The 72,089-nt window shown below is 35.2% G+C and overlaps 1 protein-coding gene across 1 annotated transcript; it reads left to right on the top strand.

Annotated features, from left to right (window-relative positions):
• The first annotated feature begins 13,078 nt into the window (after positions 1–13,078).
• LOC142239702 (uncharacterized) lies at positions 13,079–13,709 on the top strand. The gene is made up of 2 exons (XM_075311484.1): positions 13,079–13,144; positions 13,236–13,709. Exons 1-2 carry the CDS (start codon positions 13,079–13,081, stop codon positions 13,707–13,709), a joined length of 540 nt encoding a protein of 179 aa, XP_075167599.1.
• The last annotated feature ends 58,380 nt before the right edge of the window (positions 13,710–72,089 follow it).

The raw sequence follows: 72,089 nt of genomic DNA on the forward strand, positions 1-72,089 counted from the left end.
ATATTTCTACAAAATCAATAGAATTAAAATTTCGTATAAGTGCAAATCGGACGAAAGATATATAAATATGAACCGATTTCAATCAAATTTACCAAGCATTGGTAGAATGTCAACTCGGCTCTCTGTGCAAATTTTCACGGAATCGGTAGTTAACTTTGGCCTCTGTTGCCGTATGAGTCAAAATCGGACGAAAGATATATATGGGAGCTATATCTAAATCTGAACCGATCTGATATTTTTGAGACTCATAAAATATTCTGATGTACAGAATTTGAAGAACATCGGTTGATAAACACGCCAATTATGACCAGATCGGGGATAAATATATATGACAGCTATATCCAAATCTGAACCGATTTTTTCCAAAATCAATAGCGATTGTCTTTGTTCCAAAAAACGAACTTATGGCAAATTTGAGGACGAGCGTACTTAATCTGCGATCTGTACTTTGCGCACAAAAATACATGAACAGACACACAGACGGAAGGACAGACACAGACAGACGGACATCGCTAAATCAACTCAGAATTTAATTCTAACACGATCGGTATACTAAACGATGGCTCTCAGACTTTTCCTTCTTGGCGTTACATACAAATGCACAAACTTATTATACCCTGTACCACAGTAGTGGTGAACGGTATAAATAGGAAAAGTTTCCATTGAAGTGGCACAATGTGTCACATCCTTGTTATAGGGCATATAATTTTACTATTTTACTCGTATTCTACCGTAACTTTCAATTTAAATGTTCTTAAATTGCTATTAACGAGTTAATCAAATAAACTTATACAAATTGTCATGTTTTTCATTTGCTAAAATTTAACTACATTATTCCATCTTAAATATAATTGAATGCAATTGAATTAAACACAATTGGATGAATTTTGTTCCCCCATGAAATCCAAATTTGCATGGTTAATAAAGGCCATATATTAACATCCCATACCATATTTCAACCGTATTGGATAGAATTTACTCTTCCAAGAGGCTCTGGAGATCAAATCTGGGATCGTTTTATAAAATTTCAGGCGGATCGAATGAAATATTCTACCTTATAAAGAAGATATGTTTAAATAATCGGAATCTGTACTTCGATGTGTTGCACATGGAATAGTAATTTTATTATACCCCCATCACCCTTCTAAAGGCCACATAAATTCATCCCATAGGTTCAAAGAAATTATTCATGTAACCTTACTTTTTGCTAAAGTCAAGAGAAGTTCTCCTTCTTGTACAACCATGATTACTATGTCAATATGTATAAACTTATTGTGAACTTTTCAAAATGATAATTTCCAATTGCCGACATTTCCCTGGAAGCATAGAGATATTCAGTTTTCCCCCATGAAGCCCCAAGGCAAGAACTATCCATATTTTTCCGCGAGTACTCTAAATGTCAAGGAAATGTCTTCATACGAACAGCATGACTATATGATGGAAATGGCAATTGACATTTCTCAGTGAAAACAGAACTTCACATTGGAGACAGTTTTAGATAGTTCATGCAAGTGGAGAGAACTCTTCTTGTTATAGAGTTTTGCATATGAAATTTTAATATATCCCCCCACCATCACTTTTTTCGACAAGTTTTAGAGGGTCTTTGTTTTTGTTCGTAACATTTGCCATCAGCTCAATTGAATGGGTCGCTTGGTCGATACCAATACTCAAGCGTATAACTGCTAGAGTTTGATAAAGTCAACACTTTAGACAAATGGTTAGGGGATGGCAGGAGGAGGAAATTGTTGTAAAAAAGCAAGAAGATGCTTGAAAATAAAACAAAAAACATCTAAAAGTGAATCAATTTTTATTGCAGTCCCTGACATTTTATTCACTCTCATCGAATGGCATACATGCCTGCAACAGCTATGGGTGGAAGTGTAGGAGTTGCAACACTAGAATCAACAGCCAACGCATATATCATGTGGTTTAGCAGTTTTGTCTTCTTCAACTGTTTCCACGACGACACTTTTCGCTCCCGCAAACAAATTGAGCAGTTTAGTCATGGGAAAAGCCAAAGAACTGGCATGCACAAAGAGGAGGCTGCTAGAAAAATGGAACAGAATTGTTGAAAGTCCAATAAGAGTTTATACAAATTTATGACTAACCATACTATTTATTATCAGTGATGGTCCATTTTTGTTTTTCAATATTTTACTTAGAGCTTTTGCAACATCCTCTACCAAAGTTCGGAGTAAGTACATTGTGCTTGGAGTACTATTGGACAAGCACAGTGTTGAGAAGCGTATTTTTCCTCGCCTTCACATTACTGTTTAGTTTCAGCTTACAACCATGTTTCCAAAAGAAGGAAAAAAGATTTGATTACAGATACTCTCCCAAGCAGATCGGTTGAAATGGTATGCTTCCTGAAGTTAAATTCATTTGATATCTGGTCCCGTCCAGAGACCTCCTTTTGTCCGACATTTTAAAACGTGAAGAAAAGTTCACAATTTTTTTTTTTGAAATTTCAGGTTCACTGTTGTCTCTGGATAAAAAACCTCTAATTTGTTTTTCGATATTTGATCCCTTTTTGAACACTATAGAGCAAAATCAAAACTTCTCCGACTTACTTGATGTTCACAGGGAACAGAAATGAATATATGAATATGTTGCTTCGTATTTCCATATTCACATTTACAATAGCAGCATACAGGGTGATTTTTTAAGAACTAGATGACAAGACAAGGTGGAAAATTGTATGGGAAACCGGCATCGTGAAATGACATATCATGCCCGCCTTGCATACGAAAGGTCACGGTTTCAATCCCAGTTTTTACCAAACACCAAAAAGTCCCTCAGCGGTGGATTACCCCCTCTCAGTAATGCTAATGAAATTTCAAAGTGTTTCAAAGCTTCTCCAAGGGGTTTCAGCGCAAATGTGAAACGTCGTTCGATATCGGCTATAACAAGCAGGATCTTGTTAACATGAGCTTAACATAGAATCGGGCAGCTCTCGGCCACCATTGTCTTGGGCTTAGTTTTGGGGAGATTTTTTGTAACTTATGAAATGAAATTTTCTTTTATTGGTAGAGGTAAAACAATCTTTAGAGGTAAAACAATCTTTGTTTATTGCTTTATACATTACCAACTTTGTATCCAACTTCGAAAACCACAAAAATTTCTGGTAGAGTATATTCTCAAGCCTCTGGAAGGGTCTATTTTTGATCGACATCCTGCTTTTCGTTCTAGCTTTTTGTTTGCCTCGTAGGCGGCCCTCTTTGATCTTTTGTCCCAATTGCCTACCCTCCAACTTACTTGGTATATCCTCTTCGTCGGTTTCCTCACAAGTTTCCGCCTGAATCAATTGCTTCGATCGCACCCAAGATTTGGTGTAGAGGGAAGGCGGCATTGAATTAGAAATTCCTCCTCGTGGTGGTTTCTCTTAGCTTTGTCAGAGGAAAATCGATTTTTTACATCCTACTTCAGGTTCTGTGAAGATGATTTGGCCATAATGGTCCATCCCCCATCCTTCATGGATGAATTTGAGGATGCGCCCATTTTCTTCTTAACTCCAGCTCAGCTCTGTCAGATTCAACTTAGTTAGAACTCTCTTTCCAGAGTGCGATCATTTCGTTTCTTCCCAAACATCTTAAATGGGTCATATATCGTTTAGGTATAGCCCCCATATAAGCAGTTGACTTCCGGAGTCTCTTTGAAGACCAATCCGATCGGTTTTAAATTTGGCACATAATGTTAGTATCTGCCCTCTAATATAACCATACCAAACTTGTTCCATATCGATCCATAATTAGATAGAGACCCCATGTAGACCGATCAACAGATTTGACTTCCGAAGACTGTGGGAAAAGCAAATTTCATGTCATCCGGTGGAACTTTGATGTGTGATGTTAGTACATGCCCTTTACTAACCATGTCGAACATACTCCATATCGATCCATAATTTTATATAGACCCCATATAAACCGATCACCAGATTTGACATCTGGTGATCAAAGTTAGAAATTTCCAATATTAGTTACCACAACGCACTGTGCTATCGACCATCGATGAGAATGTTCGGGCGTGGTTTTGTTACAACAAGCCTCCGACCAAAGTCAATTTGTTCAGCGCTTTGACCATCCTAATTTATGGCAAACAAAATGGGGTTTATTGCTGCATAGTACTTGAAAGCAAAGGAATTGTTTCACACCATTACGAGTCCATGGCACGGTAATCAACAAGTGGCCTTGGTAGGCTTATGTAAGGCAAAAAGGGTGTTATAGTTGACACTTCACCACTCACATGCTCCAGCGGAAGGATTGGCATTAGGGAAAAAGGAAACAAAAAAGAAGCACTAGGAATAACTGCATACTTTGTTTGTGAGTTTGAAGCAATTTGTAGCCATAAGTTTTATTTTATTAAAAAACTTATACACGTTGCCATTGTACAATAAAAACTTATTTAACTTTTCCTATGATGTATCACGGAAGCCGTAATCTGCATGGGCAATTTGAAGTATACAGTTTTAATGGGCCTGCATAAAAAGAGAATGGGATTCGTTCTAATGATGATAACTAATTAACAAGTAAATACGACCGAAAGTTCGGCCAGGCCGAATCTTATTACCCTCCCCCATGCAAAAATAATTTTTGAATTCAATCACGAAATTTATTGGTCCATTTAAGTTAGATTGAATTGATCCAATTAAAAAAATAATTGATATTAATAATTCTAGTTATTGACTTTTGTTTTAATTAAAAATAATTTGTTGAATCATTTTAATTATACCCTTCACCACTACTGTGGTACAGGGTATAATAAGTTTGTGCATTTGTATGTATCGCCAAGAAATAATTGTCATAGACCCATCTTTTAGTATACCGATCGGCTTAGAATTAAATTCTGAGTCGATTTAGCGATGTCCGTCTGTCTGTCTGTCTGTCCGTCCGTCTGTCTGTATATGTAATTTTGTGCACAAAGTACAGGTCGCAGTTTAAGTCCGATCGTCCTCAAATTTGACATAACGTCTTTCTTCGGGTAGAAGACAATCGCTATTGATTTTGGAAAAAATCGGTTCAGATTTAGATTTAGCTGCCATATATAGTTATCACCGATTTGATCATAATTCACGTATTTATGAACCGACGTTCTTCAAATTTTGTACATCTGAATGTTTTGTCAGTCCCGTCAAAACTGCCAAATATCAGCTAAATCGGTTCAGATTTATATATAGCTCCCATATATATCTTTCGTCCGATTTGGACTTATATGGCTCCAAAAGCAAGAGTTTTGCCCTGATTTGCTTCAAATTTTGCACAACGAGTACGTTTAATAGTATCGTTAATTGTGCCAAATTTAGTTGAAATCGGTTCAGATTTAGATATAGCTCCCATATATATCTTTCCACCGATTTGGACTTATATGGCCCCAAAAGCCAGAGTTTTGCCCTGATTTACTTCAAATTTTGCACAACAAGTACGTTTAATAGTATCGTTAAGTGTGCTTAATTTGGTTAAAATCGGTTCCGATTTAAATATGGCTCCCATATATATCTTTCGTCCGATTTGGATTTATATGGCCTCAAAATCCAGAGTTTTGCCCTGAGTTGCTTGAAATTATGCATTAGTTGAAGTCGGTTCAGATTTAGATATAGCTCCCATATATATCATTCGCCCGATTTGGACTAATATGCCCACAGAGGCAAAAGTGCTGCTCTGATTTACGTGAAATTTTGCAGAGGAAGTAGAATTGAACTTGAAACTTTGCACAGGCAGTAGAATTAAGGTTCTGCATATTCGTGTTTATTTTGGTTGAAATCGGTTCAGATTTTGATATAGCTCCCATATGTATCTTTCGCCCGTTTTTCCGTCATATGACCACAGAGGTCAAAGTTGTTATCCGATTTACGTGAAATTTTGCACAGGGAGTAGATTCAACATAGTAACTATGCAATTTGATTGCAATCGGTTCAGATTTCGATATAGATTCCATATATATGTTTTTCCTATTTAGGCAAAACTGGCCGAAATACCTACATTTTCCTTATCAAATCGCCACTGCTAAGTCGAAAACTTATCAAAATGACTCAAATTTTCCTACTACTCTATTACACATCTATCGACCGATAAATCATAAATACACTTTTGCGAAGTTGCCTCAAAATTGGTTCGTATTTAAATGTTTCCTATATTTTTTACTAACATTGTGTTCCACCTCAGCGCATTAGCCGACTTAAATGTAAAATCTATAAGTCTTGCAGAACTCTGTACAGATCTGCTCAGATATAAAGAATATATGTGTATGGATTTATATAGCATCCAACACATTGGACGGATTTGATATGGTATCGAAAATGTGGACTTACAAAGTGGTGAAGGGTATAAAATAGTCGGCCCCGCCCGACTTTAGACTTTCCATACTTGTTTTTATTGAAAATTTTTGAAAATGCAATTAAAATTTTAATTGGAAATATTTGGTGAAAAAAGACTGTCATCCACAATCGAATTACTTGGTTTGTTGGAACTGTCACCGATGTCAAGGTCTAATAAACCTTCTTAGCATTGACTTCTCCCTCGACCAAATATCGAAAACTAAAGAAGGTGCTCTTTGTTTAGATGCCATCCCTAACTTTCCCCGAAAATTTCAAGCAATGCGAAGAATTTTGTTCCAATTTTTAAAACGAGGCTGTGCTGAATTTCAGAACCATGCTTTTATCATTGAAGGCTGTACACTGAAAAAAATATTGTCCTTAAACTACGAATGCGAATTTTGATTAGCATAGAAGACGCATTCCTCTAATATAAAGTTTTTTCCTTGTCCAAAAGTCGATAAACATGTCAATGAAGTCGTATTGTCCTTATAAGTGATTTCACTTAAAAAATTGGTTTCATAACGTGAAAGAAAAAATGTTTGGGCTAAGGTCAATTCATAAAAATTCTTTAAAATTAATGAAATTGTCTTTAAATTTGTTGTCTTTTTGCGTCTTGACTATAAAGCAAAAAATCGTTCAGAAATAGGGCACGTTTTTCAACACTTTATTTTAAAGACGTTTTTTACTTGAAACGTAGCATAATTTCTACTGGAAGTCGAATCTTAATTTGGAAATTAAAATTGTCGTTAACTCGTTTTTTAAGGACTTTGATAGCAAATGAAGAAAAAAGCCGAAAAAGCGAAAAATGGAAATTTGCTTCCTAGAAGCAAGTACACAAAATCCAAATTTAAAAGAGAATTGTGTCTTAATAGTAACCTTACTTGTACTCTTCGCTTCTTTGGCTCGGAATCAATACCAATATTTTTAAAGTAAAGGCAATATCGTGTAGCGTGACAGCGGATATTGTTAGATTAAGGACTTATATGATCTGTAATAGTCAAAATTAAAAAGTAGTTAAAAATTTACAATAGATTTTGCGATTATTATTAGGCTAAGAATCGATTTCGACTTTTTTAGATTTTCGTGCCAAAATTCGAATAATCGATTCATCGATTTTCGATGTTCACTCAAAACAAAGTTTTCTTGGATCCAAAGATTTTGACCTTCCATTAAGGATTTTGGTATTGATTCCGAGCCAAATATGCGGCTTCTTTAAAATAACGACCTATCTGGCTTTAAATCTAGGACCAATAAAATTAAAATTTGCGACCTATCTGGCTTTAAATCTAGGACCAATAAAATTAAAATTAAAATATAGATCTCATTTATCACATGTTCATTCTCTTTTCACGGGTTAGTAATAAAGGTACTCACGTACAAACAAATGCCAGTTTAAAAATCCAAATTAAAACGGATACTTCAAAGTAAAAAATGTTTTCTTAATTCAAAAAAAAAAAACTTTAAACCAAAGACGCTAAATCCTCAAAATAAGTCTTAGCCTATATTTTAAGCGTTTTTATCTTAAATCAAAGTTTCATTATTTCAGTTAATTTAAGGACATTTCTTTAAATCAAAAATGTGTTTCTTTACTTTAAGGAAAATTAGCCTTAGTTCAAAGACATGCGACTTTAACGGAGGGACGCAAATTTACAAAATTTGTATCCTAAATTTAATGAAAACAAGTATATACGGCCGCAAGTTCGGCTAGGCCGAATCTTATGTACCCACCACCATGGATTGCGTAGAAACTTCTACGAAAGACTGTCATCCACAATCGAATTACTTGGGTTGTGGTATCTTAAAACTTCTTATTCCTGCATGGTTGTTGGATACCATATACTAACATCACGTACCAAATTTCAACCGAATGGGAAGTATTTTGCTCTTCCAAGGGGGTCTGGAGGTCAAATCTGGTGATCGGTTTATATGGGGGCTATATATAATTATGAGCCGATGTGGACCAATTTTTGCATGGTTGTTAGAGACCATATACTAACATCACGTACCAAATTTCAGCGATATCGGATGAAATTTGCTTCTCTTACAGGCCTCGCAAGCCAAATCGGGGGATCGGTTTATATGGGGGCTATATATAATTATGAACCGATGTGGACCAATTTTTGCATGGTTGTTAGAGACCATATACTGACACCATGTACCAAATTTCAGCCGGATCGGATGAAATTTGCTTCTCTTAGGGGCCTCGCAAGCCAAATCGGGGGATCGGTTTATATGGGGGCTATATATAATTATGGACCGATGTGGACCAATTTTTGCATGGTTGTTAGAGACCATATACTAACACCATGTACCAAATTTCAGCCGGATCGGATGAAATTTGCTTCTCTTAGGGGCCTCGCAAGCCAAATCGGGTGATCGGTTTATATGGGGGCTATATATAATTATGGACCGATGTGGACCAATTTTTGCATGGTTGTTAGAGACCATATGCTAACACCATGTACCAAATTTCAGCCGGATCGGATGAAATTTGCTTCTCTTAGAGGCCTCGCAAGCCAAATTTTGGGGTCCGTTTATATGGGGGCTATACGTAAAAGTGGACCGATATGGCCCATTTGCAATACCATCCGACCTACATCAATAACAACTACTTGTGCCAAGTTTCAAGTCGATAGCTTGTTTCGTTCGGAAGTTAGCGTGATTTCAACAGACGGACGGACGGACGGACGGACGGACATGCTCAGATCGACTCAGAATTTCACCACGACCCAGAATATATATATTTTATGGGGTCTTAGAGCAATATTTCGATGTGTTACAAACGGAATGACAAAGTTAATATACCCCCCATCCTATGGTGGTGGGTATAAAAATTTGAAGCAAAGATTATAAACTTTATTTTAATTAAAATTTCATTATTTTAAAGAAATTTGTCCTTAATATTTTCGAAATTTTGCATCCTAAAATTTAGGTTGTGTAATCTTTAATATCACGTAAATATTTTTTTCCGTGTTAGATCATCTCAGAATTTTACCCTAAACAAGAATACATGCAAATCCGGTAACCACTTTCATGCAAACGAAACAACTCCTTGGCTCCTTTTAGTCTTACACTTTTTGGAACTTCAATGGTTTTAGTACAAGCTCAGATTTCAATATGTGCTGTACCCACACAGTGGTCGAAAATATGTTCTCACGATATCTCACGAGCAAGTTTTCCACCACTTTGGCGTGGCATTCTCTTTTCAGATCATTTCTGGTGTTCTTACCGTTTTTCTGTCCTTTCTGGGTGCGACTGCCAACACTGCGAGTTTCACGGTATCGAGTGATGGTTCGAGAAACAAAAGCTATATTCACATATAAATGTTTGAGGGCGCTAACGCGCTTTATCTGGACTGGTTTTTACACTTTTTAGGAGAAAAGCTCAATTAGCCGAAAAGTCAATTTCAAAATGTGTATCCCTAGTCGTGACCCTCATCCTACTCTCTTTCAAAGGTTCTACGCTGCGTTAAGTTTAGTCTATTTTTTCCTCATTACAATATGGTTGCCTGATTACTGTTGGGGCCCTGTCAGATTTGCCCCTGATCGCTGTTGCATAATCCTCTCAACTGAGTTATTTCGTGTTGCGTGACCGCTGCATCAATGCGGCTTCTTTGCCATAAGCTTTAAAGTGAGGCTTCCGAGAAGAAAAGTTTCGTTTCAAAAGCTCTGTCAACATGCGTCAAACGTGTCACTAGCAACGTGAGTTGTCCTATGCTGCTGATGATACATGCAAACATTGAACTTTTCAAAACTTCTTGTTGACCAAACAATATAGCACGGCATCATCAGTCATTGGCTCTCAAAGCCATACAATGTCGCTACGGTAACAAATTGTTCAACAAAATCTTGGTGATGGAATTTTTTCAGCCCATCAACATCCATACAGCGTCAAATGAAACAATACAGTCGCTGATGTATTGTAATTATAATAAGTAAATACGATCGAAAGTTTGTCCAGGTCGGAGGTTGGACTTACGGAATACGCAGTTAGGGGAAAATTCCCATCCATAATTAGAGATATTATACAGAGAACCCTCCGGATGACCGAGAAATGGTCGAAGGAGAATGGTCTAGGGGTTAGTCCTGTAAAAACGGAACTAGCCAGATAATGCAAAGAACGCAAAATTCCCACTGTTAAGCCCATCTTCTTTGGTGATATGTATTAAAGTTCCCTTTGGTGGGATAGACAGGAGGTTGGAATTTAAGCATTGTGTCCGACCAATTAAAAAACGATAGAAACCATTCGAATAAAGAATTGCTAAAACCAATCATATCCACCTTATATAAAAGGAAAACATGATTAACTTTGTCGAATGCCTTTTTGAAATCAGTGTACTATATTCAAATCGATGATTTGAGTTTGACAAAGGAAAAGAGATATGCTTGCAAAATTTGTTTAGGTAGTAGCCGACTTTTTCTGAAGGTTCAAGTGTAATTCACTTTGGGTTGAGTGAATTACCCGAATTTATTCTGATAATTGGTTGATAATTTTGCTGCAAGTAGAGGATGCTGATGAGGAATGTGGTAATTCCGAAACAGCTGTACATCCAACCATCTTGCAGTCTATAGGGCTTTGCCCTAATAAATTTGACAAGCATACTTTTCCTCTTTTGGTTAAGCTGTAGTTTAGTCAATGCATGGCTTTAAGCTGAGATCAAAAACAACAATAACGTTTGTTACCTTTGCTGATTTCCGTTTGGAAAATGTCGTGAGGCTCGTGAATTTGTCGTGAATCACGAGAATTGTCGTGAATCGTGCGTGAACGTGAGTCCTTAAAAGTAGTTCGTGCGTGAGCGTGCGTGAGTACTGGTTTTCATTTCGTGAATGTGCGTGAGTGGGATTGGCTACAACATGTATCGTGCGTAAGCGTGCGTGAATAAACATTTTGCTTCGTGAATGTGCGTGAGTGTGAGTGAAATTTCAGTCCCGCGCACACCTCTAGCGGTAACGTTTGCCGATGGCAAGGTATCTTAAAACCTCCTAACACCGTCTTATAAATTGTAAGTAAGTCCATACGAGGTATATATTAAATTAAACAAGTATATACGACCGTAAGTTCGGCTAGGCCGAATCTTATGTACCCTCCTCCACGGATTGCGTAGAAATTTCTACGAAAGACTGTCATCCACAATCGAATTACTTGGGTTGTGGTATCTTAAAACTTCTTAACATCGTTTTCTAAATTGTGAGTTAGTCCATACGTGGTATATATTAGACAAAAAAGTTATGTATAGGTAAGCCTACAAATAATTACGAATTGGTATGGACTTTTTGCACGATGCGTAGAGAGCCAGAATTGAAATATGGTGGTCGCTTATATGGGGGCTAATACAATTATGAACTTGATACTGACCAATTTTGGTGTGATTGGGGATCGATTTATCTGAGGGCTATATATAACTATAGACCGATATGGACCTAGTTAGGCATGGTTGTTAACGGCCATATGCTAGCACAATGTACCAAATTTCAACTGACTCGGATGAAATTTGTTCCTCCAAGAGGCTCCAAAACCAAATCTCGGGATCGGTTTATATGGGGGCTATATATGATTATGGACTAATATGGACCAATTTTGGCATAGTTGTTAAATATAATATATGTTAGAAATAACATTTTGACAAAATTTTCTATAGAAATAAAGTTTTGACAAAATTTTCTATAGAAATTACATTTTAACAAAATTTTCTATAGAAAAAAAATTTGATAAAATTTTCTATAGAAATAAAATTTTGACAAAATTTTCTATAGAAATAAACTTTTGACAAAATTTTCTATAGAAATGAAATTTTAACAAAATTTTCTATAGAAATAAAATTTTGGTAGATTATTTTTGGCTCGAGTGGCAACCATGATTATGAACCGATATGGACCAATTTTTGTGTGATGTCGATCCCCGACTATATATAACTATTGACCGATATGGACCAATTTTGACATGGTTGTTAGCGGCCATATACTAACACCACGTTCCAAATTTGAACCAGATCGGATGAATTTTGCTCCTCCAAGAGGCTGCGGAGGTCAAATCTGGGGAGCTATATATAATTATGAACCGATGTGGACTCGCAAGCCAAATCTGAGGGTCCGTTTATATGGGGCTATACGTAAAAGTGGACCGATATGGCTCATTTGCAATACCATCCGACCTACATCAATAACAACTATTTGTGCCAAGTTTCAAGTCGATAGCTTGTTTCGTTCGGAAGTTTGCGTGATTTCAACAGACGGACGGACGGACATGCTTAGATCGACCCAGAATTTCACCACGACCCAAAATACATATACTTTATGGGGTCTTAGAGCAATATTTCGATGTGTTACAAACGGAATGACAAAGTTAATTAGGGGGTATATTCTATGTTGGAGGGTATAAAGAACTTATGTGTACGGTCATTGAACTTTGTACTCGCGTTTAGTACATAAAATGTTTGAGACATACTTTAAAAAACAAAAATTTCATTGGACTGTGGAAAGTTTCGCAAAAAATAATAAAATTGAACTACAAACAAATAATTTTTCACAATAAAAATAAGTTAAATTTGGCGTTAGTTTAACTACGGGAATTTTTTTCTGTATAGCTTTGGCGTTAGCATCATCTGGAATTGCGGCGACTCTTGTAGATTGCGATTGTACTGCACATTCTGCGCTTAGGTTGCCATTCAATTTAAACACAACTGATACTCCAACATGCAATATTTCCCGATCCAGTGCAATGCGAAAATTCTTGATGCAATGCAAGCTCATTGTTTGAAATGAGTGCACAATGGCACATAAGAAATCACTTGAAGCACTTAACTTCACACTGAAGGATCTTCGGCGAAGTAACAACGTGGAACGTCTGCAGACGAATTGAATGTTTGCCTGAAGGCATCACCTTTATGGAATAACGTAAAACATATAAAATGAGAGTTCAACATTAGAATGATCAAAAAGCTGTACAATTTTCCACACAATTGTTAGCTGGTGGAAATGGAAAAGTCCCTGTTGATACGACATCTGGATTAATTATTGTTACCAACGACTTTTGCCGATTTGTAGACTATCAATTAGCTCTTATTGAAAATGTTTTCCCAAACATTGGTGAGAATTATCAGAATTATGCTTGGTTAAGTCAACAAGCAATTCTTGCCGCAGAGAATAATGATGTACACGTACTGAATTTCACCATTCAATCAAAAATTGCTACATACAATTCTGTTGATTCCGTAACAAAACCCGATGATGTAGTAAATTATCCAACGGAGTTTTTGAATCCTCTGGAGTTACCAGAATTTACACCACATAGCTTGCAACTCAAATTTGGTACAGTTATTGTGATATTGCGTAATTTGAATCCACCGCGACTTTGCAACGGTACTCGACTTTCGGTAAAATTACATGGCGAATTTGATTGAGGCAACCATTATTACCGGAAAGTACGCAGATGAAAATGTATGTATTCCTCGAATACCAATGATTCCGACTGATCTTCCGTTTGACTTCAAACGACTGCAATTTCCAGTTCGCCTTGCGATCGCAATGACAATTAACAAGTCACACGGCCAATCGCTTTTCACATGGGCAGTAATACGTTGCGTGTTCACGAGTTGGGAAACCATCCGCTTTGTTTGTGTTAACGCCATACAAAAAAAAAAAAAAAAAAAAAAGTGGTTTAGCAATTGAAATTAATTCATTACTGATGAATTGAAATGAGTTCATTACTGATGTGAAATGAAATAATATGTTTCCTTTTCAAATATAAAACAAAATAAAAAATGTTCTTCATCTTTTAATCACCAAACGAAATGTTACGTAAAACGGGGCCATCTGGTGGCGAAACGGAGTTCGCCGTTGGTTATATAAAGCATCAAATAATAGATGTAGCTAACAATTATTCCACACAATTAGTACTATAAATTTGTTGTCGTACTCGAAATCCAACCAATAATTTCTGTGTGAAAAATGAATTCACTTGATGCACATCTTTTATTTCGAATGACAAATGTACTCCACATTATCCTCCGAAAAGTCAAAACATTCAGTGTCATTAGTTACGGCAGATGAACTGTTTTTTTTTCTATGCCAGAAGCAATTGATTGTTCTGCCTCCACTTAGTTTGGGTGCAAAAAAAAATTAACAAGAGTTACTGATCACTATACGACTTTGGAAAGAACTAGAAAATAAAATCATACGATCGCAAAGATCGCTATACATTTTATCAAAGAAATACAAATATTTACCTATAAATCACCTTGTTCTTCCAGGTTTGGTTTGGTGCAATGTAAAACATGAAAAAGATGTAAGGGAAATAAAAAAAAACATACAATGTAGGCATATATTATATATGAGGTTATAAAATAACCTCAAACTGTTATGTGTAGACACCTACAATAAAAAGTAGTACACACATAATATTTTAACAAATCTAATTGAATTCACTATTTGTTTTAAAAATTCATGCACTGAGTAGTAAGAACTTTTAATAATAAAAATAATTCGGTTATGATAAATAATCAAATGACCCCAACATAATAGCAGGGTTAGGTTAGGTAAGGTGGCAGCCCGATATATCAGGCTCACTTAGACTATTCAGTCCATTGTGATACCACAGTGGTGAACTTCTCTCTTATCACTGAGTGCTGCCCGATTCCATGTTAAGTTTTATGACAAGGGACGTCTTTTTTGTAGCCGAGTCCGAACGGAGTTCCACATTACAGTGAAACCACTTAGAGAAGTTCTGAAACACTCAGCACTACTGAGGTGGCATAATCCACCGATGAAAAACTTTTTGGTGTTCGGTCGAAGCAGGAGTCGAACCCACGATCTTGTGTATGCAAGGCAGGCATGCTAACCATTGCACCACAGTGGCTCCCTAATAGCAGGGTTAAAGAGAACTACATCCAAAAAAATAATAGAGAAAAGTTTACTTGATTCAAGCCCTAGCGGTGTCAAAAGTACGGTAAGTACGGATTTTCGAAATCCAAGAAGAAAATTCTTAATTTAATCCCGAAAATATTAAGGGCAGGTTTCTTAATTTTAGAATTTTTCAATCGTGTTTGTGCTTCCTTTGAGTACGGGAAGTGCTTGATTCAAGCCTACTGAAGCTCTATTTAATCCTAATCTGTACTTGATTCAATCCGCATTTAAACTTAACTTGAGCCGTTTTTTAATATTATTTTATATGCGCTTGATTTTAGTGTAATTTGTACTTGTTGTAATCTCAATGTGCGCTTAATTACCATAAAATAAAAATAGGTTCATATATTTTTAAAATATTTTTTTATTATTCTTTTTTATATCAATATATTCATTTGTAATGAAAAGAAAAATACATAAAATTCAACTATGGCGGCCAAATCCAATGACGCTCAATTCAATCACTCCTGAGGGAACGGATTTGAAATGAAATATATATTTATTTAATTATTTTAAAATAATAAACTTTATTTTTACGTACCTTTTAAATAATTGTATAATGCATTCACTTCTTTATATTCATAATTTTTCGTTCTCCTCACTTTCATGTGAGGAGACAAAAATACTGCACTATCACTTAGGTTCTAAGTTCACAATAATACTAAAAGAATTTGACAAACAAAATGCAATCGAACCCCAGTTTTTGGAGGTTAAACATCTGTGAGAGTAACAATGAGAGCAACACTTTATTTTGCATTCCAATTGGCTCATAAATGAATATCAAGTAAAAGTTTTCTTATTTTAAGCCAAAGTCGGCTTAAGATAGCAAATCAAATGCAAGCCAAACAGTAAGCACACACACACGATGCTCAGGGGTTCGATGAGAGCATCGACGAGAAAAAACTCTATTTTGTGCTCTCAGCACCTAACTCTCACAGACGAATTAAGTAACAATTTTCTTTTTTTTAACTCAAAACAAGATTAAATCAAACTTTAGTTACTTGAATTACACAAATATGCATATTCTGTACTTAACAAGAGTATAACTTAGTATTTGCGTACTTAAAATTTTTAGTATGAATTCAGGCTAAAAATAAGAATTTGAAACTTGATTTTAGAAATCTACTTTTCTTTGGGTGTATATTGCCAAATTTTAAGTTTATATATTTTAAGATTAAGCAAATATCACCTAACGAAAATTTTATGATATGCGGTTCCGAGTATTGGAACATGGGGGAATGTCTTTTCCATCAACTTGGAAATAGCGTTAAGATTTGAGATACCTAGATTATTGCATGCATCGTTTCGGTTGCCGGATTGGAACAAAGGCATAATAGAGGGTATGAAAGTTTATCAGCACATTGTTTCAAAATACAAGACGAAATCCTTCTATTATTTTTTTAACTTTATTCCCGTAGGTAAAAACTAAAATGAGAGGTCAACGTTTTTCGACACCTGAGGAAGCGTTTGCCACTCAATCAGAGTGGCAAAAGTGATTCACCACTTGGTTCCAACGCTCGCTAAAGTGTATAGATCTTAATAGGGAATATTTTGAAAAACAATACGGCTATTTTCAATAATTAATATTTATTTTTGTTCTCTAATCCAGAAATATTAAAGGCAAACCTCATATTGGTTCGAAAATTTTAAAGATTTTCAAACTATGAGAGATTGCTTGTCAACTTTTGTACTCGTTCCACAACACATAGCTGTGCACTGGTAGAAAAACTTCCTTATATTAACGAAATGTGTCATTAAAATTGAGCCAATGAAAAAATTCGTTGATATAACGAATTTTTTCGTTATTATAACGTATTTTCGTATTATTAACGAATATTTTCATTTTCTTAATGAAAATGTTTCGTCATAGCAATGAACAATTTTCGTTGACTCAATTTTAATGAAATTTTCATTGTGTGTTTGGTACATGGTGTTGGTATATGGTCTCTAACAACCATGCATAAATTGGTACACATTGGTTCATAATTGTATATAGCCCCCATATAAACCGATCTCCAGATTTGGCTTGCGGAGGCTCTAAGAGAAGCAAATTTTATCCGATCCGGTTGAAATTTGGAACATGGTGTTAGTATATGGTCTCGAACAACCGTGCCAGAATTGGTCCATATCGGTCCATAATTATATATAGCACCCATATAAACCGTTCTCCAGATTTGACCTCCGGAGCCTCTTGGAGGAGCAAAATTCATCCGGTCCGCTTCAAATTTGGAACATGGTGTTAGTATGTGGCCGCTAACAACCATACCAAAATTATTCCATATCGGTCTATAGTTATATATAGCCGATCCTCAATCACACAAAAATTGGTCCATATCGGTTTATAATCATGGTTGCCACTCAAGCCAAAATTTTATTTCTATAGAAAATTTTGTCAAAATTTTATTTCTATAGAAAATTTTGTTAAAATTTTATTTCTATAGACAATTTTGTTAAAATTTCACTTCTACACTGAAAAAAATATTGTCGTGAGGTCAAAGATTTCATGTCTTTAAAATACGAATACAAATTTTGCTTAGCATAGAAGACGCATTTCTCTAAAATAAGGTTATTTTCCTTGTCCAAAAGTCGATAAACTTTTCAATGAAGTCATATTGTCCTTATAATTAAGTGATTTGACTTAAAAATGGGTATCTTAACATAAAAGAAAAAATTTATAGGCTAAGGTCAACTTGACTTTAATAATTCAGAAAAATTCTTGAAATTAATGAAATTGTCTTTAAATTTGTTGTCTTTTTGCATCTTGTCTACAAAGCAAAAAATCGTTCAAATATAAGACATGTTTTTCAAAACTTTATTTTAAAGAAGTTTTTTACTTCAAACATAGCATAATTTCTACTGGAAGTCGAGTCCTAATTTGGAAAATAAAGTTGCCGTTTACTCGTTTTTAAAGGACTTTGATAGCATACGAAGGAAAAAAGCTGAGAAAGCGAAAAATTAAAATTTGCTTCCTAGAAGCAAGCACACAAAACCTAAATTTAAAAGAGAATTGTGTCTTAAAAGTATCCTTACTTGTATTCTCCGCTTCTTTGGCTCGGAATCAATACCAATTTTTTTAAAGTAAAGACAAAATCTTTGGAACCGAGTATGTTTTTTTTCAGTGTATAGAAAATTTGGCAAAACTATATTTCTATAGAAAATTTTGTCAACATTTTATTTCTATACAAAATTTAGTGAAAATTTTGTTTCTATAGAAAATTTTTTTAAAATTTTATTTCTATAGAAAATTTTGTCAAGCTGAATTATATACGCACTGAAAAAAAAGCATGCTCGGTTCCAAAGATTTTGTCTTTACTTTAACAATTTTGGTATTGATTCCGAGCCAAAGAAGCGGAGAATACAAATAAGGATACTTTTAAGACACAATTCTCTTTTAAATTTAGGTTTTATGTATTTGCTTCTAGGAAGCAAATTTTAATTTTTCGTTTTTTCAGCTTGTTTTCTTCATATGCCATCAAAGTCCTTTAAAAACGGGTTAACGACGACTTTATTTTTCAAATTCAGATGCGACTTCCAGTAGAAATTATGATATGTTTCAAGTGAAAAACGTCTTTAAAATACAGTGTGAAAAAACGTGTCCTATATTTGAACGAGTTTTTGCTTTGTAGTCAAGATGCAAAAAGACAACAAATTTAAAGACAATTTCATTAATTTTAAAGAATTTTTCTGAATTATTAAAGTCAAGTTGACCTTAGCTCAAAAACGTTTTCTTTCGTATTATGATACCCATTTTTAAGTCAAATCACTTAATTATAAGGACAATACGACTTCATTCAAAAGTTTATCGACTTTTGGACAAGGAAAAAACTTTATATTAGAGAAATGCGTCTTCTATGCTAAGCAAAATTTGCATTCGTATTTTAAAGACATGAAATGTTTGACCTCACGACAATATTTTTTTCAGTGCGTATTTAATCGGTCTTTTTTGATTTAATATATACCACGTATGGACTTACTTACAATTTAGAAGACGGTGTTAGGAGGTTTTAAGGTACATTGTCATCGGTAAGCATTACCGCAACTCAAGTAATTCGATTGTGGATGGCCTGGCTGAACTTACGGCCGTATATACTTGTTTTATTTTTTTTTTTTTTTTTTTTGTTATAATACCATTACCTTCTTTTCAATTTCCTATTTGAACATCTCGTGATTGAATTATGTCTAGTTATACCTGTAACCTAACTACGTTGCCAAGTCAGTGATATTTAAACGAAGTCTCCTATCAGAAAACTCACCAGGTATCCCCAATATCTAAAGCAAATCATGAGACAGCACTGGGTAAGTAAGAAACAATTGCATTGGCAAGTATGGCGACCCAATTACTATTCCAGATTTGCTATCATCATAAAATAAAACTAATGAATATATGCATTAGACGCGGAGACGCCATTCATCCAGCAAGCCAGCCAGCCAACCGGCCATATTGTCATACTCGCTCATATATCCAAAGATACTTTCCATACTCCATGGTTAGCCTTTGCGTAATATAATTTGTTACTGTAAACAGGCGTCATCATTAGATGGTGGGGGCTATCCAATAATAAAAGAAATAAAGCCAGGATATTCATTCAAAAGGGGACAATGAAACGCATAGATAAAATGACGTCAACGCATCTCTGAAGGAAATATGGATTTCTTGTTCACAAATATATGCCATCATTTCATTCAGTTTAAGGCAAGTGATTCCAATACTACGTGAATCTCGGAATTAGAGTGAGACTTAGTGAAATGTTAATTTGAGAAGAAACCTAGATCGTCGACGTACTAGAAAATCTTAAGGCTTCTCAGAAAAGTTATATTGTTATATTTTCTATAAAGTGTTATATAAAAAGTTCCTCTGTTGAAATCTTGAAAATGTGGAAATGAGTGTGGCATCATTTTGATATGTTTATTTGAACAGATTTCTTTTATAAATATCCCTACTGCCCCAAATTATAACATTTCAAATGTTCAAATCAAAGATCACTACGCTCAAGAGTGTTATACTTTACACGGAAACTCAAAACAAAATTGTTCTGGGTCAATTTATATACGGAGGTAGGTAAATTTAAATACTTTTAATCTTTCTTGACTCACAATAATCTAGTGTGATTGAAATTGATATTTTGAAGGACAGGAAAATGCATTTGTACTCTATATTTGCCAAATTAATGCCTCATAAATGGAGAGCAATTCGTAAAATAAAACTTTTGTAGGCGAATATAATTAGTTGTAAATAATTAGGACGGCACGAAGTTTTATTAAGTTCACAATGGTATTTGTTTAATTTACAGCTTATTTGAGTAACAATATTTACAACAAAAGCATTTTTATTTCGCGACGGAATGTGCGACTTTAGTCACACGTATGCGACATTTTTTACCAATGGGAATACACAGTGCGACTTACGTGGGAGCCACCAGGGTGCAATCGTTAGCATAACCACCTTACATCAGGGATGGAAAATACAATTTTTAAGAAATTACAAAAAAGGTATTTTTTGAGCGAAAAAGTACTTATCACGAAATTTCAACAAAAATTCCATTGGAAAATTATTGCCAAGAGCTCCTTTAGACTGAATTTTAAAGAAAATAGAATTTTGTTTGTCGACTCCTCAATTTATTTTTTTTTTTACAAAATTTTCTATACAAATAAAATTTTGACAAAATTTTGTATAAAAATTAAAGTTTGACAAAATTTTCTATAGAAATAAAATTTTAACAAAACTTTCTATAAAAATAAAATTTAAAAAAAATTTCTATAGGAATAAAAATTTGACAAAATTTTCTATAAAAATAACATTTTGACAAAATTGTCTATAAAAATAAAATTTTGACAAAATTTCTCTAGAAATAAAATTTTGGAAAAAATTTTTTATGGAAATAAAATTTGGCAAAATTTTCTACAGAAGTAAAATGATCACAAAAAATAAAATAAAATTTTCCAAAAGAAAAACTTCTGAAGAAATAAATTTTCCAAAATAATATTTTTTTTATACCCTCCACCATAGGATGGGGTTATATTAACTTTGTCATTCCGTTTGTAACACATCGAAATATTGCTCTAAGACCCCATAAAGTATATATATTCTGGGTCGTGGTGAAATTCTGAGTCGATCTGAGCATGTCCGTCCGTCTGTTGAAATCACGCTAACTTCCGAACGAAACAAGCTATCGACTTGAAACTTGGCACAAGTAGTTGTTATTGATGTAGGTCGGATGGTATTGCAAATGGCTGAAATTTGGTACATGGTGTTAGTATAGGGTCACTAACAACCATGCAAAAATTGGTCCATATCGGTCCACTTTTACGTATAGCCCCCATATAAACGGACCCCCAAATTTGGCTTGCGATTGCTCTAAGAGGAGCAAATTTCATCCGATTCGGCTGAAATTTGGAACATGGTGTTAGTATATGGTCTCTAACAACCATGCAGAAATTGGTCCATATCGGTTCATAATTACATATAGCCCCCATATAAACCGATCCCCCGATTTGTCCCCCGGAGCCTCTTGGAGGAGCTAAATTCATCCGATCCGGTTGAAATTTGGAACATGGTGTTAGAATGTGGTCTCTTAGAAACACGCAAGAATTGGTCCATATCGGTTCATAATTATATATAGCCCCCATATAAACCGATCCCCAGATTTGATCTCCGATCCGATCCGGTTGAAATTTGCAACGTGGTGTTAATATAAGGCCGCTAATAACCATTCCAAAATTGGTCCATATCGGTCTGTAGTTATATATAGCCGATCCCCAATCACACAAAAATTGGTCCTTATCGGTTCATAATCATGGTTGCCACTCGAGCCAAAAATAATCTACCAAAATTTTATTTTTATAGAAAACATTGTCAAAATGTTATTTCTATAGAAAATTTTGTCAAAATTTTATTTCTATAGAAAATTTTGTCAAAATTTTACTTCTATAGACAATTTTGTCAAAATTTTATTTCTATAAAAAATTTTGTCAACATTTTATTTCTAAAGAAAATTTTTTTCCAAATTTTATTTCTATAGAAATTTTTTTCCAAATTTTACTTCTATAGTAAATGTTGTCAAAATTTTATTTCTATAGAAACTTTAAACTTAATATATACGTATTTAGTCGGCCTTTTTTAGTTTAATATATACCACGTATGTGGTATATATTAAGAATTGTTAAGAAGTGTTACCGCAACCCAAGTAATTCGATTGTGGATGACAGTCTTCAGTAGAAGTTTCTACGCAATCCATGGTGGAGGGTACATAAGCTTCGGCCTGGCCGAACACTGAAAAAAATATTGTCGTGAGGTCAAAGATTTCATGTCTTTAAAATACGAATACAAATTTTGCTTAGCATAGAAGACGCATTTCTCTAAAATAAAGTTATTTTCCTTGTCCAAAAGTCGATAATCTTTTCAATGAAGTCGTATTGTCCTTATAATTAAGTGATTTGACTTAAAAATGGGTATCTTAACATGAAAGAAAAAATTTATAGGCTAAGGTCAACTTGACTTTAATAATTCAGAAAAATTCTTTAAATTTCATGACATTGTCTTTAAATTTGTTGTCTTTTTGCATCTTGACTACAAAGCAAAAAATCGTTCAAATATAGGACATGTTTTTCAAAACTTTATTTTAAAGAAGTTTTTTACTTCAAACATAGCATAATTTCTACTGGAAGTCGAGTCCTAATTTGGAAAATAAAGTTGCCGTTAACTCTTTTTTAAAGGACTTTGATAGCATATGAAGAAAAAAAGCTGAGAAAGCGAAAAATTAAAATTTGCTTCCCAGAAGCAAGTACACAAAACCTAAATTTAAAAGAGAATTGTGTCTTAAAAGTATCCTTACTTGTATTCTCCGCTTCTTTGGCTCGGAATCAATACCAAATTTTTTAAAGTAAAGACAAAATCTTTGGAACCGAGTATGCTTTTTTTTCATTGAACTTACGGCCGTATATACTTGTTTCAACTTGTTTCTTCATGTGATATCAAAGTCTTTTGAAATCATGTTAACGATAACTTAAATTTCCAAATTCGGGCTCGACTACAAGTAGATATTATGCTATGTTATACGTAAAAAAGTCTTTAAAATAAAGTGTTGAAAAAAGTTTCCTATTTTTAAACGCTTTTTTGATTTGTAGTCAAGATGCAAAAAGTTAATAAGTTTAAAGACAATTTCAGTAATTTTGAAGAATTATTGAAGCCAAGTTGACCTTGGTCAAACTAATTTTCCTTAATTTGAGGATACAAATTTTAGATCGAATCACTTCACTAATAGGACAAAACGACTTTACTGAAAAGTTTATCAACTTTTGGACAAGGAAACAATACTTCGTACCAGAGAAATAAGTCGTCTATGCTAGGCAAAATTCGGATTCGCATTTTAAGGACATGAAATCTTTGGCCTTACGACAATATTTTTTCAGTGCTCATACAACAATACCTGTCAAAATGCCAAAGTAGCAAATATTCCCTGAAATCGTAACTAGTTTGTAGTAACCACAAAACCCGTGTTTATTCTCTTTGTGTACAACTATTTTGAATTAAATTAATTTAGAATTCCGTGGAGTAACGGACAATCTGCTTTAGATTGGATTTTGATTACCAGCTCAGCATATCGTAGATGGAAATTTTGTTAATTTTTTTGCAGACTTGCGCACAAATTACTCATACAAAAAAAGATGAACCATCAAATGTTTTAATTCTGTTTACCTAAGAATATTAAAAGAGCTTTTGGTGAAATCTATATTTGCTTATGTGATGATAACATTGATATTCTATGCCACACTGTCATTTTGTCAGCATCGGACAATCCTCTCTTCTAATTCCAATAGCAATCGTGTACAATAGTTTTTGCCTATACATAATGCTGCTGTACGTATACACTCTGAAAATAGTTGTTTGCGATGAAACTGTAAAATAAATTTATTGTACCGAAAAGTGATCTAATTACCAATTAAATTAATTTTTTTATTGTGTTAATTTTTGAAATAAATCTTTTTGTTTCATAAACACACATAAAAATAATTAATTTAATGAATAGTGTTCACAAAAATTTTGCAAAAGAAGACATCATAAATTTAAAAAATTCGAGTTGAATGGCTAACCTATGTTAACCCCTAAAAAACCTACTCTCTGTGCAAAAATCAATCACAAAATGTAATAGTATCAATTAATATTTTAATTGGATAAATTAATTTTTTTAATTGACCTTCAATTAATTTTTTAATTGATACTATCATTTCTGTGATTGAAGACATTTAAATTAAAAAATTAATTGGATCAATTAATTTCGTAATTGAATCAGAAAAAACTAGTAAGAAAGTCTAAAGTCGGGCGGGGCCGACTATGTTATACCCTGCTCCACTTTGTAGATCTAAATTTTCGATACCATATCACATCCGTCAAATGTGTTGGGGGCTATCTATAAAGGTTTGTCCCAAAGATATACATTTAAATATCACTCGATCTGGACAGAATTTGATAGACTTCTACAAAATCTATAGTCTCAAAATCTGAAGCAATTTTAAGGAAACTTCGCAAAAGTTTATTTATGATTTATCGCTCGATATATATGTATTATCGGAGATAAAAATTGGCCTCTGCGGTCATATGAGTGTAAATCGGGCGAAAGCTATATATGGGAGATATATCTAAATCTGAACCGATTTCAACCAAATTTGCCACGCATAGCTACAATGCTAATTCTACTCCCTGTACAAAATTTCAATTAAATCGGAACAAAAAATTTACCTCTGTTGTCATATGAGTGTTAATCGAACGAAAGTTATATATGGGAGCTATATCTAAATCTGAACCGATTTCAATAAAATTTTGGCACACTTGACTATGGTACTAATTTTTCTTCTTGTGCAAAATTTTGAGCAAATTAGGGTAAAATTCTGGCTTCTGGGGCCAGAGTTTTACCCTAATTTGCTATACCTAAATCTGAACCGATTTCTTCCAAAATCAATAGGGTTCTATTCTGAGCCAAAACACATACTTGTGCCAAATTTGAAGTCGATTGGACTAAAACTGCGACCTAGACTTTGATTACAAAAATGTGGTCACGGACAGACGAACATGGCTATATCGACTCAGAAGCCCACCCTGAGCATTTTTGCCAAAGACACCATGTGTCTATCTCGTCTCCTTCTGGGTGTTGCAAACATATGCACTAACTTATAATACCCTGTTCCACAGTTTGGCGCAGGGTATAACAATTATGTGTACTAATATATAAATTGCGACTATCCAATTTCAGGGAAATCGGACGCAAATTGCGATATCCATATGTCATACCAGGGGTCAGAAGCCGGCCAATCTTCGAACATCGCCATAGGTGACCCTGTCCTGAATTTCCTTCTCTGGTCCTGAATTTCCTTCTCTGGAGCACTCATATGACCGCAAAGACTAAAGTTTATTTCCGATTTACTTGAAAGTTTGCACAGAGAATAGTATTGACAATCTGAAATCGGTTCAGATATAGTTATAGTTTATGTGTATATAGTTCATGTGTAAATATGCTATATTAGCCCATAATGTACAACCTATCTCGGCAAAATATTATTCCTAATCTTCTAATATATAAAAATAATTCGGGTTTTTCTTCTTGTCGCTTTAACTCCAGAACGCACGAACCGATTTCCACGGTTTTGCATTCGTTGGAAAGGTCTCGGTCTCTGTGAGGTTTATAGCAAAGAAAATTCAAGAAAAGTTTCAACGGAAAAGCTCATTACAAAATTTTTTAATTTGAATTCATCGCAGTTGCTTTTGTTATAAAATAATTTTGTTTTTTCACATGAAAAATGTTCGGAGAACGTACAGGGTAATCATGTGAAGAATATAGGGTACCTCACGACCTTTTCTAAATTGGGCCAAAGTTCTCCGATTTGGGTGAAATTTCCAAGGAAGGTTAGGGGTGATGTCTAGAGACAAAGATTTTACTTTATTTTTCGATATTTGGTCGCAGAGGTGGACCAACCCTTTATACGATTTTTGTTTAAAGTACGAGTACAGTAAAAAAAAAACAAAAATTCTCTGATTTACTTGAGATTTGCAGAGAACACGACTTGAGATTATGAATGGGGTACCTGATTTTTTGCCCGGCTTTTTGAAAATTGGAACAAAATTATGCGATTTGGTTGAAATTTTCAGGGAAGGTTGAAGGGGGCGTCTAGGCAAAGAACAGTTCCTTTATTTTGCGATATTTGGTCGAGGAGGGGGGCCTCCCCTTTGTCCGACTTTTTTTTTAAAGTACAGTAAAGAAAAAATAAAATTTGTCGTAATTTTCAGTAACTTTACGGAGAACTTGGGGGAGATTATGAAATTTGTATGAGGTACTATATGATTTTTTAATATTTGGTCGGGGAAAAATAAAAGGGCACAGGAGACCTCATTTCTCCTCAAGTACATACGGTGAAACAATTAAACTTTTCCAATTTACTTGAAATTTACAGAGGATGTGTGGTAGGTTATATCGTTGTAATGGATATCTACACACACAAAAATTTTTTTTTCTGATTCAATCACCAAATTAATTGATCCAATTAATTTTTTAATTGAAATGTCTTCAATCACGAAAATGATAGTATCAACCACAGTTTTAATTGGGCATAGAAAAAATTCTTGATTAAAAAATTAATTGATTTTTTCAGCAAATTTCAATTAAATTTTTAATTGATTCAATTAAAAATTTAATTGATGTTGATTGCAAAACTCAATTAATTTATTAATTGAAAAAGGTAACTATTTTTAATTACTTTCTGAATTGGCTTAGAGTTTTTATTTGGATTAACAAATGATTGTTTGCAATACATTTTTAATTTAAAAAAATCAGCACTTTTTTAACTGAATTAGTCTTCCGAATTTGATTAAAAAGTTAATTGTATCAATTAATTTTTTAATTAAAAATTTTAAAATTTTCAATCATTGACTTAATTAACTTAATGTTTCTATCATGATTAAAAAGTTAATTGTATCAATTAATTTATTAATGGAAAAAATTTTCAACTTCAATTAACTTTTTAATTGGAAATATTTTGGTGATATTTTTTTCTGTGCACGCAAAAAAAATAATTATTTCCTCCCAAACGAAATTTTAGACAAACAAAGTTCCTTTCTCATTTGCTTTTCGTTGAAAGGAAGTGTATTTGGAAGAAAAGTATACACTTTTTGTGATAAACGTTTATTCTTTTCCAGGATTAAAAACAATTTCATAAAGACTAACTCAAAAAAAAAAAATTTCTGACTAATTTCATTTTCCCTTACATCTTTCTCACTTCACGAAGTTTTTTTAGTTCTTAGCACCTTTTTCTGTAATACAAACAATGTAGAAGAAATTATACGATTTTATAAATTTTAAATTTTTTTTTACCTTTCGCCTGGACGGAGAATCGAACCGCGGACCATGCAATTTGTAAGCCAACACAATCATATTCGAAAAGCAAAATAATATGATAGGAGCTATTTTTGCGGCGACCATGTAACAGTTTCACCTGCAACCATGTTGGCTCACTGAACATGTCTCTAAGAAAAATAAAATTGTCCTCATCTAAAATGTTATTATATTGATAAAAATAATTTTGTTTGAATCAAAATACAATGGTCACGATCTAAAATGTTATGGTACTCGTCAAAAATGTTTTTCTTCCAGTTAAAAGAACATGGTCACAACCTAAAATGTTTTGATCTTTATGAAAAAAACTTTTTTCGTCGTCGAAAAAAGGACGCCATTTGAGAAAAGAAAACACAAAATTAACTTTATTTATTTGTTTTTATTTATTTATAAACTAATTCATTGTTTATTTGTATTTATAATGTCGTGCAAGCAAACATCACATATTTTTACACACTCTATTTTGGTTTAATTTCAACAATAAGTAATCATTCCATATTTACTTCGTGCTCATCAAATATACAAGCGCAGACATCATGAAACTGCAAATAAAAATAAAAGATACCATATAACAAAATGCAGAACAAACAAGTATATACGGCCGTAAGTTCGGCCAGGCCGAATCTTATGTACCCTCCACCATGGATTGCGTAGAAACTTCTACGAAAGACTGTCATCCACATTGGGTTGTGGCATCTTAAAACTTCTTAACATCGTTTTCTAAATTGTGAGTTAGTCCATACATGGTATATATTTATTAAAAGATATTTCTAAAAAAAAAAACAAGTGTATACCGCCGTAAGTTCGGCCAGGCCGAATCTTATGTACCCTTCACCATGGATTGCGTAGAAACTTCTACGATAGACTGCCATCCACAATCGAATTACTTGGGTTGTGGTATCTTAAAATTTCTTAACATCGTTTTCTAAATTGTGAGTTAGTCCATACGTGGTATATATTAGACAAAAAAACTTATGTATAGGTAAGTCTACAAATAATTACGAATCGACAGGGACTTTTGCACCGTACGTAGAGAGCCAGAATTGAAATATGGGGGCCGCTTATATGGGGGCTATATAGATTGATGAACTTGATATGGACCAATTTTTGTGTGGTTGGAAATCGATTTATCTGAGGGATATATATAAATATAGACCGATATGGACTTAGTTACGCATGGTTTTTAACGACCACATATTAGCACAATGTACCAAATTTCAACTCACTCGGATGAAATTTGCTCCTCCAAGAGACTCCAAAACCAAATCTCGGGATCGGTTTATATGGGGCTATATATGATTATGGACTCATATGGACCACTTTTGGCATGGCCACGTACCAAATTTCAACTGAATCAGATGAATTTTGGTCTTCCAAGAGGCTCCGGAGGTCAAATCTGGTGATCGGTTTATATGGGGGCTATATATAATTATGGAACGATGTGGACCAATTTTTGCATGGTTGTTAGAGACCATATACTAACACCATGTACCAAATTTCAGCCGGATCGGATGAAATTTGCTTCTCTTAAAGGCCTCGTAAGCCTAATCGGGGGATCGGTTTATATGGGGGCTATATATAATTATGGACCGATGTGGACTAATTTTTGCATGGTTGTTAGAGACCATATACTAACACCATGTACCAAATTTCAGCCTGATCGGATGAAATTTGCTTCTCTTAGAGGCCTCGCAAGCCAAATCGGGGGATCGGTTTATATGGGGGCTATATATAATTATGGACCTATGTGGACCAATTTTTGCATGGTTGTTAGACACCATATACTAACACCATGTACCAAATTTCAGCCGGATCGGATGAAAAGTTATGTATAGTTAAGTCTACAAATAATTACGGATCGATATGGACATTTGCAAGGTACGGAGAGAGCCAGAATTGAAATATGGGGTCGCTTATATGTGGGCTATATACAATTATGAACTTGGTATAGACCAATTTTTGTGTGATTGGGGATCTATTTATCTTTTTTATAACTATAGACCGATATGGACCTAGTTAGGCATGGTTGTTAACGGTCATATACTAGCACAATGTACCAAATTTCAACTGAATGAAATGAAATTTGCTCCTCCAAGTGGCTCCAAAATCAAATCTCGGGATCGGTTTATATGGGGACTATATATGATTATGGACTGATATGGACCACTTTTGGCATGGTTGTTAAATATCATATACTAAATTCACGTACCACATTTCAACCGAATCGGATGAATTTTGCTCTTCCAAGGGGCTCCGGAGGTCAAATCTGTGGATCGGTTTATATGGGGGCTATATATAATTATGGGCCGATTTCGACCAATTTTTGCATGGGTGTTTGAGGCCACATATATTAACACCACATACCAAATTACAACCGAATCGGTTGAATTTTGCTCTTCCACGAGGCTCCGGAGGTCAAATCTGGGGATCGGTTTATATGGGGGCTATATATAATTATGGACCGATGTGGACCCCCATGGTTGTTAGAGACCATATACCAACACCATGTACCAAATTTCAGCCGGATCGGATGAAATTTGTTTCTCTTAGAGGCTCCGAAAGCCAAATCGGGGGATCGGTTTAAATGGGGGCTATATATAATTATGGACCGATGTGGAACAATTTTTGCATGGTTGTTAGAGACCATATACTAACACCATGTGCCAAATTTCAGCCGGATCGGACGAAATTTGCTTCTCTTAGAGGGTCTGAAAGCCAAATTTGGGGGTCCGTTTATATGGGGGCTATACGTAAAAGTGGACCGATATGGCCCATTTGCAATACCATCCGACTACATCAATAACAACTACTTGTGCCAAGTTTCAAGTCGATAGCTGGTTTCGTTCGGAAGTTAGCGTGATTTTAACAGACGGACGGACGGACGGACGGACATGCTCAGATCGACTCAGAATTTCACCACGACCCAGAATATATATACTTTATGGGGTCTTAGAGCAATATTTCGATGTGTTACAAACGGAATGACAAAGTTAATATACCCCCATCCTATGGTGGAGGGTATAAACACAGATACATATTTTCAATTACACTTCGGTTTTTGTGTTCACATAAAACCACGTAGCACTTCTGAAGAAATAAATTAACACAAAACACAGTAATTCCGTATTCTCCGTCCATTCCAAGAAACAATCAACACACGACTGACGCGCAAAATGGGAATCATGTGTACCTGCTCAATGTTTTCATAAAATTATTTTCACTGCAAACAAATTTAAAAAATTAAATGGTCACGAAAATAATGTACATGGTCTTTATGGCCATGTAATGCTTCTAGACATGTCTATACGTAACCTATAAAAATACTTTTTTCCCCGCAACAAAGTAAAAAAATTGAATGGTCAGGTCCATGATTTTTGCGACCAGTTAATGGTTTCAAATTCTATCATTTAAATAATAGAACATGTTTGCGACATTTGAGAACCATTTAAATGCTTATTGGCACCATACATTTTTCTCCGCTCGAAAACTATTTTTACAAAGACAAAATACATGGTTTTCGCGACAATTACATACTCTAGATAAGCATTAAATGGATGCGGCAACCATGTCCAAGCATGTTTTATCTGTGCGTGCACTGAGCTATGTTGCAGTTATTGTCATCAATAGACAATTACCCATTTAAGTTATATTTATATAGCATAGCGTGCGGCGCCCACGAGCCGATTAAACAAAGTTTATTTAACAGAAAAATACATTGAGTTGGGCACCGTGGAGCAGTGGTTACTACGTCCGACTTGCATGCCAAGGGTCGTGGGTTCGATCCCTGCTAAGACCAACGTTTTTTTTGTTTTTTTTACACATATTCCAGATATGGTCGGAAGATTCCGAAAAAATTTTCAACATTATATTCTACTACATTACATTTTTACAATGAATTGTAAAATGTGTCTTATTCAAGACCTAAAGTCAAAAAAGAACAGTGTTTCATATAAACGAAATGGACTGTGTTGTTGGCTCAAAAATATTTTTTTTTTTATAGAAAAAATAAAAATTTTGTACCAAACGAATTTTTTTGGTGATAAAATTTTATACTTTTCGAAGCAATTCAAAAAACTCTAACAAAAGAAAAACGTTTTCGGTACACGTTTTCCAAACGTTTTTTTTTCTTTGTGTGTAATTTTGTGATATTCGGAAAGGAAGAGGAGCCTCTCCTTGCCCCTCCCCTGTTTAAAAATTAGACTTATAATTTGCTTGAAATTTTCTGGGTCGCCTACACAATATACGCTATATCATTTTTCGATATTGGGACGAGGAGGGAGACCTCATCTAAAACTGAAAAAAGACTAGAATTCCCAAGTTTACTTGAAATTTACAAAGGCCGTTGGGAAAGGGAAAATCAATATGGTGTACTTGATTTTTGGGTATTTCGACGAGAACCTTCTCCTTGCCCCACACTATGAAACTTGAAGGAAAGTTTACAGATGTTCTTGGAATTTCCAGAGAAAGTGGCGTCCCTTTACAGAAAATAGAGCAAAATCTAACCTTCTCCGATTTACTTTAAATTGTAAGAAAATGATTAAATTTATTCAGGGTACATGATTTTTCGATGTCTGTTGGCGAAGGGGAATAGTAAAGTTAGGTAGTTTGTGAAATTAATATAGGGTACGTGAATTTACGATATCTGGTCGGGGAGGAGCGAAGGAGGGGGGTTCCCTTTTGCCCGATTTTTAGAAAATAGAAAGTAGAGAATTGTCGATAAATGGGAACTTGATGCATAATTTTATGGGTTTTCCACAGGTTTCTGCCAGACTTTTTTAAGTAAAAACTAAAATTTACATCAAGTTGACAGGCAACGTAGAGGGTGCTTCATTTTCCGGTATGTATGGAAACCACGGAGTGATTAATCAGTACTTCAGTTTTTGTGCCAGACTTTCACTGACCCTACTCTTTAAAGGAGTTCAAATCTTTTCGAATTTGTTTTCAGATCGAAGGATATGGTTGACTAAGTTAACGAAAATATGCTTCAGGAGGCACAGCGAAGCGTGCCGGGTTACGCTAGTATTTTGATGTTTTTCTGAAAAAGTAGAATTGATATACATACTTGCTAAGTGTGAAGTAATAAAACACGTAAACGAAATTGGGTAACATTTGATTCAGATGTACGGCCATTTTCATGTAGCTTCGTTAGGCTTTAACTGCCAGTTAACAGAAAGTAAATTGAAAATGTCTTCTCTCCAGTTAACTTTAACTGTTACATTTTCTGCAGTTAAGTTCCAAGTGGCATATGGAATATATAGACAAGATAACAGATACACAAACGCAGCTCCGTGAAAATGGGTGTTAAACATATTTTTTCTTGAATATCGTGATCAACACGCAGAGAAGAAATATGATTGTCACAGTCATATTCGAAGAGCAAAATAATATGGTAGGAGCTATTTTTGCGGCGACCATGTAACATTTTCACCTGCAACCATGTTGGCTCAGTAAACATGGTTCTAGAAAAATAAAATTGTCCTCATCTAAAGTGTTATTATATTGATAAAAAGATTTTTATACCCTCCACCATAGGATGGGGGGTATATTAACTTTGTCGTTCCGTTTGTAACACATCGAAATATTGCTCCAAGACCCCATAAAGTATATATATTCTGGGTCGTGGTGAAATTCTGAGTCGTCTGAGCATGTCCGTCCGTCTGTTGAAATCACGCTAACTTCCGAACGAAACAAGCTATTGACTTGAAACTTGGCACAAGTAGTTGCTATTGATGTAGGTCGGATGGTATTGCAAATGGGCCATATCGGTCCACTTTTACGTATAGCCCTCATATAAATGGACGCCCAAATTTGGCTTGCGAGGCCTCTAAGAGAAGCAAATTTCATCTGATCAGCTGAAATTTGGTACATGGTGTTAGTATATGGTCTCTAACAACCATGCAAAAATTGGTCCACATCGGTCCATAATTATATATAGTCCCCATATAAACCGATCCCCCGATTTGGCTTGCAGAGCCTCTAAGAGCAACAATTTTGATCCGATCCGGCTGAAATTTGGTAGATGGTGTAAGTATATAGTCTCTAACAACCGTACAAAAATTGGTCCATATCGGTCCATAATTATATATAGCCCCCATATAAACCGATCCCCCGATTTGGCTTGCGGAACCTCTAAGAGAAGCAAATTTCATCCGATCCGGCTAAAATTTGGTACATGGTGTAAGTATATGGTCTCTAACAACCATGCAAAAATTGGTCCACATCGGTTCATAATTATATATAGCCCCCATGTAAACCGATCCCCCGATTTGGCTTGCAGAGCCTCTAAGAGAAACAATTTTCATCCGATCCGGCTGAAATTTTTTACATGGTGTTAGTATATGGTCTCTAACAACCATGCAAAAATTGGTCCACATCGGTTCATAATTATATATAGCCCCCATATAAACCGATCCCCCGATTTGGCTTGCAGAGCCTCTAAGAGAAACAACTTTCATCCGATCCGGCTGAAATTTTTTACATGGTGTTAGTATATGGTCTCTAATTATATATAGCCCCCATATAAACCGATCCCCCGATTTGGCTTGCAGAGCCTCTAAGAGAAACAACTTTCATCCGATCCGGCTGAAATTTTTTACATGGTGTTAGTATATGGTCTCTAACAACCATGCAAAAATTGGTCGACATCGGTCCATAATTATATATAGCCCCCATATGTTAGTATCCAACAATCATGCAGGAATTGGTTCCTATCAGTCCATAATAATATATAGCTCCCATATAAACCGATCCCCAGATTTGACCTCCGGTGCCTTTTGGTGAAGCAAAACTCATCCGATCTGGTTGAAATTTGGTACGTGGTGGTAGTATATGAAATTTAACAACCATGTGAGTTGAAATTTGTGGATGACAGTCTTTCGTAGAAGTTTCTACGCAATCCATGGTGGAGGGTACATAAGATTCGGCCTGGTCGAACTTATGGCCGTATATACTTGTTTTTTGAATCAAAATACAATGGTCACGATCTAAAATGTTATGGTATTCGTCAAAGATGTTTTTCTTCCAGTTAAAAAAACATGGTCACTATCTAAAATGTTTTGATCGTTATGAAAAATCGTTTTTCGTCCGCTGCTCAATGTTGTTATAAAATTATTTTCGCTGCAAAAAAAATTAAAAAATTAAATGGATACGAAAACTTGATCTTTATGGCCATGTAATGGTTCTAGAAAAATACTTTTTTCCCTGCAAACAGGTACATGATTTTCCCGACCATGTAATAATCTCAAATTCTATCATCTAAATAATAGAACATGTTTGCAGCATTTGAGAACCATTTAAATGCTTATTGCCAACATATATTTTTCTCCGCTCGAAAATTATTTTTACAAAGACAAAATACATGGTTTTCGCGACAATAACATACTATAGATAAGCATTAAATGGATGCGGCAACCATGTCCAAACATGTTTTTTCTGTGCGTGAAGACAGGATGCAAAATCAATTTTATGAAATGAAATTACTTTAGAACTTAATGGAAGGTACAAATCAAAAGTAAATGTAAAACTGGGCACTCCTATTCACGAACAAATGGCTGACAATATTTACCAAAATTTATGCAACTTTCGTGCAATTAAGGAGAGCAAAAATTGAAACATTTCGCAATTAGAGTGAACGAAGGGAACTTTTAAATGTGGATTCTAAGAGGAGAGATAAGTAGTTCAAAAAAATATATTTTTTACCCTCCACAATACCCCTATATTAACTTTGTCATTCCGTTTGTAACACATCAAAATATTGCTCTAAGACCCCATAAAGTATATATAATCTGAGTCGAGGTGAAATTCTGAGTCGATCTGAGCATGTCCGTCCGTCCGTCCGTCTGTTGAAATCACGCTAACTTCCGAACGAAACAAGCTATCGACTTGAAACTTGGCACAAGTAGTTGTTAGCGATGTAGGTCGGATGGTATTGAAAATGGGCCATATCGGTCCACTTTTACGTATAGCCCCCATATAAAGGGACCCTCAGATTTGGCTTGAGGAGCCTCTAACAGAAGCATATTTCATCCGATCCGGCTGAAATTTGGTACATGGTGTTAGTATATGGTCTCTAACAACCATGCAAAAATTGGTTCACATCTGTCCATAATTATATATAGCCCCCATATAAACCGGTCCCCAGATTTGGCTTGCGGAGCCTCAAAGAGAAGAAAATTTCATCCGATCTGGCTGAAATTTGGTACATGATGTTGGTATATGGTCTCTAATAACCATGCAAAAATTGGTTCATATCGGTCTTTAATTATATATAGCCCCCATATAAACCGATCCCCAGATTTGGCTTGTGGAGCCCCTAAGAGAAGCATATTTCATCCGATCCGGCTGAAATTTGGTACATGGTGTTGGTATATGGTCTCAAACAATCATGCAAAAATTGGTCCACATCGGTCCATAATTATATATAGCCCCCATATAAAACATTCTCCAGATTTGACCTCCGAAGCCTCTTGGAGGAGCAAAATTCATCCGATCCGGCTGAAATTTGGTACGTGGTGGTAGTATATGATATTTAACAACCATGCCAAAAGTGGTCCATATCAGTCCATAATCATATGTAGCCCCCATATAAACCAATCCCGGGATTTGGTTTTGGAGCCTCTTGGAGGAGCAAATTTCATCCGGGTCAGTTGAAATTTGGTACAGGTGTGCGCGTGACACGAAATTCTCGTGACACGCGTGAATCACGTGAGTCGTGAGCAAAATCCAAAGAATGAGACTAAAATAAATATTTCGTGCGTGAGAAATAAAATCAGTTCGTAAATGTGCGTGAATAAAATTTCTGCAAAACAGGCTCACGAAAATAATCAAGATTTAATGCACACTCGTATGTTAACTGAAAATAATTTGGCTCTCGAACTATATTCTATTTTTGAATTTTGTTACCTTTGCTTTGCTGATTTCCGTTTGGAAAATATCGTGAGTCTCGTGAATTTGTCGTGAATCACGTGAATTGTCGTGAATCGTGCGTGCGTGAACGTGAGTCTTTAAAAGTAATGCGTGCGTGAGCTTGCGTGAGTACTGGTTTTCATTTCGTGAATGTGCGTGAGAGGGATTGGCTACCACACGTATCGTGCGTGAATAAATATTTAGCTTCGTGAATGTGCGTGAGTGTGAGTGAAATTTCAGTTACGCGCACAGCTCTAGTCTATAGTTATATATAGCCCTCAGATAAATCGATTCCCAATCACACAAAAATTGGTCCATATCAAGTTCATAATTGTATATAGCCCCCATATTTCAATTCAGGCTCTCTACGTACCGTGCAAAAGTCCATTTCGATTCGTAATTATTGGTAGACGTACCTATACATACCTTTTTTTGTCTAATATATACCACGTATGGACTAACTCACAATTTAGAAAACGATGTTAAGAAATTTTAAGATACCACAACCCAAGTAATTCGATTGTGGATGACAGTCTTTTGTAGAAGTTTCTACGCAATCCATGGTGGAGGGTACATAAGACTCGGCCTGACCGAACTTACGGCCGTATATGCTTTTAATAAAATTATTTTCGCGAAAACAATGTACATGGCCTTTTTGGCCATTTAATGGTTCTAGACATGTCTATACGTAACCTATAAAAATACTTTTTTCCCTGCAAGAAAGTAAAAAAATTGAATCATGTACCTGACGATTTTCGCGACCATTTAATGGTCTCAAATTCTATCATCTAAATAATACAACTTGTTTGCGGCATTTTAGAACCAATGCTTATTGCCAACATATATTTTTCTCCGCTCGAAAATTATTTTTACAAAGACAAAATATATGGTTTTCGCGACAATTACATACTCTAGAAAGTATTAAATAGATGCGGCAACCGTGTCCAAACATGTGTACCACGCCAAACTTGGTCAATATCGGTCCATAATCATATATAACCCCCATATAGTGTATGACCGCTAACAACCATGGCAAAATTGTTCCATATCGGTTTAAAGTTCTATATAGCCCCCAGATAAACCTATCCCAAATCACAAAAAAATTGGTCATATCAGTTCGTAATTTATACAGGCCCCTTATAAATCGTAATTATTTCTAGACTCCCCTATATATACCCATCAGGAACTGAATTATATACGTATTCAATCTGCCTTTTTTGTCTAATATATATCCCGTATGCACTGAAAAAAATATTGTCGTGAGGTCAAAGATTTCATGTCTTTCAAATACGAATACAAATTTTGCTTAGCATAGAAGACACATTTTTCTAAAAAAAAGTTATTTTCCTTGTCCAAAAGTCGATAAACTTTTCAATGAAGTCGTATTGTCCTTATAATTAAGTGATTTGACTTATAAATGGGTATCTTAACATGAAAGACAAAATGTATAGGCTAAGGTCAACTTGACTTTAATAATTCAGAAAAATTCTTTAAATTTAATGAAATTGTCTTTAAATTTGTTGTCTTTTTGCATCTTGACTACAAAGCAAAAAATCGTTCAAATATAGGACATGTTTTTCAAAACTTTATTTTAAAGAAGTTTTTTACTTCAAACATTGCATAATTTCTACTGGAAGTCGAGACCAAATTTGGAAAACAAAGTTGCCGTTAACTCGTTTTTAAAGGACTTTGATAGCATATGAAGAAAAAAAGCTGAGAAAGCGAAAAATTAAAATTTGCTTCCTAGAAGCAAGTACACAAAACCTAAATTTAAAAGAGAATTGTGTCTTAAAAGTATCCTTACTTGTATTCTCCGCTTCTTTGGCTCGGAATCAATACCAAATTTTTTAAAGTAAAGACAAAATCCGAGTATGCTTTTTTTTCAGTGTGGATTAACTTACAATTTAGAATACAATGGTAAGCAGTTTTAAGATATCTTGCAATCGGCAAGTATTACACAACCCAATAATTCGATTGTGGATGTCAGTCTTAAGTAGAAGTTTCTACGCAATCTGTGATGAAGGGTCCATAAGATTCGGCCTGGCCGAACTTACGGACGTATATACTTGTTTTAATCTTAATTAAATAAGACTAATTTAATAATATGAGAACTGGTTTCTACTGTTTACATCAAGTTTTGGGGATATGACATTTCTTAATATATATAATATATAGATGTTTGGAGACACTGGATTGATTGTTAATAGTTTTTGCGCAAATTTACAATTTCCGCCCAAAGCGCATTGGCACAAAGTATTTTTAAGGACGATACAATGTTCTCTCTATATGTGTCGAATGTGGTGGAAATCATTTCCATAAATATGTTCTTTTACTTACGAGTATGCACTAAAACGATCTCAGAGGACCATTTTCATAACAGTGAGTACATTTACTTCCTATATGTGCCAAATATGGCTGAACGGTTTTAGATTCACCCAAAAAAAAGTGACCCCACCGTGGAAAAAAATGTAGGTTTATTTTAGAAAAATTTAACTAAAATAGTTTTCTAATTGCAACATGTTACAAATAAGCTAATACTTTTTGTAAAATTGAAGAAAATTTTTATACCCACCACCATAGAATGGTGACGGGGTATAATAAGTTTGTCATTCCGTTTGTAACGCATCGAAATATCGATTTCCGACTATATAGAGTATATATATTCTTGATCAGGGAGAAATTCTAAGACGATATAAGCATGTCCGTCTGTCCGTCTGTCTGTCTGTCTGTCTGTCTGCCTGTCTGTCTGTCTGGCTGTCTGTTGTAATCACGCTACAGCATTCAATAATGGAGCTATCGTCCTGAAATTTGGCACAGAATCGTCTTTTGTCTGCGCGCAGGTCAAGTTCGAAGATGGGCTATATCGGGCCATGTTTTGGTATAGCCCCCATATAAACCGACCTCCCGATTTGGGGTCTTTCGCTTATAGAAACCGTAGTTTTCATCCAATTTGCGCGAAATTGAAAATCTAGAGATATTTTGGGACCTTGAAGAGGTGTGCCAAAAATGGTGAGTGTCGGTCCATGTTTTGGTATAGCCCCCATATAAACCGACCTCCCGATTTGGGGTCTTTCGCTTATAGAAACCGTAGTTTTCATCCAATTTGCGCGAAATTGAAAATCTAGAGGTATTTTGGGACCTTGAAGAGGTGTGCCAAAAATGGTGAGTGTCGGTCCATGGTTTGGTATAGCCCCCATATAAACCGACCTCCCGATTTGGGGTCTTTCGCTTATAGAAACCGTAGTTTTCATCCAATTTGCGCGAAATTGAAAATCTAGAAATATTTTGGGACCTTGAAGAGGTGTGCCAAAAATGGTGAGTGTCGGTCCATGTTTTGGTATAGCCCCCATATAAACCGACCTCCCGATTTTACTTCTTGGGCTTATAGAAACCGTAGTTTTTATCCAATTTGCCTGAAATTGGAAATCTAGAGGTATTTTTGGGCCATAAAGAGGTGTGCCGAAAACGGTTAGTATCGGTCGGTATTTTAGTATAGCCCCCATAAGAACGATTTCCCGATTTAACTCCTTAGGTTTCTAGAAACCGTAGTTTTTATCCGATTTGCCTGAAATTGTAAATATTCTCGTATTTAAGGCTCACAAAAACGTGTATCGGATTAAGTTTTTATCGGTCCATTTGGTAATGCCTCCATATAGACCAATTTCACTTCTTGTGAGTATAGAAGGCGCACTGATCATGAAAATTGCTTGAAACTCAATGTAAAATTTCCAGATTTTATTTTTCGGGTGAAAATCTACAGATTTAAAATTTCAAATCAAGACGTTATTTTATAATTTTCTTGCACACTTACAAGAGATGTTAATGATTCCTCTAAAACTCAAACAAAAATGGTTCTTATAAATCCAGAATCTGATATAGTCCTCATAGGTGAAATCTTTAAATGTATCTTCGGGAAGTGTCCTCAAGTCCTCAAGCCCTCCTGAAATTTCAAAGGAAATCCTAATATTTGGTTCATGGTGGTGGGTATTTAAGATTCGGCCCGGCCGAACTTACTGCTGTATATACTTGTTTTTAGTTCACGTCATTAAAGTTAACAAAAAAAATTATTCAAATAGGGAACATTTGTTCATATTGTGAAAAACTAAATAAAATCAACTAATCTTCATGAACTAAAATAAAGTTCAGTTGGCATTAGAGCCCCTTTTTTCTGGGTGTTGGAAAGACTGAAGTGCTGAAGGGTATAATATTGTAGGTCCCGTCCGAGTTCCGACTCTCCATACTTGTTATATTAAACGCTTCAACGCTACAATCCTGATTTCTTTCGAAAAATCTCAACTCAACAGACATATTCTGCAAGACATTTCTTTGAGTGTACTATCTATGTATTTGGGGTTTTGCTGCGTTGCAATAGTGAAATGTTTTCGACTGTTCGATTTCAATGTAAAACAATGCCAACCGTATCATTACAAAAGAAAAGGCAGACGCCATCAACGAAAACGTTTAAAAACGTGAATACCCATATGTTACTATGCCTCAACCCCATAACGATAGACGACGTTTTCATTCTAAACCTATAGGCAATCATGTAGAAATGTCAGCTTGTTACCCAAAACAGAATGTGGCAAGGACATTCTCCCGTTTAACCAACCATCCGCCACACACACGCACTCACACATGTGCAGAGCCATCATCCGCATTCACATGCAGTAGCCCAATGTAAAGCCGATGTCATAGGCAAATACGCTTTTTTGAGATTGCTAAATTTTTTTGTAAGCTCTCAATAGAATGAGTTGCTGTATGACTGGCATGAGAAAAAATAGAATAGTGGCAAGGAATGGATTATAGTAAAAAATTCGATGAAAACAATAGTTTTCATCAGAATTCCAATTCACCAACCCAGCAGCAAAAATCAAATATACAAAAGTAACGCAGCAGCATTCAATTTCGATTACAAACACCCACACTACTGAATCGCATGCAAAACAATGCAATTCACCACTTCCGTTTCCTCATATTTTCTTAGAGCTAAAAAGGCATAGAGGGTAAACAATAGACATTTGAGACAATAAATATTTAAAATAAGCTGACGCATAAATATTTTTCAAACAATGAACTCAACATTTGACAGTAACTAGTATATATCGGAAATTTCAAATTATAACAAATGACTCAGAATGATTTGGCTCCTATAATGTTTGTTCGTATCCTTTTGTGATTAATAAATACATGTACATATTTTATCAATTAAATATTGTTTGACGATACAAATTCTGGGCACTGTTTCTTAAGGCTAATAATTGATGGGCATTCCAGCAATTTTTTTAGAAATTCTTCTCAAGTCAATATTTTTAATGCACATCCAAAGATGGGTTAAAATATCTCTTCACAAGAAGTTTTTTCGTCGCAATATACAAAATTCATTTGTTTCACGCTATTGTGGAAACAAATTTAAATTTTCTAAATTTTTCTGCGTAAACATAAAAAAATCAGTTGTAAAACTTATTCCAAATTATTTTAAAAATTTTGTAAGAAATTTTTCCCAGTCCAACGTATTTTTCTCTATTCCAAATATTTCTCAAAATTTTATGAATTAAATGCTAGTAAACTGTCAATGACAAATAAGTTCAATGTTAACCATTGGCGTAGATAGGATCCTGGGGGGGCTTTGTCCCTGGAGAAAACAAAATTTAGCCCCTACACGGACGAAAAAGACTGTTTTTCATATATTTAGGTGTAAAAATTATATGTTTGGAACTCAAATTGTTGCCACATTATTTTTAAGTGCAAGCATAAATAAGTATAACATGTTTGGGACATATATGTTAATATGTTAGAACATATTATATTTGGAACATTACATTTTCTTAAATATTTAATTCTAATTTTTTAATTTAGAAATGGCGTATAAACGCATATAAGTTTAGAAACATCAGGGAGAGAGAGCGAGAGAGAATAAAACAGATCGTAGAAAAACATATTTATTTTCCATTTCTTCGTAGATGATTGAATGATTAAAAATGATACAGTCTCAAATAAACATGGGGGCTATACGTAAAAGTGGACCGATATGGCCCATTTGGAATACCGTCCGACCTACATCAATAACAACTACTTGTGCCAAGTTTCAAGTCGATAGCTTTTTTCGTTCGGAAGTTAGCGTGATTTCAACAGACGGACGGACGGACGGACGGACGGACGGACGGACGGACATGCTCAGATCGACTCAGAATTTCACCACGACCCAGAATATACATATATACTTTATGGGGTCTTAGAGCAATATTTCGAAGTGTTACAAACGGAATGACAAAATTAATATACCCCCATCCTATGATGGAGGGTATGAAAATTATAATGTTGTTAAACACATAATATTGTATTAACAATTGTATATATGTACATTTTAGTCTGTAGGGATTTTTGTATCTACACGCAAAAAAATAATTCTTTCCTCCCAAACGAAATTTTAGACAAGCAAAGTTCGTTTCTCATTTGCTTTTCGCTGTAAGGAAGTGTATTTGGAAGAAAAGTATATACTTTTTGTGATAAACGTTTATTCTTTTCCAGGATGTAAAAACAATTTCATAAAAACTAACTCAAAAAAAAATGTTTTCTGGCTAATTGCATTTTCCCTCACATCTTTCTCACTTCCACGAAGTTTTTTAGTTCTTAGCACCTTTTTCTGTAATACAAACAATGTAGAAGAAATTATACGATTTTATAAATTTTTAATTTTTTTTTTTACCTTTACCTGGACGGAGAATCGAACCGCGGACCATGCAATTTGTAAGCCAACACACTATCCACTGAGCTATGTAGCCGTTACACATTGGGGTATTTCATACGGATTTGTGTGATTAATTCAAAAATTCAAATCGAAGATACCCATCCATGATGGGTACCGTTCGAAAGAGAACAAAATTCTGCATCACTGTGTGAAAAAATAATTGTAAAAAAGTCAAAGGTATCTGTGCACTGCGATTGCAAATTTGACGTTTTCTTTACTTTTGTGCGCGCATTGTAAAAAACACAAGTGTTTTGATATTTTAAAGTGATTTTTCTTAAAAAATTAAACAAATATAATTTTTTTAACAATGTAACATTCAACCTTAGGTATTTTTTTAAGTTTTAATGGAATATATTAGTACAATAAGTGTCTGTTTGTATTTTTAATAATTTTTTCCGTACAGGCGTATAAAATGTGTGCTTTTAGGTATATATGTAGGCATATAGTTGTGAATACCACTGAAATCAGTGGAAATGTATATTTTTTGAAACAGCAAATGTAAGTGATATGTTAACGAAAAAAACTTTTGCCCATACTTGCCCCTGTTAAAAAAATAATTTTTTTTGTATGCCCATGCAACTGAAAAAATGCAAGTAAAAACAGAAATAATATGTGTACGTCAAGTTAGTGTTACTGTTGTTGTAATTGAAATCGAAATAGAGAAGTTTAGACAATTTGCTTTAAGTACTGGCAGATTGTTTGTTAACAAATATTCTTGGTATTGTATGCCTTCAACGCTGCACAAATATTTTATACATGGTCCGGAAATAGCGTCTAATGCATTGTTGCCAATAGGTCGATTGTCGAAGAGGCTCAGGAGGCCCAAAACAAAGGCTCAGGAGGCCCAAAACAAAGACTTCAAACGTTTCAGGGAGGATTTTGCACGAAAATGTAGTAGGCAGAAGGCTAACGACGACATTTTTAATAGATTTTTAATCACTTCAGATCCTTTAATATGTTCTCTAAGAAAGCTTCCAAAGAAAAAGTTTGTCTAATGCAGCTGTGGAGCTCCTCAAACCCCCAAAAGAGGATAATGTTGAAAATGATGATATGGAAGATAATGATGATTTTGAAAACAAAGAAGGTGAAGATGATGATGATGATGTTTTTGCTAATGACTCAATGTCAGATGACTAATAATATAAAAAACTAAAAACAAAAATTAACAACCGTTTCTTATTTTTGTATTTCATTAATTTTGAGGGGAAAAAAATAAAGTAACATTAAAGTAATTGATTTTATGACGTTTCTTGTATCTAATAACTGTTTCCTAACTAAAAAAATATATATTGAGTTATTGAGAAGCTTGGCTGATTTAATCACACTTTTGGGTGTCAATTACCCCAGTGTGCGTTATTGTCATCAATAGACAATTACCCATATAAGTTATATTTATATAGCATAGCTTGCGGCGCCCACGAGCCGATTAAACAAAGTTTATTTAACAGAAAAATACATTTAGTTTGGCACCGTGGATCAGTGGTTGCTACGTCCGACTTGCATGCCAAGGGTCGTGGGGTCGATCCCTGCTTCAACCAAAGTTTTTTTTACATATATTCCAGATATGGTCGGAAGTTTCCAAAAAAATTTTCAACATTACATTCTACTATATAAAATTTTTACTATGAATTGTAAAATGTGTCTTATTAAAAACCTAAAGTCAGAAAAGAACAGTGTTTGATATAAACGAAATGGACTGTGTTGTTGTTTCAAAAATAACATTTTTTATTAAAAAAAATGAACATTTTGTAACAAACGAATTTTTTTGGTGATAAAAGTGTATACTTTTCGAAGCAATTCAAAAAACTCTAACAAAAGAAAAACGTTTTCGGTACACATTTTCCAAACGTTTTTTTTCTTTGCGTGTATATTCTGGGTCGTGGTGAAATTCTGAGTCGATCTGAGCATGTCCGTCCGTCCGTCCGTCTGTTGAAATCACGCTAACTTTCGAACGAAACACGCTATCGACTTGAATATTGGCACAAGTATTTGTTATTGATGTATGTCGGATGGTATTGCAAATGGGCCATATCAATCCACTTTTACGTATAGCCCCACAAAAACGGACCCCCAAGTTTGGCTTGCCGAACCTCTAAGAGAAGCAAATTTCATCCGATCCCCCATATAAACCGATCCCCCGAATTGGCTTGCGGAGCCTCTAAGAGAAGCAAATTTCATCCGATCCGGCTGAAATTTGGTACATGGTATTGGTATATGGTCTTTAACAACTATGCTAAAATTGGCCCACATCGGTTCATAATTATATAACACCCATATAAACCGATCCCCCGACTTGACCTCCGAAGCCTCTTGGAACACCAAAATTCATCTGATTCAGTTGAAATTTGGTACGTGGTGTTCATATATGGCCCCAAATACCAATGCAAAAATTGATCGAAATCGGTTCATAATTATATATAGCCCCCATATAAACCGATCCCCAGATTTGACCTCCGGAGCCCCTTAGAAGAGCAAAATTCATCCGATTGGGTTGAAATTTGGTACGTGATGTTAGTATATGGTATCCAATAACCATGCAGGAATTGATTCATATCAGTCCATAATTATATATAGGCCCCATATAAACCGATCCCCAGATTTGACCCCGGGTGCCTTTCGGAGAAGCAAAATTCATCCGATCTGGTTGAAATTTGGTACGTGGTGGTAGTATATGATATTTAACAACCATGCCAAAAGTGGTCCATATCAGTCCATAATCATATATAGCCCCCATATAAACCGATCACGAGATTTGGTTTTGGAGCCACTTGGAGGAGCAAATTTCATCCGAGTCAGTTGATATTTGGTACATTGTGCTAGTATATGGCCGTTAACAACCATGCCTAAATCCTCAAAAACACATTCTGCTTCAAGTATATATATTTTCAAGCTTGGTCCAAACACAATATTGTTTGTATTCTAGCATATTATGTTTCACCTTAGGTTAGGTTAGGTGGCTGCCCGATGTATCGGGCTCACTTAGACTATTCAGTCCATTGTGATACCACATTGGTGAACTTCACTGAGTGCTGCCCGATTCCATGTTAAGCTCAATGACAAGGGACCTCCTTTTTATAGCCGAGTCCGAACGGCGTTCCACATTGCAGTGAAACCACTTAGAGAGCTTTGAAACCCTCAGAAATGTCACCAGCATTACTGAGGTGGTATAATTCTCCGCTGAAAAACTTTTTCATGTTCGGTCGAAGCAGGAATCGAACCCACGACCTTGTGTATGCAAGGCGGGCATGCTACCATTGCACCACGGTGGCTCCCTTAGGCATACATTGGTAGAAGCTTTTAATAAAATGTTCTTTATGTGTATATATTTTTAAGGAGCCCATTGGTTACTTCCATTTTTTTACTTGCAGCATACTCTCTCGGTCTCTTTTTCTAAACATATGTACGTTTATAAGCAATTTCTAAATTAATATATGTATGTTTGCATCCACACATGTTATATTTACAAAATGTTATGTTTCAAATATAATATGTTATAACATATTAACATATATGTCACAAATATGTTATGCTAGTTTATGAACATTATAAGCTTGCCCTTAAAAACAATATGCTAGAAATTTGAATTCCAAACATATATTTTTACACCGAAACATATGAAAAACAGTCTTTTTCGTCCGTGCATAAGAAATGCATTAAATATTAATCGAAGTATTAATATTTCAATAAAACAACTTTTTGAATTGATTTATTGTGAACTCCAATATTTTCCCTTCAAACTACGAAATTTTCTTTAACAAGCCAAAAAAAAATGTCCAATATTTTCTTGAAATTGTTGAAAAATATTTACTTATTTTGTAATATCGGCGTGATATTAGGATTTGCAATATAGTTTAGTTAATATTTTTCATACTTTCCTTCGTGGTGGGTTCACATTTTCTTGAGTGTATAAATGGCAATGATTCAAAATTTCCCCTTAAATTATTTACACATAATATGTAAAAATTATTTACATATAATTTTACTTACCATCCCAAAATTACTAAAAATAAACTACAGAGTGGTTAAAATGGTTACGATCTAGCGCTTAAAATGTTTTCTTTAGTTTTAGTTCATTTTTGCTTTTCGAGAACGATGCATTTCGTAAATGGCAGTTAAAGATCCAAAAGTGTCAGAAAAATTTAGTTAATTTTATTAATATTAAAATTTTGAAAACAATTTAGTTCAATTCGAGATATTATCATTTTTCCCACAACATAGTTCACTTTTACAAAAATGCTTCGTAGTGTACAAAAACCCGGTTTTTTTGAAAAGTCGGTTTTGGGTTTATCCGAATGCGAAAGCGTTGTAGAGAAAGTGGTATTGTAAAAGAGTATTTTGTGCTAACTAGTGGAATCGTGTTGTAAGATGTCAGTTGATTCTTATCTTCAATAAATCTATAGGAAGAGCTCGACTTTCGGATGAAGTAAATGAATATTTCATTGAAAGCCAAAAACCGTCTTTTCGCGATTAACCGAAAGTCCCAATTTTTTCACTATCCGGATTCGGTTTGTGTAGTTGGAACCGATTAACCGACAACCGATTAACCGACCGCTTCGACAATTGGTTCAAATGCATGCAAGAGGATATAGCTCTTAATGGGGAATATTTTGAAAAAGAATAAAACGAATTTCGATGATTAATATTTGTTTTTGTTCTCTATTACCCAAATATAAAAGGCAGGGTTGCTTTAACTAAAAGTAAAGCAAAAAAAAATCAATAAAGGTCTATTGTGATTCCTCGATGTGATTTTTCCATTTTCTTCCTTCCGATGCGATCCACTTCCGTATAGGCCTTAACATCATCTTTAAGGGCTATTCTGACTATGTGTTTCCCAAGTGTGTTATGTCCTGCTATGATGCCAATCAAAGCCGCAATTCCTCTCTGTTCATTGACATAAACATTTCGCAGTTCCTTCGGTTCTTTTCATCCCATATCTTCGCCATACTTCATCATAATAGTTAATTCTTACTTTTTTGGAATCGTACGAAATTGTTCATGTAATTTAGTTTACATCGCACTCATTTGTACGGTCTTTGAATTTTATACCCAAGTTTAGTTCATAACATTTTTGGGACTTAAGGTTGAATTACACACCATGCGTCAATCCATGCGTTGATGGAAGGGTTCATTTTTTCTGTTTGCGGCAGACTATTCGAGCTTTTGATTTCAAAGAGAAATTTCAACTCTTCAATTATCGGACGCATTGAACGCATGGTAAGTAATTCTCCATTTACTCGGGATAAGGGCTGATGAAAATTTTGAAATGAAATAAAAACAAACTATAACCAAATATCAATAAAGGTAAATTAATTTTAGCATCAGTTCAATGGGCAGAGATTTTTTTTGTGTATTTGTTTTATATTTATATATTGTTTTGTGTATATGGCCTGTTTATTTTATCGGATCTATTCACTTATCAGATATATCCCCAAATATTGTCTTTCACAAACATTATTCCTATTTAGCCTCAAAGAATTTCATCCTAAGCGGCATCCTTTTGATGTGAGCCTGTGTGAGAATAGTCGACATTTGAATTTTCAACTTGAAATCACTGAGTGACATTACCATAACTACACATGTTCCTTACGTACTTACAAATGAGCACAAACGAAGTAGAATTTTTGGTTTTTGTCGGGAATATTCGATGACATTTAAAGTCGTTAAGATGCATACGGAAATAGCGACCAAAATATCCTATCAAACAACCGCATACACTTACTTTGCATATGTGCCATGACAGGCAAATTGTCAAAAAGTCATCTCTGATTGGTGACACGTACGTAGGCTAAGTCGTAGCTACTCAATTCGCTCTCCATTTCATGAAATGTCGTAATACGCAAACATTGCACCGTTAAACAACCTCCAAAAATCCCATTGAAATTGTAAATGCAAACCACAAACGAGGATTTGGTAAATGTTTCATCAGGTTAATATGGAGCATTCACTTATACCCGTTTCCTGTGGTATACGAGGGTTTACTTATTGAGCAGGGAAATACATCTGGAGCGCGATCTATCGCTGTGATCGAAAAAGTGCACGGTGCACAGTTCGATCCTCAAAATAATTCCAGATGTGCCAAACATATTGGATTCCACTCTGGCGAAACTGCTTTTCGGCAGGAAGTTTGAAACTCTAATTCCCAACAGTATGCCATGGTACTCACAGATAGACAAGTAGGTTACGGAGTATGTATATTCTAAAGGCCTGGAACTTTGAATAGCGAACAGATTACCTAATCAGAGGTCGCATATTGGTGAGAAGTAATGTTCGAACAATTGTTAGTATAGATATATAGTCATACAGTTAACCTGCAATAAAATCTTTGGATCCTGTCTTTCTCAACTCGAAAAACCATTGACTGCAGCAAAAATCTCAACGAGATGGCTGAACAATTCAGTACAATATTCACCTAATATGGGTGTCTGACCACAGAAACATTTATTTTTATTTTCTTTATTTAAGCATGATAATAATAATTTATATTAAAACAAAATGAAATGATTACATAATTTTAATAAAAATGAAAATATGTTTAATATTAAAATTAAATTGAAAGGTTTAATAAATTGCAAAAGTTTCGAACATTTGTGTGTTTATAACAAAGTAATTATTAAATAAATAAATTTAAAGTATCAAGTAAAAAAAAAAACAAAACAAAATAGTTAAAATATAATATGTGTAAATGATTGATAGCTGGATTAATTAGTTTGCAAAGACTGGTAATGAGGAAAAATTAATTTCTTAAATGTCATTGTGTTGTTAGTTTGCTGCAAATTTTTAGGTAGATTATTCCAGAGACGTATGATGTAAACAAAGAAATGCCACTCAGAGACTAGGCTTCGATACCGCATTGGAACAATTTTTTTACCCCTGGTCGATCTATTAAAACGAAGCTTCTCATATAAATACCGTTGTTGACCCGAGTTGATTATTTTGTGAAGGAATACAAGTGATCTAATATTAATCATATCATCAAATGATATCCCAAATATCAAGGATCTATATCGTGAAATATGGTCATAACGCCTCAATCCGTATACGTATCTTACTACACCATTATAAGTCTACGTTTGCTTGCCGCGTCACAATCAGCAAACAATTCACATCCGTATAACAAAGAGGGCATGACATACGTCTTAGCAAGCAGAATCCAAGTCAACCTTTGTGCAAACCATAATTATCTCAACTTAGCATATGCCTGATCTACCACAATATTAATATGATCCGTCCACGACAACTTACTATTCATGACAATCCCAAGGTTCCTAGCAGAAGAAACAATGCCTATTCGTTGTCCATCAATTCTGACATCCGGTTCATAAGGAATCTGTAAACCTCGCCTGAGTTGTACTAAGCACTTTGACTTCAATGGATTGTGGAATAAATCATTAGCAGTCGCCCACCTATGAATGGCTACCAGATCATCGATATTCCATTTCCCGTATAAACCGTCTGTACCCTTTCAGCAAGATGTGGTGCTGTGAAGTATAGCCAGCCGACAAGTTTAGACAAATCTCAGCGTATGGCGTGCTTGTGTATCTCAGGTGCATTCAGCAAGACAGGAACAAGTTCCCTTAATGTCATACTGCATATATTGCCTTTAGACATTTTGGCCAAACAGTCAGCTGCAACAACGGCTGTGCGGTTGCGCGAGCTATCGCTGTGGTCGGAAAAAAGTTACGGTCACAGTTCGGTCCTCAAAATAATGCCAGATGTGCCTAACGTAGTGGATTACACTTTGGCGAGACCACTTTTCGACAAAAAGTTTAGACTCCAATTCCCAATAGTGAGGCGTGGTGCACACGGACCCCGGGGAATAAAAGATATATAGATTTCTACACTGATGGCTCCAAATTGGATGGACAAGTGGGTTTCGGAGTATATTCTAAAGATCTGGAACTTCGAATAGCGAAAAGATTACCTGATCACCGTAGTGTTTTTCAGGCTGAAATATTAGCAATAAGAGAAGTGGTGAATTGGCTGAGAAGTAATGCTCCAAGCAATCTTGGCATTAATATATACTCAGACAGTCAACCTGCAATAAAATCCTTGGACTCTGTGTTCCTCAACTCGAAAACGGCCATCGACTGCTGCAAATCTCTCAATGAGATGGCTGAGCAGCACAATCTTCACCTAATATGGGTGCCTCGCCATAGGAACATACCGGGGAACTGCGAAGCAGATGAGCTAGCAAGGCTATGAACTACCTTACATATTCCAGGGGAACTAGAATCTGTTGGTATGCCTCTGGCTACCTGCAAGCTCTTACTGCGTGGGAAGGCTGTCATGATGGCAAATGTTCGATGGGAGAATTGCAAGGGTTGTAACGACACCAAGCAAATATGGTCCCATTTAAACTTAAACCGCACACTAGATATGCTAGTGCTCTCGAGACGCCAGATATCACTCCTGATATCTGCTATAACGGGTCGCTGCCTGATAGGCGATTTTGCAAAAACTATTGGTGCGAAGTATAATGACTATTGTATGAGCTGTCATGATGCGGAGAAAAAGGAATCAATAAGACACCTCTTGTGTGAGTGTCCTGCATTTTGTGTAAGGCGTAAGCAAATTTTAGGGGCATATAGCTTCAGATTACTGGCGGACCTAGAAAACTTTAACTTAAGCAGTCTGCTAATGTTTTTGGAACAATCTGGTTGGTTCAACAGAAGAAAATAATCGAGAAGGTTCAGCGGTTAAAACTAGAAGTGCCCATATGTAATAGGTACTTTTAGTTAATGTGGTTTCACAATGGACTGAAAAGTCTAAGTGAGTCTGAATCTTAATCGGGCTGCCACTTTAACCCAACCTAAAAGACGCGTCGTGCTTCGAGAGAATCAGCCAAAGCAGTCACACAACTATGACCAGAGCGCAACCCAGATTGGCTGACGACAAAAAGATCATTAATAGACATATATTCTGTCATTTGTCTGTACAATTTTCTCAAAAACCTTGGATAAAAAAGGCAATAAAGAAATGGGCCGAAATTCAGAATTTCCCTTCGGAATTGGGATTACCTTAGCATGTCGCCAAACTCTAGGAAAGTAACTTGATGTTAAAATGGAATTAAAAATATAAGTCACATAAGGTAATATTGCAAGAAGTAGAATTTTAATAAACCTCGGAATATTGTCGTATCGGTTCTAAAGCGTTTCCAACTTTAATACGCTAAATCCCTCTGACTTATAGCCTGTCCTATATCCTATATCCTGTCCTATATCGCTACAAAACCATGGTCGACGTTCAGTTGACAGTTCTAGTTCGAATCGGTACGCATGAATCGTATAGAAACGTAACATTGTCCTGGAACAGAGAAACTTGATCGTCTACATTGTTCGACAGAAAAATATCCTCCCTATTAAGTGAAACGCGAAGATTCTCCAGTTCATTGTAATGAATTCGTGAAAAATCCCTATAAGAAAAAGTCTCAACGGATCGCTGTACTGGGATATCGTACACCATAAAAATAAAATCATGTCTAGAGAATATTGAGGCCGTGATCTGGCCATACAATAATACATCTGAAGCGTCGCTAACAAAAATCATAATAAATCAAGTAGTGTACTATTGGTTGAAGTGTAGTGAGTCGTTGTCGTAGTATTAAAGGGTGATACGGTCAAAATTTGGTCAATATAAACTTGACGTATTTCTTTCAATTTTGCATTTAAAAAACCTGAACACCCCTCATTTTGAAGGTGTGTGTGTAGAATGTTGCTCTAATTTTGATTTTGGAATTCACTCTTCAGTTGTCAAAATGCCGTCCAAGCAAGAAGAGCAGCGTATCAAAATTTTGCTCGCGCATCGCGAAAATCCGAGCTACTCGCACGCAAAGCTGGCAAAATCGCTAAAAGTTGCCAAATCAACCGTTACAAATGTAATTAAAGTGTTTGGGGAACGTTTGTCGACAGCCAGGAAGTCTGGATCGGGGGGAAATCGAAAACCGGAAGCCGCTCTCTCTCCGAGAAGCCGCAAATAAGCTGGGTGTATCGTCTACAACCGTGCATCGAGCCAAAAAACGAGCCGGACTATCGACTTACAAGAAGGTAGTGACTCCAAATCGCGATGATAAACAAAATACGACGGCCAAAGTGCGATCCCGGAGGCTGTACACGACGATGCTGACGAAGTTTGACTGCGTTGTAATGGACGACGAACCCCACGTCAAAGCCGACTACAAGCAGCTTCCGGGACAGGAGTTTTATACGGCCAAAGGAAGGGGAAAGGTAGCAGATATTTTCAAGCACATAAAACTGTCAAAGTTCGCAAAGAAATATCTGGTTTGGCAAGCAATCTGTACCTGTGGCTTGAAAAGCAGCATTTTCATAGCTTCCGGGACTGTCAACCAAGAAATTTACGTGAAAGAGTGTTTGAATAAACGTCTGCTGCCTTTCCTGAAGAAACACGGTTGTTCCGTACTGTTTTGGCCGGATTTGGCATCTTGCCATTACGGTAAAAAGGCCATGGAGTGGTACGCCGCCAACAACGTGCAGGTGGTTCCCAAGGACAAGAACCCTCCCAACACGCCAGAGCTCCGCCCAATTGAGAAATACTGGGCTATTGTCAAGCGGAACCTAAAGAAGACCAAAAAAACTGCTAAGGACGAGCAGCAGTTCAAGGCAAAATGGCTTTCTGCGTCGAAGAAGGTGGACAAGGTGGCTGTACAAAATCTGATGGCAGGTGTCAAGCGTGAGGCCCGGCAATTCGGATTTGGAAAAGCGAAAGCCTAACTGAATATTTTTCCTGAATTTTATACTAATTGAACTTGAAAAAGAAATTTAATTTGATTTTTTAAATAAACGATTTCACCGATTTACACGCGTTTTCCCTTGACCAAATTTTGACCGTATTACCCTTTAATGCAAGATAATTCCATGGATGACATCTCATGCAGTAAGCCACTCCCGGTCAATATGTTGGAATTGAAATCACCTGCTATAATCACATGACTAAATGCAACAGTCACCTCAGCTAAGTCTATAAAAAAGTCACCAAAAGCAATATCACTATGAGGACGATAGACGCAGGCTACACACACATTTCCTCTGACAGACTCTATAATCACTGAAATCATTTCTATGGAGTCAAACACTTGATCTCAAGTTGTCCCTAACATAAATTGCAACACCGCCTCCTCGAAGTATTCTATCACTCCTGTATAATTCGTAGCCATTAACACTCACAAAGTTGTCGGAGACAGTTTTACAAAGCCAAGTCTCTGATACACATATAACATCCATACCGGAATTTTTGAAAATTAGTCGGAATTCGTCAATTTTATTACGCAAACTCTGAGCGTTGATGTGACAAAATTTGAAACCATTTCTTTGTGGATCAATCAGGTTGGTTCAACAGAAGGAAATAATCTTGTAACGGTAAAAACTAGAAGTGTCTGTAAGCAATTCTTTAAAATGGGCAAAAGAATTGTTGAAGCTGGCAAAGGGGAAGGTTCGCCGGATAAGTTGCAAGCTTCTAAAAAGGATCAAAGATAGTTTGCATCAGCTGCAAAAAAAGTCTTGTGATGGCTATCCTAAACAGTGGAGCAGTGAACGGTTTGATTCCAAGCATATGTGGGGGGAAATTAAGAATGCTTTGTCCCGGTCCTAATCCTCGACACCAAGAGGCTGCACTGAAACGTGCTGCCACTTTAACCTAACCTAACTAATTTCTTCTCTGTGGGGGATTGAACCCATTATCCTTTAAGTTTAATCACTGATTGATTTTTATGTGTTAAATAAATAAGACGAAGGTCTTTCATCTCTACAACACAGCAATGGTGAAACACTATTATCGATCCGTAATTTCTAACCCATCATCGATTGATTTTCCTGCTGCATCTAATGGAAATGTCATTTTGTCAACAAATTTGGCATAAATACAAGTGTCGTTAACTTTATCCTTTCGCTCAAATTCGCAAAAAGAATTTAAACTTACATTTTACCATTTCATTTTAAGCCTCAACCTTCTTCACTTCATTCGTCGGCCTATTTACATAGGTACACATTGAAAAATATGAAAGCTGTAAGATTACCCCAAATATGTTTCAAGAAAATAATGTTACTTTTTCAAGGGGAATATGGATAATTTTGCAACAAAAATATTGTTTTTATGCCAATATTCTTCTGCCGAAATCAGAAAAATAATTTTCGAGGAAATAAAATGGTTGCATCAAAAATGTTACATGTTCTCCGTGAAAATGTAACTTTATGCTCTTGGAGTGATCACTTTCCTTCTCTGCGTGTGCAATATGGCACTAATACATCGTATTCTTTCTCTGAATACAGACAGATCAAGTCGGAGGTAGGGTAATGTTGAACTATATACACCTATAACATCTATATAACCGAAAAAATAAATTCCACTATTAAATGGTAAAATACGAACTGAGCCATTACTCTGGAGGAATGGAATAAGGTATGAACTCTCCGTCTTCCGTTGATTTATACTCTCATTTAAGAACATAAGTAAATTTTTCTCAGTGTTATCTTTGGTTAAACTATACACGAGATTGCAGAGGCATGTATCTATTGCCCTGCATCTGCAATCGCAACCGATAGATTTGCATACATTTACCGGAAGTTCATAAGGTGGATTTTCTCCATCAAATATAGATGAGAATGTTATCATTGTGTTGGTAGGTGTTTCCTAAGAAGTATGCAAAGGATTATGACCGTGTTACAAAGATAATCACTCGCGGTTACATGACAACAAAAGGTAAGAGGATGGAACAAATTTCACAAAAAGTGCAACTTACTTATGTGACTTTAAGGTAAATAATATTTTGGATATTTCTGGAATTTCTGATGCCCTTTATGCGCTCTTTTTCTGCATTTTAGGTTCTTTTGTAAAAAAAGACATAATGGCAAATTGATGGCATTTTTAGCACTGCCAACAAACGCGAGTACGCGATTGCCCTGAGCAGCGGAGTTGCATATGGTTGAAGCAATCGTGGTGCAATGGTTAGCATGCCCGCCTTGCATACACAAGGTCGTGGTTCGAACCCAGCTTTGACCAAACACCAAAAAAATTTTTAAGCGGTGGATTATCCTAACATACCTCAGTAATGCTGGTGACATTTCTGAGTGTTTCAAAACTTCTCTAAGTGGTTTCACTGTAATGCCTTGTCATTGAGCTTAACATGGAATCGGGCAGCACTCAGTGATAAGAGAGAAGTTAACCACTGTGTTATCATAATGGCCTGAATAGTCTAAGTGAGCCTGAAATATCGGGCTGTCACTATACCTAACCTAACCTTACCTATGCTTGAATAAATGAATAACAAATAATGTAATGACACGCGAAAAAAAAAATATTTTTACAATACCTTGCACAGACTTTCTACGCTCAAGGACATGAAATTCGTATTTCAAGGACATGCAATCTTTTGCCACAGGAGTCTATAGCATAAATACTTATATAAGCCTCGTTATTTCTCTATCGGTTCATATGGAGGAGCCTATAAAAAATTACACTCAAAAAAGTTTACTTAGGTACAAATATTTTGGTTTTGGTATTGATCCCGAGCTAAAGACATTATAGGGATATATCGAGCTTTAAATCTAGGATCAATAAAATTAAAATTAGGATATAGATCTCATTTCTCTATTTTTATTTGCTTTTTGCGATATATTAAAAAAGGATCTTTTCATACTGATGCCAGTTTAACAATTCAAATTATAATATTCAAAAATGGTTCCTTAATTCCAAAAAAGTTTAAATCAAAGAGGCAATATCCTTCAAATAGGTCTTAGTCTGTATTTGAAGCGTGAGTATCTTAAATCTAAAGATTAAATGTATCAGTGAATTTAAGAACGATTTCTTTAAATCAAAAATGCTTCTCTTTACATAAATGAAAATATCCCTTAGTTCAAGGACATACGACGGACGCATATATCCAAGATTCGTATACTAAATTTAATACAGCAAAGATTACAGACTTTCTATTAATTAAAATTTAATTATTTTAAAGAAATTTGTCCTCAATATTAAGTACATAGTATAAAATTAAGGTTGAATAATATTGTTGGGCAATATTGTTGAACCGTTAATTTTTGAGGGTCGGTTTATATGGGACCAATTTTTCCAAGGTTGATAAAGGGGCATATACCTACACCACATACCAAATTTTATCTGGATCGGGTGAAATTTGGAATTCCAAAAGGCTCCCGAAGTCAAGTCTGGGGATCAGTTTATATGAGGGCTATAGGGAGTTACAAGCGGTGGCTGACCGAATTATCCCCTGCTTGTCGGCGATATATATAGGATGTATCAACTTAGCATATATTCCACGAAAGTGGAGGGAATCAAAAGTCGTTTTCATACCTAAAGCGGGAAAAGCCTCTCACTCGAATGCGAAGGATTTCCGACCAATCAGCTTATCATCATTCCTACTTAAGACTCTGGAGAGGATGATAGATATTTATCTTAGAACTAGCGTCGATTCAATTTTGCTCTCGAAACGATAGCATGCATACTCGAAGGGCAGGTCTACTGAGACCGCATTACATGAACTAGTCAGCTTTATTGAAGGCTCACTATCTGTCAAAGAATACACAATCGTGGCATTTCTAGACATCGAAGGGGCGTTCAATAACGTCCATCCGAGCTCGATATTAAATGGACCGACAACTCTGAATGTTGATCCAGGTATACTTAGGCTGTTAGACGAACTTCTAAGGAAGAGACGCATTTCAGCCACACTAGGACAAGCAAACATACAAAGGTATGTGAACAGAGGCACTCCTCAAGGGGGCACTCACCTCTTCTTTGGAATGTTGCTATAAACGACCTTCTGGTTTCCCTAGAAAAAGAAAGGATACAAGTGGTGGCATACGCAGATGATGTGGCACTAGCAGTCAGGGGAAAATTTCCATCAACAGTTAGAGATATTATACAGAGAGCCCTCTGGATGACTGAGAAATGGGCGAAAGATAATGGTCTTGGGGTAAATCCTGCAAAGACACAACTAGTCATGTACTGAAAAGATTGCAAAACTCCCACGGTTAGACCCGTTTCCTTAGGGGGTACTGAAATTCCCTTTAGGGAGTGTGCAAAATACCTTGGCGTTATTTTGGACAGGAAGCTGAACTTTAAGCTTTAACTTTAAAATTAAAAAAAAAAAAATTTTTAATTTTCTTTCATTTTTTACTTATTATCCATATATAAATTCATTATTAATTTTAACAATTGTAAGCATTTTTGTTTTGTACCATCTACTTATCTACCTTACTATTCTTAAATGCTTTCTTTTCTACTTTTTTTTTGTTTTTTTTTTTTCAATCATATTTTACAATTATTATTATATTTATATATCTTTTTTTATTATTATATTTTTTTTTCTTTCAATTGCAATGTTAATTATCAGACTGTGATGCGAAAATAACATTATTTTTACCTAGTACTGTAACTTATAAGATATAAAATCTTGTTGTGCTAGGACAAATCAAATTTATAAATAAATAAAAATAAATAAAAAATAAATATTGAAGAAAGGGCGAGAAAAGCAACGGTAGCTTTGTACTCGTGCAAAAAGCAATAGGAAAAAAGTGGGGACTAAAACCAAAAATTGTGCATTGGCTATACACGGCAGTGGTTAGACCTATAATGCTATATGGTGTTGTAGTCTGGTGGCCGGCACTTCACCAGCCGACAAGTTTAGACAAAGTTCAGCGTATGGCGTGCTTGTGTATCTCAGGTGCATTCAGCAAGACAGGAACAAACTCCCTTAATGTCATACTGCATCTATTGCCTTTAGACATTTTGGCCAAACAGTCAGCTGCAACAACGGCTGTGCGGTTGCGTGAGCTATCGCTGTGGTCGGAAAAAAGTTACGGTTACAGTTCGGTCCAGATGTGCCTAACGTAGTGGATTATACTTTGGCGACTCCACTTTTCGACAAAAGGTTTGAGACTCTAATTCCCAACAGTGAGACGTGGTGTACATGGACCCCGGGGAATAAAAGATATATTGATGATTAATATATACTCAGACAGTCAACCTGCAATAAAATCCTTGGACTCTGTGTTCCTCAACTCGAAAACGGCCATCGACTGCCGCAAATCTCTCAATGAGATGGCTGAGCAGCACAATATTCACCTAATATGGGTGCCTGGCCATAGGAACATACCGCGGAACTGCGATGCAGATGAGCTAGCAAGGCTAGGAACTACCTTACATATTCCAGAGGAACTAGAATCTTTTGGTATGCCTCTGGCTACCTGCAAGCTCTTACTGCGTGAGAAGGCTGTCATGATGGCAAATGTTCGATGGGAGAATTGTAAGGGTTGTAACGACACCAAGCAAACATGGCCCCATTTAAACTTAAGCCGCACACTAGATATGCTAGTGTTCTCGAGACGCCAGATATCACTCCTGATATCTGCTATAACGGGTCGCTGCCTGACAGGCGATTTTGCAAAAACTATTGGTGCGAAGTATAATGACTATTGTATGAGCTGTCGTGATGCGGAGAAAAAGGAATCAATAAAACACCTCTTGAGTGTCCTGCATTTTGTGTAAGGCGTAAGCAAATTTTTGGGGCATATAGCTTCAGATTACTGGCGGACCTTGAAAACGTTAACTTAAGCAGTCTGCTAATGTTTTTGGAACAATCTGGTTGGTTCAACAGAAGAAAATAATCGAGAAGGTTCAACGGTTAAAACTAGAAGTGCCCATATGTAATAGGTACTTTTAGTTAATGTGGTATCACAATGGACTGAATAGTCTAAGTGAGCCTGAATCTTAATCGGACTGCCACTTTAACCTAACCTAACCGTGAGGGCTATAACTAAAAGTGGTCCAATATGACCTAATTGCAATACCTATATTAATAAAAACAACTTGTACAAAGTTAGAAGTCGATAGCTTTTTTCGTTCGGAACATAGCGTGATTTAAACAGACGGTTGGACGGACCATGCTAGATCGACTCAGAATTTCAGCATGACCCAGAATATATAGGGTCTGAGACCAATATTTCGGTGTGTTACAAAAGGAATGACAAAGTTAGTAAAATCCTAAACATAGGGTAGTTTATTTCACATTTCAGGCTCATTTAAACATTCAGTCCATTGTGATACCACTTCCAAACCTAGGGTGGAGGTTATAACGAGTTTAAATTGACAAACAACAAAGTGTATTTTGGTTGGACCTTTTGCCCATTAGATTAAATTATAATCTCTTCAATAGAAAATTATTTGATTTGTAAATATTTGCCAAAACCAAACCATAAAAGAAATTTCTTGAATTTTGTGTTATTGGTTTTTGTGACATTTGGATGTGGTTTGTTAATTAACATAATGCACGTGTCAATATTTTTGTTGATATGAAATAATTTAATACAATACGACACCTCATGACGATGAATGTTTAGGGAAAAATTCAATAATGAATAAATGAATTAAATATTAATTTACCATATAATTTTTAAATACAGAATTAGCTCATAAACTATATATTTTGTGCAAACATTAAAGTACAACATTTTAAAGACCAGTATAAAAGACAATTATATACGGCCAGGCCGAATTAATTTTGCTCCTCCAAGAGGCTCCGTAGGTCAAATCGGATCGGTTTATATGGGGACTATATATAATTAATAATTATGGGCCGATATGGATAAATTTTTGAATGGTTGTTAGAGACAATATACTAGCAACACGTACCGAATCGGATGAATTTTACTCCTTCGACAGGCTCCGGAGGTCAAATCTGGGGATTGGTTTACATGGGGGCTATATATAATTATTGATCGATATGGTTTGTATGGTTGTTAGAGACCGTATTCTAACACTGTTATAAAAATATGTTTTTCATATGCTCCGATATAAACAAAATGTGTTTCGGGCACAATTTTTAAACACAATATATTTAAGTGCAAACATGTAATGTTCCTAAATTAACTCTAAATGTTTGGGACACATATGTTAGTATGTTAGAATATATTATGTTTGAGGCATGAATGTTACATAAAAATAATATGTGTGAATGTAAATATATATACATTTACAAATTTCGAGTAAACATATATATGTTGTGATATTTTATTCAGAGAGCGACAGAGAGAGAGAGTATAGAGAAAGAAATAGAGATGGAAACCGAAAGATATCAACATAACACAGAATCAAAAGAGAGCAACTTCTGTGAAACCGCTTGTATGTTGTTTCGGAAAACTGTTTTATGATAAGGCCAAAAATTTGATATGCTTAAGTCTAAATATTATTTAATTTGAATATTGGAATGAGTATTCGGAGTAAAGAGAATAGACATTAAAAAAAACAGCATGTGTTTTCGTCTTGAGAGCAGCATTTTAAGTTCGAGTTTTGCAGCTACAACAAATGAAAAAGTTTATTTTCTTTAAAATGAATTATAAAAGAAAAGTAAAAGGCAAAACAGGTTCATTTTAGAGCAATAATGCCAACTTAATACCGGCCTTAAAGGTAAAACTGAAATTAAGTACAAAACACGATAAGTTTTAAATGCATTTAAAATGGTGTTAAATGCTAGTAAAAACTGCACACGCCTAAATAAATTTATGTGTATATTAAAAAAATTATTTATGTATGTTTATACTCGACTCCACGTTCTTCTTTTGTTAGAGTTTTTAAATTCCTTCCAAAATTTCAAACTTTTATACCAAAAACAGTTTTTTATTACAAAATTGTTATTTTTCCAATAAAAAAATAATGATATTTTATCCAAAAGCTCAGTCCATTTCGTTTATATCAAGCACTGTTTCTGACTAAATCTTTAATAAGCCAAATTTCGAAGTTTTATTAAAAAATTTAATATAGTATAAATATAAATGTGTAACGTAAATTAAAAAAAATGGTGTTTAGTCGGAGCAGGGTTTGAACCCACGACCCTTTGCATGCAAGGCAAATATGCTAACTACTGCTCCACGTGGCCAACAAATGTATGTTTCTGTTAAATAATGTTTTGTTTGCATCGGCTCGTGGGCGCTGCAGACTATGCTACATAAATATAACTTATAACGATAATTGTCTATTGATGGCCATAACAGCTACGTAGCTCAGTAGATAGTGTGATGGCTTACAAACTGTATGGTCCTCGGTTCGATTCTCGAAAGATAAAATTTAAAAAAATTATAAAATTGAATAATTTCTTCAAGATTATTTGTATTACAGAAAAAGGTGCCAAGAACTACAAAATTTCGTGGAAATGAAAATTATGTGAGGGAATGAGCACAATCTTCTTTGGGGAAAATTCTTCCAAGCATATACTATTTTTGGGCTCAAAATGCTTCCAAATATACAATATGTTCACATAAAACAAACATATTAATGTTTCGGCAGCATCCAATAATATATATGCTTCCTGCAAAATATGTTTGGAACATATGTTAGAGAAGCGATTTTTTTTGAGGGTGAACACCACGTACCAAATTTCAACCGGCTCGGATGAAATTTGCTTCTCTAAGAGGCTCCGCAAGCCAAACCTTGGGCCTATACGTAAAAGTAGTCCGATATGGCCCATTTACAATACCATCCGACCGACATCAATAACAACTACTTGTGCCAAGTTTCAAGTCGATAGATTATTTTGTTCAGAAGTGATTCCAACAGACATATGGACGGACATGGCTAGATCGAATCAGAATTCCACCAAGACCCAGAAAATATATACTTTATGGGGTTTTAGAGCAATATTTCGATGTTTTACAAACGGGACGACAAAGTTAATATACCCACATCCTATGGTGGAGGGTATAAAAAAATTGGTGTGATAAGAAAAATTATCACGCCAATAACACATAATGTGTGCAAAGCCGCCGAGTCGCGCCGCTGATTTCAGTCGCCGCCGTTAATTTTTGGCCAGTCGACGCCGCCGCCGAATATGTCGACTCACCGTGACTCAAATTTAGCCGCCAATTAATCAAACATATCGATTTAAATCAGAAAAATGTATTACTAATTGTCGTATTTTATCCAAAATTTTGAACCTTCCACCCTCAATCAATTTCACTCTGCTATAATAAATTTGCAAAAAATTAGCTCAGAAAATTTAAAAATATTGTAAATTTGATTGTAAGATTGGTTGTGCAACTAATCTCAAACCCATTTGAATAACTTAAAATTGATTTTATAATGGATAATTGTTCGCCGCAGAATGGACAAATTTATACCGGCTTAGCCATCAAGCCGCCGCCGGAGGCAAAAATCTAGTGACAAAAATGTATCGGCTTCATTCTCTGACAATATCCTTTATGCAAATGTCATTGTCATTTATACACTCAAAAAATGTGAATCCAGCACGAAGGAAAATTTTAATTATTCAATATTACAAATCCCGCTATTACGCCTATATGACAAAATAAGTAAATATTTTTTAGGCATAATAATTTACTTGTTTTTGATTTGTTAAAGAAAATTTTGGGAAAAGATTGTAGTTCATAATTGCAACAAATGTCGAAGTTCAAGACGAGCGCTTTTGTTGTAAAATGTACAAATTTTAAGAAATTATGAACTATTTTGTGAGTTTTTTTCCACCTTTTTTAATTAATTTTGCTAACGTCCACAAAAAATATTGAAGTGTATTTCAGTCCGTTTTTGTATGGTTCAAATGAAGACATTATATCAATTTTAATTTTTTGATCATCTTCGCCTGATGTCCTTTAAGCTACACGGATGAAAAAGACTGTTTTTCATATGTTTGGCTATAAACATTATACACAAATTTTTAAACACGATATTTTTGAGTGCAGGCATATAATGTTCATAAACTTGCATAACATGTTTGGGACATATATGTTAATATGTTAGAACATATTATGTTTGGACATAAAATGTTTGTAAATATAATATGCTTGGATGCAAACATATATTAATTTAGAAATAGCCTATAAATTTCCCTTGGGCAATTGATCAGCTACTTCTTTGATCCTTACAAACTGTGTGGTCCGCTGTTCGAATCCCCGTCCGGCAAAAGGTAAAATTAAAATAAAAAAAATCATAAAATTGAATAATTTCTTCTACAATGTTTGTATTACAGAAAAAGGTGCTAAGAACTAAAAAATCTCGTGGAAGTGAGAAAGATGTGAGGGAATATTTTCATAATTCATTATGATTGTAAATATATAAATAAATAAATAAAATTTTGAGCACAATATTGTTTGGGAGAATTTTTTTAAGCATATAATATTTTTGGGTGCAAAATGCTTCCAAACATATTATATGTTCACATAATAACATATTGTTTTTTGGAAGACAACATTATTGAATTTGGATGCAAAAATACAAAATGTTTGGAACTTAGACTACCCAAACATATATTGTTTAGACCAATATGCTTTCAAACATATTATATATTGGAAGAGATCAAACATATAAATGTTTGGGCAATACCCAAAAATGTATATGCTTGAAGCAAAATATGTTTGGGAGTATATGTTACAGAAGCGATTTTTTGTGAGCGTGTGGACTGCCCATGTGTTTAAAAATTTGTTTTCCAAACATATAATGTTTATAGCCAAACATATGAAAAACAGTCTTTTTCATCCGTGCAAGCAATTTTTAATATTCGCCGATATATCCATATTTCAAAGGCTTCCAACTTTTTTGTAGACCACACCTCCATTGCATACAGTAGTACTGACCAGACATATGCTTTGACAAATCGAATCTTCGATTCAAGATTCAAGGCTTGTAAAAACTTTCTTGTACTTTAAAATTTAATCTCTCGCCAATTCTATTCTCCATCTTATCTCCTTCGAGGAGTCCCATTGTACACACGCAGATAAGGAATATGATCACCTCAAACATGTTTCAAGAGCAAAATGTTATTTTTGTATGGTGACCATGTAACATGTTTGTCACTAAAATGTTATTTTCTCGTCAAATATAACCTGCTTGCCGAAATCAGATACATGATTTCCGAGAAAATAATATGGTTGCGAAAACCATGTTACATGGTCACCACCCAAAAATAACATTTTGCTCTTAAAACATGTTTGAGGTGATTATATTCCTTCTCTGGGTGCAGTAATTGTAGCTCCGAGATATTTAAAACTCTTAACTCTCTCTATGTTTGAATTGTATATTTTTAATGCCACGTCGTAGTGGTCTTGTTTTTTGCTTATAATCATAAAAGTTATATACATGATAGTAATGCTCGAATTCAAAGGTATGGAGAGAGAGTATTACGAAAACAAGAGAACGAAACTGTCAAGCGAAACTGCGACAGTAGATGGCAGTCATGAGGAAATTTATCTAATACCATGCAGTTTTTGTCGGCGCTTCTCTCAAATATCATGCAGTTTGCGTTGGCGTCACCCAGTTCAGTTCTCTGCCGGCCTTATGAAACGTAAGAAAAATAGGATTTAGAACCTACTTTGTAGTAACAAATGTTCTTTTATATAAATCTTTTCATTCTATTAAATTTTTTGGCAGACAATATGAAATTGTAACTGCCGATGCCTTAATAAAGAATTTATCAAAGCAGCGCTTCGACCGCAACGTCGGTTAAACCAAAGCTGCAGGCATTGTGCGACATCTATACGGTTGACATTTGTTGTTTTTGTATGGTATGGTATGGCGACTAAAAAGATTTTTCTGATAAATATTCTGGAGGAGGGCATAGCCTCCTAGCTACACCAAGGTCTATATGTACCAAGTTTGGCGTAGCTCTTTACACTGAAAAAATATTGTCATGAGGCCAAAGATTTCATGTTCTTAAAATACGAATGCTTTTTATACCCTTCTCCACACTGTGGAACAGGGTATTATAAGTTAGTGCATATGTTTGTAACACCCAGAAGGAGACGAGATAGACACATGGTGTCTTTGGCAATAATGCTCAGGGTGGGTCCCTGAGTCGATATAACCATGTCCGTCCGTCTGTCTGTGAACACATTTTTGTGATCAAAGACTAGGTCGCAATTTAAGTCCGATCGTCTTCAAATTTGGCACATGTTCCTAATTTGGGTCAGAATAGAACCCTATTGAATTTGGAAGAAATTCAGATTTAGATATAGCTTCCATATATATCTTTCGCCCGATATGCACTAATATGGACCCAGCAGCCAGAGTTTTATACCGATTTGCTTGAAATTTTGTACAAACATAACACTTAGTCGTATAGTCAAGTGTGCAAAATTTGATTGAAATCGGTTTAGATTTAGATATAGCTCCCATATATATCTTTCGCCCGATATAGACTAATATGGTCCTAAAAGCCAGAGTTTTGGCCCAATTTGGTTGAAATTTTGCACAGGGAGTAGATTTAGCATTGTAGCTATGTGCGCTAAATGTGGTTGAAATCGATTCAGATTTAGATATAGCTCCCATGTATATCTTTTGCCCGATATGCACTTATATGGACCCAGAAGCCAGAGTTTTATCCCGATTAGCTTGGAATTTTGCATAAGGAGTACAATTGGTAGTATAGTCATGTGTGCCAAATTTGATTGAAATCGGTTCAGATTTAGATATAGCTCCCATATATATGTTTTTTCCGATTTCGACAAAAATGGTCAAAATACCAACATTTTCCTTGTTAAATCGCCACTGCTTAGTCGAAAAGTTGTAAAAATGACTCTAATTTTCCTAAACTTCTAATACATATATATCGAGCGATAAATCATAAAAAAACTTTTGCGAAATTTACTTAAAATTGCTTCAGATTGAAATGTTTCCCATATTTTTTACTAACATTGTGTTCCACCCTAGTGCATTAGCCAACTTAAATTTTGAGTCTATAGATTTTGTAGAAGTCTATCAAATTCTGTCCAGATCGAGTGATATTTAAATGTATGTATTTGGGACAAACCTTTACATATAGCCCCCAACATATTTGACGGATGTGATATGGTATCGAAAATTTAGATCTACAAAGTGGTGCAGGGTATAATATAGTCGGCCCCGCCGGACTTTAGACTTTCCTTACTTGTTTTGCTTAGCATATGCTAAGGCTTTTTTGTCCAAAAGACGATAAACTTGTCTATAAATTCGCGTTATTCTTATCACCCATGTTCCGATATCCACTTCGATTCCACTTCGAAATTTGGTGTTCTTAATTCCACGTTCTTTTTTGAACTTTTCTGTAACCAGCTGGGTTGCACAAATCACCCAAAAATTCACTAAGGCGGAAATCAAAATAAGTGGAATCAATAGATTTATTATAATTTATTATTTTATTTAATTAAAAATGACGCAGTTTTAATAAAACTCACGTATTAAATATAAAACATTTCAATTTTTTTTACACGAGTACTATTTTTAACCGGAAATACACCCATTTGGACATAATTCAACTTTCACCAAGACTTTTGCAAGTGAATTGATTTCACGAAAATTCCGGTGAAAGTGGATTGTAGGACACGAAAATCGTGGAATTGATTCACATTCACCTGGAAGTGGATTTGGGAACATGGGCATATAATTAAGTGATACAACTTAAAAATGGGAATCTTAAAATAACAAAAAATTGTTTGACGAAGGTCAACTTGTATTTAATAATTGTGAAAAAATCTTCAAAATTAATGAAATTATCTCTAAATTTGTTGTCCCTTTGCATCTTAACAACAAAGCAAAAAAGCGTTTAAAAAATATCACATGTTTTTTAACACTTTATTTTAAGGACGATTTTTTACTTAAAACATTGCATAATTTCTACCTGAAGTCGAGTCTGAATTTGATAATTTAAGTTGTAGTTAACACGTTTTTAAAGGACCTTAATTGCACATGAAGAAAAAAACAGACAACACGAATAAATTAAAATTTTCTACCTAGAATCAACTACGCAAATCTCAAATTTAAAAGAGAAATTTGTTTTAAAAGTATCCTTACTTTAATTTTCCGCTTCTTTGGCTCGGAATCAATATCAAAATCATTAGTGTAAGGACAAAATCTTTGAAACCGGGCATGCTTTTTTTCAGTGTACGACCATAAAATCTCTCGAGATTTTACTTTTCAAGCAAATGTATAGAGGCTACATCTAATGGACATGGCATGGGCCGAGTCGTCAAGTTCAGAAATGGGCCATATCTCCGAACTTGACGAGTTTGTCCAAATTTTCAGCACTATAACATCATTGTTGAAAAAATAATACAATATTTACAATTAAAACTCAAATCTAAAAATCTAACTATCAGACCTGTTCTGGCAAACACATTCGCAAAAATTTTGCGAATTGCATTTTTTGGCGTGTTCCGGCCATCCGAATACGCAAAATTTGCCGAATGGAAATCGGCAAATTACGGATTTTTCCAGCCATTACGACAAAATATGTCCAAAACTAAAAGTGATATAATATTTAAAATGTATTTATAAAATCTTGTATATTTACAAGAAAATTAGATCATCTAAAGGAAAAGTAATTATAAATAAGTAAACAATAATACATTAATTAATTGTTAGCCTCAATTTAAAAAACTAAATGAGTTTTTGGACAAAAGACAATTAAATTTTTAATTAAACTAATTAAAAAATTAATTGTAACTGCGAAGAAATCAATTAATTTTTTAAACTATCATTTTCGTGATTAAGGAATTTTCAATTAAACAATTATTTGTATCAATTAATTTCGTGATTCAATCAGAAAAAAAATTCTATACCTGATCCAGAATATATATGATCCAGAGTTGATACTTCGATGTGTTGCAAACCGAATGACAATCTTATGTTAACCCCATCACCATGATGGATAACAAAATGTGTTGAAGTTTGATTAGAAATGCCAAAAGACTTTTTCAACTATCCAATATAACCTTAAAATAAAAGAGCGTGTTTAGATATAGATAAATGGCGTGATATGGACGGATGTTTAATTTGTTTTACTCTCCACAGACAGCATCATAATGAACTAAATTTCAAAGTTAAGTTGCAATCATAATTAACCACTTTTGCCTAACCTAATCAATCAATGGATAACAGAAAAATTACATTTTTTGCTACTAATATATGAAATTATTTAAAATACATTATTATCCTAAACATAATGCTCACCACATTGCATATACAATTAAAATGCTTAGCGAATTTATTACACATATAAATATTGTAAAATACTAATAAACACATTATACTAGAATTGGGAATTTCCATAAGTACATATTTGAGGTAATTAAAACACCACAAACATACACATATTTTTTTTAACATAATAATTTATAATATTATTAACATTTTGAAAAACAAACCATGTATATAGCACAGCTCAATGCCTATAAACAAATTTCATGTACATGAATATTAATTGGAAATTAAATCAAAAATCCTATATGAAATACGCTAAGCTATTTGATAATAAGTTTATCGACATATAAGCCTTTTAAATTGTTGTTAAAGGATAAACCTGGCAGAATTTTTAAAACAGAGCGGATGATTTGATCATAATACAACAATTGGTTGATTGAGAAAGAAAAAAATAAATTCAGCATAGTTGGCATATATACACAAAGAAGATTTTTTTTAGCCCCTATGACTTTGACAGAACATTATTTTGTAAAAATAAACAACAAAAATAGATACAAGAAATAGAAACAAGGTTTTTATTGCTACTCGCATCAAGCGAATAGATAAATGTAATATTTGCCACATATTTAATAATTATTTAAAAATCTATGTAGGTTAGGTTAGGTTAAAGTGGCAGCCCGATTAAGATTCAGGCTCACTTAGACTATTCAGTCCATTGTGATACCACATTAACTAAAAGTACCTATTACATATGGGCACTTCTAGTTTTAACCGCTGAACCTTCCTGATTATTTTTCTTTGTTGAACCAACCAGATTGTTCCAAAAACATTAGCAGACTGCTTAAGTTAACGTTTTCCAGATCCGCCAGTAATCTGAAGCTATATGCTCCTAAAAGTTGCTTGCGCTTTACACAAAATGCAGGACACTCACACAAGAGGTGTTTAATTGATTCTTTTTCCTCCGCATCATGACAGCTCATACAATAGTCATTATACTTCGCGCCAATAGTTTTTGCAAAATCGCCTATCAGGCAGCGACCCGTTATAGCAGATATCAGGAGTGATATCTGACGTCTCGAGAACATTAGCATATCTAGTGTGCGGTTTAAGTTGAAATGGGGCCATATTTGCTTGGTGTCGTTACAACCCTTGCAATTCTCCCATCGAACATTTGCCATCCTAACAGCCTTCTCACGCAGCATGAGCTTGCAGGTAGCTAGGGGCATACCAACAAATTCCAGTTCCCCTGGAATATGTAAGGTAGTCCCTAGCCTTGCCAACTCATCCGCTTCGCAGTTCCCCGGTATGTTCCTATGGCCAGGCACCCATATTAGGTGAATATTGTACTGCTCAGCCATCTCATTGAGAGATTTGCGGCAGTCGATGGCCGTTTTCGAGTTGAGGAACACAGAGTCCAAGGATTTTATTGCAGGTTGACTGTCTGAGTATATATTAATGCCAATATTTGTTGGAACATTACTTCTCAGCCACTTCGCCACCTCTCTTATTGCTAATATTTCTGCCTGAAAAACACTACAGTGATTAGGTAATCTTTTCGCTATTCGAATTTCCAGATCTTTAGAATATACTCCGAACCCCACTTGTCCATTCAATTTGGAGCCATCAGTATAGAAATCTATATATCCTTTATTCCCCGGGGTCTGTGTACACCACGCCTCACTGTTGGGAATTAGAGTTTCAAACTTTTTGTCGAAAAGTGGTTTTGCCAGGGTATAATCCACTACGTTAGGCACATCTGGCATTATTTTGAGGACCGAACTATGACCGTACATTTTTTCCGACCACAGCGATACCTCGCGCAACCGCACAGCCGTTGTTGCAGCTGACTGTTTGGCCAAAATGTCTAAAGGCAATAGATGTAGCATGACATTAAGGGAGTCTGTTCCTGTCTTACTAAATGCGCCTGAGATACATAAGCTCGCCATACGCTGAACTTTATCTAAACAAGTCGGTTTCTGAAGTGCCGGCCACCAGACTACAACACCATATAGCATTATAGGTCTAACTACTGCAGTGTATAGCCAATGCACAATTTTTGATTTTAGTCCCCACTTTTTCCCTATTGCCTTTTTGCACGAGTACAAAGCTACCGTGGCTTTTCTCGCCCTCTCTTCAATATTAAGCCTAAAATTCAGCTTCCTGTCCAAAATAACGCCAAGGTATTTTGCACACTCACCAAAGGGAATTTCAGTACCCCTAAGGAAATGGGCCTAACCGTGGGAGTTTTACGATCTTTGCAGTACATGACTAGTTCTGTCTTTGCTGGATTTACACCAAGACCATTATCTTTCGCCCATTTCTCAGTCATCCGGAGAGCTCTCTGTATAATATCTCTGATTGTGGATGGGAATTTTCCCCTGACTGCTAGCGCCACATCATCTGCGTATGCCACCACTTTTATCCTTTCTTTTTCTAGGGAAACCAGAAGGTTGTTTATAGCAACATTCCAAAGAAGAGGTGATAGAACTCCTCCTTGGGGAGTGCCTCTGTTCACATACCTTTGTATGTTTGCTTGCCCTAGTGTGGCTGAAATACGTCTCTTTATTAGAAGTTCGTCTAACAGCCTAAGTATACCTGGATCAACATTCAGAGTTGTCAGTCCATTTAATATCGAGCTCGGATGGACATTATTGAACGCCCCTTCGATGTCTAGAAACGCCACGATTGTGTATTCTTTGACAGATAGTGAGCTTTCAATAAAGCTGACTAGTTCATGCAATGCGGTCTCAGTAGACCTGCCCTTCGAGTATGCATGCTGTCGTTTCGAGAGCAAACTTGAATCCACGCTAGTTCTAAGATACATGTCTATCATCCTCTCCAGGGTCTTAAGTAGGAATGAGGATAAGCTGATTGGTCGGAAATCCTTCGCACTCGAGTGAGAGGCTTTTCCTGCTTTAGGT

This window comes from Haematobia irritans, chromosome 5, assembly GCF_050003625.1.
Source record: "Haematobia irritans isolate KBUSLIRL chromosome 5, ASM5000362v1, whole genome shotgun sequence".
NCBI classification, from domain to species: Eukaryota; Metazoa; Arthropoda; class Insecta; order Diptera; family Muscidae; genus Haematobia; species Haematobia irritans.

Bases quoted from the DNA above. Each gene is read 5' to 3' on its own strand.
- LOC142239702 (XM_075311484.1), top strand. From the start codon at position 13,079: ATGGCACATAAGAAATCACTTGAAGCACTTAACTTCACACTGAAGGAT. The intron at 13,145-13,235 runs GTGGAACGTCTG...GTTCAACATTAG, and splicing joins ATCTTCGGCGAAGTAACAAC to AATGATCAAAAAGCTGTACA.